Here is a 72089-nt window from a genome sequence, read left to right on the forward strand (position 1 = left end):
AAAATCTAAGGATAAAGTATTTGCACATGTGCATGTTAATAATGTGTCAGAATGCCCAAAAAAACCCACAACACACAAAATTAATCAGAGCAGAAGCTGCGTGAATGTGTTGCTCGATGTCAGTTTACCTCCATGTCCTTTGTCGTGTCCTGCAGCGTCCTCATTTGAACTGTGAACTCCTGCAGGAGTAAATGGAAAAAAGAAAAAACAAACAAAAAAAATCAGTTTCACAAATGGTTTCATACAGTGACATGCAAAAGCTTAGATCAAAGATATCTGGAAAGAAAAATGTTTCAAAGTCACTGAATATGTCTTGGAGTTAATTGACATCAATCATTCAAACAAGGAGACTTTTACTGGGAAAAAAGGCAACTCCATCTCACGCCAAGTCCATAACGGCATCATGAAAAGTGATTTAATTGATTAGTTTGTGATACTGTCACGAAATATGATATCATGATGGTATCACAAAATTGGGGGTTGACATGGGGGAGGAAGGGACATTTGGTGCTACAGTTATAGGGTTAAAATTAACGAATGACAGGTGACTATATCATAAAAAAATGTCATATATTTTGTGACGTTTCACGAAAAAAAAAAAAACAAAAGGTGGAAAAAGACGACTCTCACCTTTACAGCTTCAGTGTCTTTCTTTCTCTGCTGCTGAAGGTCCTCCAGTTCCTCCTCCAGCTGCTTATTTTTTATCTGCAGGTCCATCAGCTGCTGCTCCTTTTTTTCCAGTGCATCCTGAAGCCTTTGGAACTCTGCGACCTTGGCCAGATGTTGTTCTTGAATCTGGACCAGCTCCGTTTCTTTTTCCCGCAAAAGATGACGGAGCTCCTGTTCAACCTGTGAGAGATACAATTCTTTAAAAACTAAATTTTCGATGACACCAAAGGAATATATATATATATATATATATATATATGGATGGATGGATGGATCCGGAAATCACAATGTATGATTTTTTAATTTATTTGTATGTTACTGCTGCAAATAAGTATTTGAACACCTGCCAACCAGCAAGAATTCTGGCTCACACAGACCTGTTAATTTTTCTTTAAGAAGCCCTCTTATTCTGCACTCTTTACCTGTATTAATTGCACCTGTTTGAACTTGTTACCTGTATAAAAGACACCTGTTCACACACTCAATCAATCACACTCCAACCTGTCCACCATAGCCAAGACCAAAGAGCTGTCTAAGGACACCAGGGACAAAACTGTAGACCTGCACAAGGCTGGGATGGACTACAGGACAACAGACAAGCAGCTTGGTAGAAGACAACAACTGTTATGATTATTTATTAAAAAGTGGAAGAGACACAAGATGACTGTCAATGTCCCTCCGTCTGGGATTCCATGCAAGATCTCACTTTGTGGGATAAGAATGATTCTGAGAAAGCGCAGAACTACACAGGAGGACCTGGTCAATGACCTGAAGAGAGCTGGGACCACAGTCACAAAGATTACATTAGTAACACATGATGCTGTCATGGTTTAAAATCCTGCAGGGCAGCAAGGTCCCCCTGCTCAAGCCAGCACATGTCCAGGCCCGTTTAGGGGTGCTCTTCTGTAAAGGGCACAGGACGACTGCACCGTATTGAAGGGAGGATGGATGGGGTCAAGTATTGAGAGATTTTGGCCAAACAACCTCCTTCCCTCAGTAAGAGCATTGAAGATGGGTCATGGGTCTAAGGAGGGGCTCCGTAAGAAGCATTTCAAGGTCCTGGAGTGGTCTGGCCAGTCTCCAGACCTGAAGTCAATAGAAAATCTTTGGAGGGAGCTGAAACTCCAAACCTGAAAGATCTAGAGAAGATCTGTATTGAGGAGTGGACCAAAATCCCTGCTGCAGTGTGTGAAAACCTGGTGAAAAACTACAGGAAACGTTTGACTTCTGTAACTGCAAACAAAGGCTACTGTACCAAATATTAACATTGATTTTCACAGGTGTTCAAATACTTATTTGCAGCAGTAACATACAAATAAATTATTTAAAAAAACCATACATTATGATTTCTGGATTTTTTATTTATTTATTTATTTTTTTTTAGATTATGTCTCTCACAGTGGACATGCACCTAAGATGAAAATTTCAGACCCCTCCAAGATTTCTAAGTGGGAGAACTTGCAAAATCACAGGGTGTTCAAATACTTATTTTCCTCACTGTGTGTGTATATATATATATATATATATATATATATATATATACATATATTTCCAGGCTCAGTGTGTTTTGTGGAGAAATCGGTTTTAGCATTTATTCCATATCCTTGATATCATATGTCAGTTTCTTCCACTAGTTTGATCTTTGTCAGCACTCTTCAACATTTTGGTCACACTAGTTTAGTATTTTGTTGTACTCGCTAATCAACATTTCTTCCCATTCACTCTTTTTCAGTAACTAGTAGCACATTTCTCAAATGAGTTCAAACAGAAACTTTACTAGTGATACCAGGTGCTGCACGAGTAGCACCAAAGTACCAACTAGTTTTTGATGCATTAGTGGCCAAACTAGTAACACTCAAAGTCTCAGTAGTTAACTAGTGACAGAGATTTTGGATAATGAGCATTTTACATTCTAAAGTACACACCCCCGTTTGGAAAACGGCCTCGATGGAGTCGTTGGGCGTCTGCTGTTGTTTTTTCTGCATCTCATAAATTTGCAGCTTGAGGGAGAAATTTTCCCTCCTCAGATCTGCGAGTTCCTGCAAATAAAACAGAAACATTTTACTGAGCACAAACACACATAAACCAACAACATTAATGTTCAAAATTTTAATGACTACCACCAATAATATGGGTCAAAGAATCACAGCAGTTCAACATTTTATCCTCACGATTCCCCTTAAAAATCACAAAACCTGTTTGATTCTAGTGGAGTCTGTTTAACGACATAAACTTATCTTGTCAAGGTCAGAGATTTAACCAACTAATGTTAACAGCATGAAAGTATAAATAAATGAAAAGAAGCAAAGCTGCTGAAATATTCAAAAATAAAAAGTATCACTTACTTTCTGATACGCCTTGGCGCTGAACCCTTCCATAGCTGGAACAGAATCCAAGATGTTCGCTACAGAAAGTAAAGAAAAAGATAAGTTTTTGTCATTTCATACACAACACATAAGAGACTGCACAAAACCACTGAATTTGAATAATCTGTGAATTTTGCAATCAGAATAACATTTTTTTGTTGTTATTGACTGACTGTGAGTAGATTTCACTAGAACAGAATTTGTGTTCTAAATTTAATTTGTCTGTGATCAGATGACTGACAGGTTCAAGGTCAGTTCCTGGTTATTGACAAACAGAATGAAATGCCAAGAAAAAAACTAACAAAATTATATTTTATCTTCCAAGATTTGAGTTTTAGGTAGATTGTTTGAAAACATCTGAAAAATTCAGAAACAAACACAATGAACATGATCACTTTTAAATGTCCAACAATAAACACGGTCTTCTTGGCACTGTCTGGCCACCATAAAGGATCAAATCTGACTGAGCTTGAATGTCACATTCAAGGTGTTTAAGATCAGCTCACTATGAAGCCCAGAACAACAACTCTCATTTTACTGCAAAAAAAACCCCTGCTAAATCATTTTAATAAGAATTTATTCACTTAAATCAATTTTAATAAAAGCAATTAAAAACTACATGAAAAGTGCTACTAAATTTGTTGTACTGGGTTTCATGTTCATCTTACTTTAGAGAATTAATGTCCACTGCAAATCAACTCAATATTACTGGAGTTCAAAACTGCACAAGTTATTTAAAATGTTTTCCACCAGTGTTTAAAGGATTAATTCGCGATAAAAATGATCATCATCTATCTTAGTGATCGCTTAATTCAAATACAAAGGAGCATTTGACTGAATAAAACAGAAATACCTTTAAAAATAACTGTATCTGTCACACTGTTAGTTGAATCTGCAACTGGCAAGAAAATGTTTTGTTGTTGATGCAGCTATGTAGAAATCAAGACGGTTTGTGTTTACAAACAACTGTGGCTCTGATCACTTAAGTGACCATTTACATCATAAAGTGGTGGAACAAGCCTCAAGTGTCATAAAGACGACAGTGCGTTTCCTAGCAACAACCCCCCCAAACATACACCGTTTTTTTTTTAATTTTTGCTCACTTACATTTTAAACATTATTATTATTGTTATTATTATTATAATTAGTGTTTCATTTTGATAACTTTTAAACAGTGTTTAAACAATCAGCAAAAAAAAACAGAGAAAAAAAATCATCAAATATCTGAATATTTAATTTTCAAGGAGAATTTGACTGTTTCCACGTTCTGAATTGTGCTAATTTTTCGATTTCAACCTGTTAGCTAAAATAGCTCAAAGTTTCTGCATTTAGCTTCAATCGCTCACACTTTAAATGTTTACTTATAAAATGAATTCAGATTCTCGTCAGCAGCAACAACTAATAAAACACACAGTGAGGCAGAATCAAAGCTTTAAAAAGGACTTTACCTGTTATGTTTGTTCAACCTGAAACTGGAGACAAATTGATTTTGTTGTTGATGCAGCGATGAAAAAAATCAACACTGTTTGTGTTTACAACCAAACAAGTGTGTCTCTGATCATCCAACAAACACAAAGTGACCATTCACCTATAAAGTGGTGGCAGGAGCAAAGACAACAAAGCTTCTGAATCGTGAATGATGTCATAAAGCATCATAAAGAGATGAAACAGTTCAGTGTCTCCTAGCAACCACCACCACCCCCCCCCCACCACCATCACAAAGACTTTAGAATTTTATTTATTTATTTATTTTTGCCCTTACATTTTAAAAATCGAGGTGCAATAAATGATGTGGAAAATAAACTTGTTAAAGCTACTTAACTTTTTCTCACTGTTTTATGTTTTCTCATTTGCTTTGACAATGTAAACACATTCCTTATGTCAATAAAGCCTCTTTGAATCTAATCACTATTACAAATTATTGCAAGATAGTGCAGCAGAAATGAGAATATTTACAGAGGAGTCCTTCAAATGGTGATACAAGCACCAAATTTGGCACAAATACTCTTAGGCATTACTCACTTGAAAAAGCAGAGTGTCAATTCAATTCAGTTTATTTCAATTTAGTTTATACAGCACCAAATCACAACAAAGCTGTCTCAAGGAGCTTCACACAAGTCAGGTCAAACCTTACCAACCCCAGAGCAAGCACACAGGCGACAGTGGTAAGAAAAAACTCCATCTGGTGATAATGAGGAAGAAACCTCAAGCAGACCAGACTCAAAGGGGTGACCCTCTGAGTCTGGTCTGCTTGAGAGATGGTCTGCACTCTCTTTCAAAGATGAAATCATCCCATCTGCTCAAAGTGATGTTAATCAGTGAAATCACCTGCTGGAGGTCATGACTGCAAAGAAAACCTGGACCCTCTTGGCCCTTTCTGGAGTACTTTGGACACCACTGGTGTAGATGTTTTAATTCTTAAGCCACTGTCTTTGTTTGACAAAGTGCCTGCTTACAGCACTTGTGTGTGTGTGTGTGTGTGTGTGTGTGTGTGTGTGTGTGTGTGTGTGTGTGTGTGTGTGTGTGTGTGTGTGTGTGTGTGTGCGTGCAGGCGTGCATGATGGGCCCTATCTTGCTGTTATGTGGTGTATGGGCTAAGTGCACATTGGGGTTCCATTTACACAACACGTTATCTGAACATAAAGTCAGGCACAGTGTGGAAAGGGATTATATTTAGTCACCTAATGAGCCATGGGCGCATTTTCGGTATAACATACAACCAACCAATCAGAATGTTAGTTGTCTTAAAACATGAGCGTGCCATCTGCTGGTGCTGTTAAGGATATGGCACAAATAATCTCATGAGCCACAATGAGAGATGAAAAAGATGAGTCATTACCAGTGGTGAGCACAGTTCAGCTAATCCGATAGCAGATAATTATCAAAGCTAATGTTTTTGCTGTTGGATTAGCTTTTCAGATAACTTTTAAAACCATCATCAGACCAATTATCTTCCGATAAATTTAGTTCCAATAACTTTCAGTCTGATAACATTTTTTTTGCTGGCAAAGTTTAACGGCCAAAAATGTTTGTAAACCCTAAAATCAAATCAAATCAAATCAAATCAATTTTATTTATATAGCGCCAAATCACAACAAACAGTTGCCCCAAGGCGCTTTATATTGTAAGGCAAGGCCATACAATAATTACGGAAAAACCCCAACGGTCAAAACGACCCCCTGTGAGCAAGCACTTGGCAACAGTGGGAAGGAAAAACTCCCTTTTAACAGGAAGAAACCTCCAGCAGAACCAGGCTCAGGTAGGGGCAGTCTTCTGCTGGGACTGGATGGGGCTGAGGGAGAGAACCAGGAAAAAGACACGCTGTGGAGGGGAGCAGAGATCAATCACTAATGATTAAATGCAGAGTGGTGCATACAGAGCAAAAAGAGAAAGAAACAGTGCATCATGGGAACCCCCCAGCAGTCTAAGTCTATAGCAGCATAACTTAGGGATGGTTCAGGGTCACCTGATCCAGCCCTAACTATAAGCTTTAGCAAAAAGGAAAGTTTTAAGCCTAATCTTAAAAGTAGAGAGGGTGTCTGTCTCCCTGATCTGAATTGGGAGCTGGTTCCACAGGAGAGGAGCCTGAAAGCTGAAGGCTCTGCCTCCCATTCTACTCTTACAAACCCTAGGAACTACAAGTAAGCCTGCAGTCTGAGAGCGAAGCGCTCTATTGGGGTGATATGGTACTATGAGGTCCCTAAGATAAGATGGGACCTGATTATTCAAAACCTTATAAGTAAGAAGAAGAATTTTAAATTCTATTCTAGAATTAACAGGAAGCCAATGAAGAGAGGCCAATATGGGTGAGATATGCTCTCTCCTTCTAGTCCCTGTTAGCACTCTAGCTGCAGCATTTTGAATTAACTGAAGGCTTTTCAGGGAACTTTTAGGACAACCTGATAATAATGAATTACAATAGTCCAGCCTAGAGGAAATAAATGCATGAATTAGTTTTTCAGCATCACTCTGAGACAAGACCTTTGTAATTTTAGAGATATTGCGCAAATGCAAAAAAGCAGTCCTACATATTTGTTTAATATGCATATTGAATGACATATCCTGATTAAAAATGACTCCAAGATTTCTCACAGTATCACTAGAGGTCAGGGTAATGCCATCCAGAGTAAGGATCTGGTTAGACACCATGTTTCTAAGATTTGTGGGGCCAAGTACAATAACTTCAGTTTTATCTGAGTTTAAAAGCAGGAAATTAGAGGTCATCCATGTCTTTATGTCTGTAAGACAATCCTGCAGTTTAGCTAATTGGTGTGTGTCCTCTGGCTTCATGGATAGATAAAGCTGGGTATCATCTGCGTAACACTGAAAATTTAAGCAATGCCGTCTAATAATACTGCCTAAGGGAAGCATGTATAAAGTGAATTAAATTGGTCCTAGCACAGAACCTTGTGGAACTCCATAATTAACCTTAGTCTGTGAAGAAGATTCCCCATTTACATGAACAAATTGTAATCTATTAGATAAATATGATTCAAACAACTGCAGTGCAGTGCCTTTAATACCTATGGCATGCTCTAATCTCTGTAATAAAATTTTATGGTCAACAGTATCAAAAGCAGCACTGAGGTCTAACAGAACAAGCACAGAGATGAGTCCACTGTCTGAGGCCATAAGAAGATCATTTGTAACCTTCACTAATGCTGTTTCTGTACTATGATGAATTCTAAACCCTGACTGAAACTCTTAAAATAGACCATTCCTCTGCAGATGATCAGTTAGCTGTATTACAACTACCCTTTCAAGAATTTTTGAGAGAAAAGGAAGGTTGGAGATTGGCCTAAAATTAGCTAAGATAGCTGGGTCAAGTGATGGCTTTTTAAGTAATGGTTTAATTACTGCCACCTTAAAAGCCTGTGGTACATAGCCAACTAATAAAGATAGATTGATCATATTTAAGATCGAAGCATTAATTAATGGTAGGGCTTCCTTGAGCAGCCTGGTAGGAAAGGGGTCTAATAGACATGTTGATGGTTTGGATGAAGTAACTAATGAAAATAACTCAGACAGAACAATCGGAGAGAAAGAGTCTAACCAAATACTGGCATCACTGAAAGCAGCCAAAGATAACGATACGTCTTTGGGATGGTTATGAGTAATTTTTTCTCTAATAGTTAAAATTTTATTAGCAAAGAAAGTCATGAAGCCATTACTAGTTAAAGTTAAAGGAATACTCGGCTCAATAGAGCTCTGACTCTTTGTCAGCCTGGCTACAGTGCTGAAAAGAAACCTGGGGTTGTTCTTATTTTCTTCAATTAGTGATGAGTAGTAAGATGTCCTAGCTTTACGGAGGGCTTTTTTATAGAGCAACAGACTCTTTTTCCAGGCTAAGTGAAGATCTTCTAAATTAGTGAGACACCATTTCCTCTCCAACTTACGGGTTATCTGCTTTAAGCTGTGAGTTTGTGAGTTATACCACAGAGTCAGGCACTTCTGATTTAAAGCTCTCTTTTTCAGAGGAGCTACAGCATCCAAAGTTGTCTTCAATGAGGATGTAAAACTATTGACGAGATAGAAGGAATCATATCCTTAAACCTAGTTACTGCGCTTTCTGAAAGACTTCTAGTGTAATGAAACTTATTCCCCACTGCTGGGTAGTCCATCAGAGTAAATGTAAATGTTATTAAGAAATGATCAGACAGAAGGGAGTTTTCAGGGAATACTGTTAAGTCTTCAATTTCCATACCATAAGTCAGAACAAGATCTAAAGTATGATTAAAGTGGTGGGTGGACTCATTTACATTTTGAGCAAAGCCAATTGAGTCTAATAATAGATTAAATGCAGTGTTGAGGCTGTCATTCTCAGCATCTGTGTGGATGTTAAAATCGCCCACTATAATTATCTTATCTGAGCTAAGCACTAAGTCAGACAAAAGGTCTGAAAATTCAGAGAGAAACTCACAGTAACGACCAGGTGGACGATAGATAATAACAAATAAAACTGTTTTTTGGGACTTCCAATTTGGATGGACAAGACTAAGAGTCAAGCTTTCAAATGAATTAAAGCTCTGTCTGGGTTTTTGATTAATTAATAAGCTGGAATGGAAGATTGCTGCTAATCCTCCGCCTCGGCCCGTGCTACGAGCATTCTGAAATTCTGAAAATCAAACATTTTAGTCCGTTTGTTGTGTGTTTGTAGCCACTGAGCAGACTGGCTGCCTGTCGCTTGCTGATGACATCATCATTAAGCACAAAACGTGATTGGCCGGTCGACACAGGGAGCATTGTGGATAGTGTAGTTCAGGTTCACTTTGGACGTTACAGTGACTCGTCCACTTGACACAAAAACAAAACAGACTAATTTTAACATTATTTAATTTTATTTCTTTGTGGCTGTAATTTAATCGCCAAAACTCGGTGGGGGAGAGCAGCTCTCACAGCGCAGCTGTGTGTATAGACGGAGGGACTTTTCTTCATGTTTCGACGCTGTTTTGGATTTTAAAAAAGGACGCTTTATGTGAATTATTTATTCAGATGAATCCCACTGAAACTAACAGGTAAGAATTTATATTTACTACATGTATTTTACTCTGCCAATCAATGAATTAATGGACGTATATCGGTTGTTTAAGCCGCAGGGTTCAAAGTGTTCGAAAAAGCAGCAGCTTTTAGCTCGTAAATAACAGTGTATCTAATACCGAGATAAACTGTGACTTCTAATACTGTGTTTTACTGCTTTTGAAAGATGATGACAGTGTTTGGGGTTTCATTTTTTTTATTTATTCATTTTTCGTGTGTTCTTTGTGTTTGTGATCCTTGAATTTACCCAGCAGCCCCTGCGGCGCTTTAAGTGAAACTGGTTTATCAGAAGCCGACAGTGTAATCTGATGTGGCCGCATTAGAATCAATACTAATAGTTATCGGTGATTTGTAATAAAGATACATTTTTTTTAGCAGTTTATCGGTTTATCGTCAGAAAAGATAACTTTTCAGTTATCTGATTAATGGATATCAAAGCTAACTTTGTGGTTAGCTGTGCCCACCACTGGTCATTACACATTTCTCTGCTGGAACCAGAAGCCCCCCCCCCCCCCCCAAAAAAAGGGTGCCTCTTGCTGCGTCACATGTATATATCATATGTATTTCTTTATTTCACAATGCTAAAGCTTTTTGTTGTTGTTTTAGTAACTTTGCATAGTTTACTAAACAGATTATACAAAAATGGTTCATTTGCATTCATTGTTTAATGTATTTTGAATTCTATCTCTAAAAAAATCAATCAATTAATTAATTAATTAAAATCAGGGGCACCAATCCTTTTGACCATGACTATCAAGCCAGTACTGAGTTGCAGTTTTGTACTCTGCAGTACCATTGTGTTTGTGAGCTTCACTCTTCATCTTTTCGTACACTTACAGCTCGACTCACAGTGTCTGAACACGTTTTCAGTGATACACTAAAAAAAAAAATAGATGCATTAGATGAACTCAATTCATTTATGAGCAGAATTTCCATTTAATAAATATATGGAGCCCCAACTCCAATAAAACACATCCATGCAAGATCATTTAATTTAATTGGGACTACATATATTTATTAGATGGAAACATGTACATAATTGAATTGAGTTCATCCAATGAATCATTTGTAAAACTGACTCATTGATTTGGATTCCATGTAATAAATATCTGTAGTTCCAACTAAATTAAATTACATTATCTTGCGTGGATGTGTTTTTTTTGGAGTTGGGGCTACATATATTTATTAGATGGAAATCCTGCACATAATTGAATTGAGTTCATCCAGTGAGTCATTTGTTTGAGTGATACACTAAAAAACTGACTTGTTGATTTGGATTCCATGTAAAAAATATATGTAGTCCCAACTAAATTAAATTACATTATCTTGCATGGATGTGTTTTTTTGGAGTTGAGGCTACAAATCGAGATACTTCACATTTCTGCTTTGGCTGCAGCTGTAGCATTCAGCGGGCTTTGAAGCGCTAGTACTGCCACACACGATCGTGGCATTCTGTGTGAAAACTGGTGTATATTAAGTAGAAAAAGCCGACACAGAACGCTGTGAGTGTGATGGACGTCAAGTAGGAAATGAGTGTGACAGCGGTTTGTTTTCAGCAGCTCGCTGGTTACTATGCGCGCTGCTATGCACGTGCGCATCAGGGACCCGGATGTCCAATCGTACCTATAGATACACTCAAAAAATGCCTCATTGGATGAACTCAATTCAATTATGTGCAAGATTTCCTTCTAATGAATATATGTAGCCCCAACTCCAATAAAGCACATTCATGCAAGACAATGTAATTTAATTTAGTTGGGACTACATATATTTTTTAGATGGAAATCCAATCCAGTGAGTCAGTTTTTTGAGTGTATACCCAGAAGAGCCAATTCGAAGTCTAAAGGTTTCTGCTCTTAATGGCACCATGATGGTAACTGCTTCTCAGCCTTATTTTGAAAAAAAAAAGGTGGCATGACCTGGATAAAACAAACAGTGTTGCCAACTTGGCGACTTTCTCGCTAAATCTGGCGACTTTCCAAATCCTCTTGATGACTTATTTTCTCAAAAGTGACTAGCGACAAATCTAGCTACTTTTCCTGGTGTCACTGGAGACTTTTCTGGTGTTTGGCGACTTAGATCTAGTCTCCGTTCTCACCGAGCAGCAGCAGGTCTCCCCACCTCCGCCGCTGCTGCAAAGCCACAGAGCCTGATTGCGAAGCACTGAGCGGAGGGATATATACAATTCTCCGCGTTCAAAGACGCACGCGCGATGCCTCCGCGACTGTTCCTGCATTTAATGTCAAACCTCAGTCGCACTCGCTCAGCCTACTCATCTCGTTTGCTTCGCTGTGACTAATTAGTCTCCACACTTTGAGGATCCCTGGCCTTGAGACGTTATGTTATTTTGAGAAGAAATAGCCAATTTTAATGGCAAAATAACAAAAGAAAAATCAACATTCAAGTTTATTTGTAGTTCAGTATTATTAAGGTGTTTTTACTCACTTTTTTCTGTCCCACTTTTTTTTCAACAAATACACTCAACAAAAATATAAACGCAACACTTTTGGTTTTGCTCCCATTTTGTATGAGATGAACTCAAAGATCTAAAACTTTTTCCACATACACAATATCACCATTTCCCTCAAATATTGTTCACAAACCAGGCTAAATCTGTGATAGTGAGCACTTCTCCTTTGCTGAGATAATCCATCCCACCTCACAGGTGTGCCATATCAAGATGCTGATTAGACACCATGATTAGTGCACAGGTGTGCCTTAGACTGCCCACAATAAAAGGCCACTCTGAAAGGTGCAGTTTTATCACACAGCACAATGCCACAGATTTCGCAAGATTTGAGGGAGCGTGCAATTGGCATGCTGACAACAGGAATGTCAACCAGAGCTGTTGCTCGTGTATTGAATGTTCATTTCTCTACCATAAGTCGTCTCCAAAGGCGTTTCAGAGAATTTGGCAGTACATCCAACCAGCCTCACAACCGCAGACCACGTGTAACCACACCATCCCAGGACCTCCACATCCAGCATGTTCACCTCCAAGATCGTCTGAGACCAGCCACTCGGACAGCTGCTGAAACAATCGGTTTGCATAACCAAAGAATTTCTGCACAAACTGTCAGAAACCGTCTCAGGGAAGTTCATCTGCATGCTCGTTGTCCTCATCGGGGTCTCGACCTGACTCCAGTTCATCGTCGTAACTGACTTGAGTGGGCAAATGCTCACACTCGCTGGCGTTTGGCACGTTGGAGAGGTGTTCTCTTCATGGATGAATCCCGGTTCACACTGTCCAGGGCAGATGGCAGACAGCGTGTGTGGCGTCATGTGGGTGAGCGGTTTTCTGATGTCAGTGTTGTGGATCGAGTGGCCCATGGTGGCGGTGGGGTTATGGTATGGGCAGGCTTCTGTTATGGACGAAGAACACAGGTGCATTTTATTGATGGCATTTTGAATGCACAGAGATACCGTGACGAGATCCTGAGGCCCATTGTTGTGCCATACATCCAAGAACATCACCTCATGTTGCAGCAGGATAATGCACGGCCCCATGTTGCAAGGATCTGTACACAATTCTTGGAAGCTGAAAATTTCCCAGTTCTTGTGTTAAAGATTTTGTATATATGTTATCACTGTTAAACGTTTGTACATTTGTCTTCTTTCTCATAAGAACGGTGTTGTGCTGTTTTGCACTTCACCCTGAGAACGTACGTGTTATTCAACCTTGTTTTAGCTTTGTCTTCTTTCTCATGAGAACGGAGATGTGCTGTTTTGCACCTGTCTTAATGCAATCCTGAGAATTCAATTTTGTTTTAGCACTCTGGGGTCAATCTGAACTGGGAATGAAGGACTGGATGTACTTATTGTTATAACATAACTTTGTTTTCGTAGCCGCTAACGACTGGGAGTAAAAGAACTGAAGGTTGAATTTTGACTGATTGTGATGCTTAGTGTTCCAGGCAGATGCAAAACAGCTGATAACTGCAACAGACGAACGAGATGTGCTGACCTGAAGTGTTCTTCCTTACAGCTGCACTTGACGTATGCGTTTATGTTATGGGAAGAAACTTGTCTTGCGTCATTACCCCCACCCTTAGGACAAGTTTCTTGTTTATGTGATGAGGGCGTCTCTTAATAAAAAGAGCGGAAAAGCAGGCCAGACTTTAGTGTAGCCTTGGTGTACAGCCTGGCCGCACTCCGCGCGTAATATTTGACTTTCTGTCTCACTGGTGTTTCTTGACTCTGTTTGTCTTGTTAAAGGTTTTAAAAATGTTTGGAGGAGAAAATACCCAACATTGACTGGGGGCTCGTCCGGGATCTCAACAATACCGGAGGTGTCCAGCGGAGGTCGTCAAGTCCAGACGTAAATCCTTGGCCAAGGTCCGATCGATTGATCGTGTCTGCAATTGTCGACCACCGTTGGCATCGTCTGGTTGACGAGATTTTCCCGAAGAAGACAGACAGGAAGTCGAGTCAGTGAGTAAAATTTCTTTGTAAATAGTACTGAGTGAGTGGTGATCAGATCACATAAAACAGTTAAATTCCGCAAGCGATGATACAGAATCGTCTGTTAATGCAAAGCAGTTAAACTCTGTAAGGAGGGTGCGGACTCCTCTGTTTATATACGCGTACCGGTAGGGGATAAAAGTGATCACATAAAACAGTTAAACTCCGTAAGCGATGATACAGAATCGTCTGTTAATGAAACACAGTTAAACTCTGTAAGGAGGGCGGACTCCTCTACGGTTGCGAGGGACGCAAGTAGTTAAATTCCGGAAGGAGGATACGGACTCCTCTGTTTTAATACGTAAAGGAAATCCCGGGTAGAAATACGTGCACTGTAAAAAAGCAGTTAAATCTGGCAGGGACGGCGGAGTCCCCTAATGCAGGACATTAGTTAAATTTCACGGGAGGGTGAGCTCCCCTGGCATGAGAATACGCGTACGATTATTAAAAGTGTTTCTATGTGTAAATAGTGTTTTGTGTAAGTGTAAATAACTGTGTGAAAGTGCAATACTTTGGACAACGTTAGTGACAACCGTGCGTGTGGAAGCAGAGGCAAGTGATTCCGCTTCCTACGGGGAGGTGAAAGGAATCAACCACACGACGGCAAATTAATTGTCACGTCCAAAGAAAGTGTGAAAACTTCAGATTTAGAACACCCTAGGTGTGCCCCCGTCTGAAGTCCAAATTATAACAAGGGATAATAAAAATGGGGGGTAAGACGTCTAAAAATAAGGAAAATTTATCAACTGACGACTGGAAATTTATGGAGGCAAAAAATCCAAAAGCAACAAAGAAATTGGAGACCTGGATAAATAAACATGACTTTGACGGACGACTGAACCTGATCAGCATACAGAAGCTAAAGAAGGAGTTAGAACAGCAACATAAAGGTGATGAGAAAAAGATGCAGAAAGTAGGGGCAGATTTAGTGGCATTTTGGGAGGAAGAAGCAGAGAACAGACAGAAGGGAGCAGAGAAGCGACGATTAGAGAAAGCAAGGAAAAAGAAAGCTGTAGGTAAGGCAGAAGAAGATGTGATAATTCAGCACAGAGAACCAGAACAGCCTCAACAATCACCGCTGGCTGGATCGTCGGTGACAACAACACCTTTATCTCCTCTACCAGAGGATGACGATGTACCGCCACCACAGTATGATTTGGCAGTAAAACCTAAGGTAAAAAGTGAAAAACCAGAAAAAACAGAAAAACCACAAACACGCAGTCAAGCGAAAGTGCCCACAGCCCCTCCCATGGTGGAACACAGTGACCAGGGAGGTGCCTATCCTATGATAGAAGTACCAAATCCTCGTGCAGGAACAGCAGGACAGCGATCAACCATGCTCGTATATCGAACATGGAATGCTGATAATATCAAAGCAGCAGTCAACATGATACCATCGCCACGTGTCGATATCGAGGGATTTATGCAGGATATAGAAAACATTAGAAGTTCTTACCACCTTAGTGGACCTGAAGTCCAACAGGTGTGGATGAAAGCATGTGGCCCTAAAATGGAGTCAGATACGCGGAGACTGGAATCCTGCAGACCAGGATGGCGTACCATTGCCACATGATGATCCAGTCTTGAAAACAAGAGTGGAAGCTATGATTACACGTGCAAAAGGTGTGTTAGGACCAAAGATAAATTATACTGAAATTACCAGGACAACTCAGAAAGAAGGAGAACCATGGATAGAGTTTAGATGCAGATTTGAGAGTGTATTTAGAGTCCATAGTGGCATATTGCCAGGAACACCAGTGTATGAAAACAAATTGAAAAATGTTTCACCTGTGAAGCTGACAATGACCGATTTGATTCATGATGGCAACTCAACAGCTGTCATAACAGTAACAGGTGCCACTGAAGATGTTTTAAAATTGAGATTCACAGGTATGCCATTACATGTGTCACTTTGTAAACCATATTTGACAGAATGGCAAGAATTGGGACTGACAGTCATAACAGCTTTGTCAGCCACTGATTGGAGCAGAGTTGGACCACGAACGGAGTTCAGTCCATCAACTAAATTGTATAAAGTGCCAGTTAATGTCTCATTGGTGCTGACAGCTGGAACACACATTAATGTGTCCACTTCACAATCCTGAGTGTTTCAGTTGAGTCCTGAAGAGGATGATCTTCTCTCTTCTGTACCATCAGGATTGTGGACAACAGGTCCTTCAGACGTAGGACTGATAAAAAATGCACAACCTGTAGTTATAAGACCAAAAACAGAATACAGACCATGTGTAAGACAGTATCCATTGAAACCTGATGCAATTGAAGGAATCAGGCCGGTAATAGAGAATTTATTAACAGCAGGAGTAATAGTGCCATGTCCAGATTCACCATGTAACACACCCATATTTCCTGTGAAAAAGGCTCCGCCCTCAGTGGGGTGGAGAATGATTCAAGATCTGCAGGCAGTAAATGCTGCTGTGATTAAAAGAGCACCATGTGTCCCAGATCCACATACCTTGTTAAATTCGCTGAGACCAAATTCTAATAGTTTCTCAGTAATTGACATAAGTAATGCATTTTTCTCTGTACCAGTACACCCAGATAGTCAATTCTGGTTTGCTTTTACCTTTAAAGGACAACGATATACATTCACCAGATTACCGCAGGGTTACGCAGAGAGTCCAACTATTTATTCTCAAGTCATGTCAGCATGTTTAGCCAATTTCGTTCCACCGGCAGATAGCCAACTGTTAGTGTATGTCGATGACATTCTGATTGCCTCTGACACACGAGAAAACTGCATAACTGACACAGTAGCATTATTATGTTTCTTATTTGATAATGGCCACAGAGTGAGTAGAAACAAAGTTCAGTTGTGTAGGGATAAAGTAAAATATTTAGGACATGAATTATCAGCCACAGGGCGTACTATCCTGTCTGACAGGAAGGAAGCAATTTTACACGCTCCAAAACCACAAACCAAAAAGCAGATGATGTCATTTCTTGGACTGACTAATTACTGCAGGGCATGGATTCCCTGCTATGCAGAATTGACTAGTCCACTTTCTGATTTGATGTACAAGGATGATATTTCAATGTCAACCGTGTTGGAATGGAACAAAGAAGCTGAGGAAGCTTTTGTAAAAGTAAAACAAACATTAGTGTCATCCACAGTTTTGGCACTACCAGATTATAGTAAACCATTCATTCAAACAGCTGATTGTAAGAATAAGTTCATGACTAGTGTTTTGGTTCAAGTGTATGGCTCAAAATTAAGGCCAGTTGCCTACTACTCATCTAAATTGGATGCAGTAGCAAGTGCTTTACCACCATGTGTACAGGCTGTTGTTGCAGCCTTTATGGCTGTTCAAAGTAGCAGTAATGTTGTTCTATTCCATCAGTTGACACTGGAAGTTCCACATGCAGTTTCTGCACTTCTGTTGCAGACAAAAATGAGCCTTTTGTCCCCAGCAAGACATCTTTCGTGCATGTCCTTGCTATTATCACAACCACACCTTACGGTAGAGCGCTGTACGACATTGAATCCATCCACATTGATACCTTTACCTGAGGATGGTGAGCCGCACAATTGTCTTGATGTAGCTACGGTCTGTACGAAAGCACGCCCAGACCTCCGGGACACACCCATCCCAAACAGTACAATTGTGTATGTGGATGGTTCTTCCACTGACAAAGCTTATGGACAAACACAATCTGGATATGCTGTTGTCACAAATTCAGAAGTATTGGATTCTGCTTCATTGCCATCGTCATTTTCAGCACAAGCAGCTGAATTAGTTGCTTTAACTGCAGCTTGCTATCTGTTTAAAGGTACGGCTGTATCAATTTATACAGACAGCCAGTACGCTTTCAGCACAGTGCATGTGTTTGCAAAACTGGGAGGAGCGTGGAATGGTGACATCATCTGGAAAGCCAGTGACTCATGCCACTCTCCTAACTGCCCTACTGCAAGCTGTGAAGTTGCCTCAACAACTTGCTATATGCAAATGTGCGGCTCACACCAAAGGCTCTGACAGCGTTTCAAAAGGAAATGACGTTGCTGACAAAACCGCAAAGGCGGCAACAGCTCTTTCTATTTTTCTCCTATATGACACCCCTCCGGATATGACCACAAAAGAAACCCATATTGCCAAAAAATATGTTTAAATGGGCAGCTATTATGAGCCATGGCGTGACGCATGTCTCATCAGGGGGTATGATATCGCAATTGCAATCTATTTTTTGTCTTTATGGGTTCGATGCATATGCAAAACAGCATTGTAGAGCATGCATGACGTGCAAAACACAACTCACAAGGCAATTTGAGACCCCAAAGAGGTAAATTTCCAACACCACAATATCCCTTTCAAGTGATTCATATGGATTATATACAGCTGAGTAAACATGAAGGGAAGGAATTTTGTTTAGTCATAATTGATGCCTTCTCAAAATGGGTAGAATTGTTCCCTACAAAACATGCAGATTCACTTACAGTGGCTAAAGCATTATGCAAAGACATCATCCCACGATTTGGAATACCAGAAACAGTCTATTCAGATAACGGAGCGCATTTTGTTAATGCAATAGTGCAATACGTAGGAGAAGCACTACAGGTTAATCTCAAAAATCATTGTGCTTATCATCCACAAAGCGCCGGATTAGTGGAAAGGATGAATGGAACAGTAAAAAACAGACTTAGAAAGACAATGGAGGAAACAGGCAGACCATGGACACATTGTGTAGATTTGGTAAAAATGTATATAAACATAACTAGTACCATGGGGTTGACACCGTATGAAACATTGTTTGGCAGAAAATATCGATTGCCATATTATGGACAAATTTGGGATGTACCTGAGGAAGCCAATTTGGCGGATTACATGAGAAAAATGTTAGAAGGACAACGAGGGAGAGTTCCAAACACTGATGATCCCATTTCTCCACAGGAGGACCCTAAAGTGGTACCTGGAGACTGGGTGTTGATAAGAAGCATCAAGAGAAAACACTGGCATTCACCTAAATGGGAAGGGCCCTATCAAGTACTACTCACAACACCCACAGCTTTGAAAATTGGGGAAAGAAGTACATGGATTCATTTAACTCACTGTAAGAAAGTCATTTCTGCAGACACAGACAAACAGTAAGAACAGTAGGACAAGACTAGTAATAGTGTGTGAGCTTGGTGTTAAGATCCAGGTTAGACACGAAAGCTAGCAGAAGACATTAAGAAGCCACTGTTCTGAACATAGGTGTACTGTAGTGTGCAGAAATGGCGAAAGAAAAAGATAAAAAGAAAGGGGGTTTCTGGACCCCACGGACAGTCCTTGTTATGCTACTTTTCTTTTTTGAATTGGGATTATTATTAAAAGCCATGAGCACGGGACATGATAATAAGGATCACATCCGCAGATTGCAGAGACCAAAAAGAAGTAACAAAGACCCCAGTCCGATAATCAATGCCACAGTACATAGCTGTGATGGGAATAATGCATACCGATTTGGTGTACAGGCCTGCATTCCTAGAAATACTTCTGTGATCATCTCTGTACCATATAGTGCTCTTACCCATGGAATGCCGGATGGTGACAGAGGGACTAATTACGGAAATAGTTTCTCATGGTATATGACCAACGATCAACAAGATAGGAGATGGGAAACGTTGGTAGCCGATGAATGGAGTAGATGGACACCAAGATGGGCACAAACCGAGTGGGCTAAGTACCAGAGTCAAAGTCTCAAAATGTATCAAACAGATGATAAGCTGTCTATAGTGGTGAATACCACAGAAAAAGGAACCATATTCCCACCTGATATAGAGGGAGACTGTTGGTTGTTCCTCCTTTGGGTATACAAACAAGGGAAAGATCCGTATTTCCATTTCTTCCTCTGTGAAACAGATAGAGTACAGCAACCAATATTGACCGACTTAAGTACGTCAAAGGGGGTGTCCATACAAGCAAAGGGGGTGTCCGTACAAGGCACAAAAGACATGAAGGCAGATGACTGGTTCCTAGTAACTACAGGAATTAGTGGACAAAATAACAATTGGCTTTTAATGGCAGAACAAGCAGGACTAGCAGCAAAGAAGGACTGTGTTGTGTGTATGGGACCCAGACCTATATTACAGGTAATACCGGCAGCATTACCCAAAGACTGTCTACTGACTGCTATGACACAGACATACATTGCGGCAAACAACAAATGTTTTAAGTGGGACAAGATCTATCCAGTGACCAAATTGACTAAGATCAAACCTTTATTCTCAACCAAAGTTGGGCATGCTAACCATACATGTGTACACTTGACAGGGACAAGTAAGACTTTGGGTAGCTTAAACCACACCGCCTGGTGTAAGAATGTGGTCCATAGTACTCCCACATTCAAACCTGTCGGGAGGAGTGACGTATGGTGGTGGTGTGGGGATAACAGAATCTTTGACAGACTGCCACGGAATGTGTCAGGTTATTGTGCCTTAATATCATTATTGTTACCAGTTGAACCCATACCCATGACCCCTGAAGACGTTACGACATATGCAGCCTCTCTTATTCCTGAAGATTGGCAGAAAGGCATAGCCAGACATAGAGTGAAAAGAGATTGGAAAGGAGTGGGAAATCCAACATATATTGACGCAATAGGAGTCCCCAGGGGAGTGCCTGACGAGTATAAACTGGTTAATCAAATAGCAGCTGGATTCGAATCTTCCATCTGTTGGTGGTGCTCAATTAATAAAAACGTGGACAGAATAAACTACATCCACTACAATGTACAGAAATTAGGAAATTGGACTGAGGAAGGATTTAAGGCTGTCCATTCACAGTTAGAAGCCACGTCCCTTATGGCCTTCCAGAATCGTATTGCTCTGGATATGTTGTTGGCAGAGAAAGGAGGTGTTTGTGCCATGTTCGGAGAACAATGCTGCACATTCATTCCCAACAACACGGCTGCAGACGGCAGTCTCACTCAAGCCATTGACGGGCTGAGGACGTTGAACAGGAAGATGAAAGAGCACAGTGGAGTAAACACCGAAGGCTGGGATTGGTGGCTGGAAGGGATGGGAAAATGGAGGTCTTTGATTTCTTCACTATTAGTGTCTATAGCAGTATTTGCTGCAATTCTAACATTGTGTGGATGTTGTTGTATTCCATGTCTCCGAGGCCTTGTAAATAGAATGATAACCACAGCAATAAGTCCAGGACCAGGAGGGGGTCCAGCATCATATCCACTTCTGGGGACAGATGACGACAAGGAGGACGATGGCTCTCCTGACCTGTACCCAGACCAATGGAAGTATGATGACCCAGACACCGATGATGGTGACAATGATGACATCACCTCTGGGGTGTAAGCCTATAGAGAAAACATACCATGATGAACCTCTTAGTGAAAATCTCAAAAAGAAGTGCTAAGCTGAGTGATGCCTACTGTATGTTTAACAGGCGATAAACAGGAGGGGAATGTTAAAGATTTTGTATATATGTTATCACTGTTAAACGTTTGTACATTTGTCTTCTTTCTCATGAGAACGGTGTTGTGCTGTTTTGCACTTCACCCTGAGAATGTATGTGTTATTCAACCTTGTTTAGCTTTGTCTTCTTTCTCATGAGAACGGTGTTGTGCTGTTTTGCACTTCACCCTGAGAACGTACGTGTTATTCAACCTTGTTTTAGCTTTGTCTTCTTTCTCATGAGAACGGAGATGTGCTGTTTTGCACCTGTCTTAATGCAATCCTGAGAATTCAATTTTGTTTTAGCACTCTGGGGTCAATCTGAACTGGGAATGAAGGACTGGATGTACTTATTGTTATAACATAACTTTGTTTTCGTAGCCGCTAACGACTGGGAGTAAAAGAACTGAAGGTTGAATTTTGACTGATTGTGATGCTTAGTGTTCCAGGCAGATGCAAAACAGCTGATAACTGCAACAGACGAACGAGATGTGCTGACCTGAAGTGTTCTTCCTTACAGCTGCACTTGACGTATGCGTTTATGTTATGGGAAGAAACTTGTCTTGCGTCATTACCCCCACCCTTAGGACAAGTTTCTTGTTTATGTGATGAGGGCGTCTCTTAATAAAAAGAGCGGAAAAGCAGGCCAGACTTTAGTGTAGCCTTGGTGTACAGCCTGGCCGCACTCCGCGCGTAATATTTGACTTTCTGTCTCACTGGTGTTTCTTGACTCTGTTTGTCTTGTTAAAGGTTTTAAAAATGTTTGGAGGAGAAAATACCCAACATCTTGCATGGCCGGCATACTCACCGGACATGTCACCCATTGAGCATGTTTGGGATGCTCTGGACCGGCGTATACGACAGCGTGTACCAGTTCCTGCCAATATCCAGCAACTTCGCACAGCCATTGAAGAGGAGTGGACCAACATTCCACAGGCCACAATTGACAACCTGATCAACTCTATGTGAAGGAGATGTGTTGCACTGCATGAGGCAAATGGTGGTCACACCAGATACTGACTGGTATCCCCCCCAATAAAACAAAACTGCACCTTTCAGAGTGGCCTTTTATTGTGGGCAGTCTAAGGCACACCTGTGCACTAATCATGGTGTCTAATCAGCATCTTGATATGGCACACCTGTGAGGTGGGATGGATTATCTCAGCAAAGGAGAAGTGCTCACTATCACAGATTTAGACTGGTTTGTGAACAATATTTGAGGGAAATGGTGATATTGTGTATGTGGAAAAAGTTTTAGATCTTTGAGTTCATCTCATACAAAATGGGAGCAAAACCAAGAGTGTTGCGTTTATATTTTTGTTGAGTGTACATTAACGGTAAAACGAACAGCAAACATTCAAAGGACGAGGCCACAATAAAAGAAACTACAAGCACTCAGAGAGCGCAAACCTCTGTCAAGGCCATAGGGTCACTGACATCACATGGAATACCCTTTGGCAAAGAGACTTATTCCACGTTGTTTCACGCATCTGTTTCAGATTCAGTGGTTAAACCCTTAGTTCTTCACCAAATGTATTTATAAAGAGAAACTACATGAACTACACAAGTTTTTTTTATTTTCTAATAGCAAGTTTATTCAGTGAGGAGAAACAAATGCTAAATTATTGTTGTGTCGTAACTTAATTTTTGTTCAGCCTTTGTGAACCGTCTTCATGAAGTTAGATGCAAAAATGTTGAAATTGGCCCTATCCTGCAATAATAAAGAATCCTTAAAAAAAATTACTGTATCCGGATCGTGTTCTAGATCATTACCAAAATTTAACGACTTCTAAGTTAGGCCAAGATACACCCCTGGTAAAAATTTTATTGAAATCCGTTGAGGACCTTTTGAGTAATCCTGCTAACAAACCAACCAACCAACAAACAAACGGACGCAACCGAAAACATAACCTCCTTGGCGGAGATAATTAGAAAAAAAATTTCTATGGTACAACAACAAAAGTAAAGGCATTCTTTAACATTAAATCTCTTCAATAAATTCATTATAGCAGTGGCAGTTTTATGACATTTGGGAGAGTCGATAGGCTTAATACTGCTTATACTATATTGTTCAGATTCAGCCAGAAGTCTGAGTAAATTCCTTTTCATTACTCCACATTTATGAATATGGAATTTACCAAACAATATTAAAACACTGATAATGTATTCAATAATCTTCCCACAATGATTTTTTTCCTACAGCATCTGTGATGACATCATACTCTTGAAATAATATGCAAATTAGCCAATGATGCCATTTAGCGACTTCTGGCGACTTTTAGGACAGCCAATAGCTACTTTTCTTACTGAAGAGATGGCAACACTGAAAACAAATGAAGCCAGAAGGCTTCATGTTCCAGTTATCAAACAAGCTAAAGTGACAGGCTAACCTCATTTGGGTGTTTATTAAATCATATTTTGGATACTGAGTGGTGGCTTTCATAATGTTTGGCTTCAGTGTGGGCATTAAAAATGATGACTCACTTATTTCCTCAGTAATTGTGGATTAACTGGACCTATTGTCAGTGAACCTATTGTAAGTGATAATGCTGTAAGCACCCAAAATTAAATCACTGGATAATTTCACTAAATAGAAATATCAGTGCACTGACGTCTTAGGTGATCTATTAGTTGAATAAACCACACAACAAGCCAAATTAAGACAGATATTTGTAATAAATTGCTCAGAAAGGACAGTCACGGTTCTCCAAACAGACCACAGCCTAAAAGTCACCAGAAGTCGCTAAGTGCGCCATTGGCTAATTTGCATATGATTTGCATATTATGGCATCATAACAGATGTAGGAAAAAAATGTGGGAATTAGAAATCGATGTGGGGGAGATCCTTGAATACATTATCAATGTTTTAATATTGTTTGGTAAATTCCATCTTCATAAATGTAGAGTACTGAAAAGAAATTTACACAGACATCTGGCTGAACTTGAACAATACATAAGCAGTACGTCGTAAAACTGCCATGCTCTTTAAGGATTTTTAAAAAGAATTAATATTAAAGAATCTCTTTACTTTTGTTATAGTACAATTTATTTATTTTTCTATCTATTTCTATTTAAAATGTACAACAGAGTTTTAGGGCCACATAGAATTTGTTTATTTTTTAGACTTAGAGAATAAACTCATAATATTACGAGAATAAAGTCGTAATATTACGAGAAAAAAGTCGTAATATTATGAGAATGTCATAATATTACGAGAAAAAAGTCGTAATATTACGAGAATAAAGTCGTAATTTTACGAGAAAAAAGTTGTAATATCACAAGAAAAAGTCGAAATATCATATTATGACTTTATTCTCGTAATATTGTGAGTTTATTCTCATAAAATTATGACTTTATTCTCAAAGTCTTAAAATTACGACTTTATTCTCGTAATATTACGACTTTATTCTCGTAATATTAAGAGTTTATTCTCTAAGTCTAAAAAATAAACAAATTCTATGTGGTCCTAAAACGCCGTCATAAAAATGATAATACTATGAGTGTTATTGTGGCCTTTTCCTCCTTTGTTCATTTGTTGTTAATGTATTTGTTAAAATAAAGTTTTGAAAAAAAAAACATGGGAGAGACAAAAAAGTGAGCAAAAACACCTTCATAATAGAACCACAAATAAACTTGATTGTTGGTTTGTTTGTTTATGTTGCCATTAAAATTGGACATCACTTCTCAAAATAACATAACTTCTCAAGGCCAGGAACCCTCAAAGTCTGGAGAATAATTGGTCACAGTGCAGCAAACGAGGTTGGCTGAGTGAGTCCCAGTGAACAGCCGCGGACGCATTGCACGTGCATGTTTGAACTTGGAGGATTCTAGATATCCCTCTGCTCAGTGCTTTGGGCTCTGTGGCTTTGCAGGCAGCATCAGCAGCAGCGGACTGAGCGGAGGGGGAGACCCGCTGCAGCTCAGTCAGAATAGAGACCAGATCAATACGTGCTTTGAGTCGCCAAACACCAGAAAGTCACCAGTGACACCAGGGAAAATAGCTAGATTTGTCGCTAGTCGCTTTTAAGAAAATAAGTCATCAAGAGGGTTTGGAAAGTCGCCAGATTTAGCGAGGAAGTCGTCAAGATGGCAACACTGGCTCAGCAATAACACACGTGCTCTCACTCAAAGCAGCCACCCCCCTAATGATGCATAACGCCATGTCGTAAATTAGCAAGGTAAAAAAAAAAGAAAATTAGTCTTGGAGGGTTAAATTAACTTTTTTTTTTTTACCAGGCTGTAAACATGTTTATTTCTGCTGTAAAATTGGACATTTTAACATGGGCTTCTATAGCAGCCTACTCCTTTCTTGAGCCAGAACCAAACGCCCAGTCAAGGATTTTTTTGTTGTTCTGGATGTGCCTCATTTAGGACAATCAAATCTTACTGTTAGGTTCTACATCAATACTGGGCAAGTTAAAATCATTTTGTCCCGAGTGTAGCATGAAAAGAGCCCCCTCCCCCCCAAAAAAACCCACCTAAAAATAGAGTCCAGGTTGAAAAATCCCAAAGTTTGCCTTCAATCCTATCTCGAATTACAGTGAAACCACTTAAGTGTAAATGGGTTATTATAGCACCAATAGAATATATATATATATATATATATATATATATATATATATATATATATATATATATATATATATATATATATATATATATATATATATATATATATATATATATATATATATATATATAAAAACCACTGCAGAATGAGTCTTCCACATTAATTGTGTCACATTGATTGGAATATTTCACACAAAATTCTCTGTCTTACTACTAGGGGAGCTACGACCACTACCTACCACTAAACCAAACCAATTTTTTTAGGTTCCTTAGATGACCCTAAAACACAATCAGGATGCTCCCAAAAATAAAAAATGGCCTCAAGCCAGTTATGCAAGATGGCGTCCAAGATGGGGTTTTTCACTAAAACACCTTTAAACAACATACTAACAACTTAAATATCACAAAGATACAATGGGAAGACCATTTAAGATCACAGCAAACTCATTTGTGCCTAAACTAAATTCATTCATGGGTTTAAGATTCAAAATGGCCATAGTAGGAAGTTGTTTATATGTTGTTTAAAGGTGTCTTAGGGAGAAAACCCTATATTGGTGGCCATCTTGGACGCCATCTTGGATAACTGGCTTGAGGCCAGTTTTTATTTTTGGGAACATCCTGATTGTGTTTTGGGATCATAGGAACCTTAAAAAGTTGGTTTGGTTCTGGGGGGGTGCAAAGGTAGTGGTCGTAGCTCCCCTAGTATACTTTCTTAATTCTTATCAATCAACCAATGTGTTATCAGTTTGTTACCAAGTAAAAACAGCAGTTTCAGACGGATGACCTGAACATCACACATGAGGGGGATTCAGAGCCACATCCCCATGATGTGATGATTGCAAATGTTGGTTCCAAGAGTTCTGTATGTTGAGTTGGGATTGTCCACAAGTTCAGTTTTTGGTTGTTATGAGAGTTTGGTACAAAGGTTTTACAACAATGTGGAGGCAGAGAGAACCATCAATGAGGTATTCAGATGTTTGGCGGTAGAGATCAACGTCATCTAAGAAGTCGCCATTTTCCTCTGTGCTCTGGTGGAAATTGTATACGTGTTTCACCACCAGCTTTCCATGCTGCTGAGCCATCACCAGCATGGTCTTCTGGAAGGTTACTCCTGCAAAGTCTGCGCTGGAAGTGGCCGGTGTAATGATGATGCAAGGCCGCCCTCCCTCTACACGTGTTGGCTGCATGGGGCCCATCTCAGTGAACACTGACCGCATGCTGAGGGGTAACCAGCGTGGGGAGAAGAGGGCATTCCATGTCACTCGCTTGCTGGCATCATGCTCACTGGGACCTAACTGCGTCTGGAAGCTGGTACTGCGATCATCTCGTGTGGGGTTGTTAATGACCCAGAGTGAGCCCCACACTGGGGACAGGTAATTCCTGGGCATGAAGAGGCTGCAGTTGACGTCAAAGTATTTGGCCATATGCAGTGGTGATGATGAGTGAAACTGGTATGACATATACAGCAGGTCACGCACAGACTCCTGATAGCGAGCCAGAATGGTGGACTGGGTCTGTATGCGGAACAGCTCCCTTGGGGGCATCATGGCATAGCGCACTGCTCTCAATGCATTCTCCACTGTCAGACCATCTGGTGCATTATGAATGATCCAAGCCTCCAAAGCTGCAAAAAGCTCCATCTCACTCTGAAGGATAAGGTCAGAACGTTGGAGCAAAGACATGAGGAGGTGGTTACTGATAGTCACCCACTCTCCATTATGCAGCACCGAAGACAGGTTCCAGGCCAGGTACTGAAGGCAGTTGTCCCTCAAAGTTACATCTCCGGCATGCAGTGCATACTCATACCAGCCCACCACATGGGCCGAGGGGGAATCTCGGGCCAAATTCTGGGTCATGTAGTGGGTAAGGCCCTGCTGGAGGCTGTGCACATGGTATTTGGAGGCCAACTTGTGCAAAGGGGTGGCCTGATCCAGATGTATAGAAATTTCCCCACAATACAGATACCTGCACAGAGAGAATGCATATCATTATAGCTACACGTTTCAAAAGGTTAGTTACCCTAAGATACTGAAGCTGATGGAAGTACCCTTCAGAAAAACCTGTCTTTTTCTTTCAGTAAATGTCTTTAGGATCCCAGCTGTATTACTTATACCATCCATTGTGTCCTCTGTAAAAGACAGCCAAGTTCATCCATATGTAGATGATACCTTTTTATATTGTTATGGTGGCTGGGAAGTGCAAAAACACTTTTACAAGTGGCAGAACACTTTTACAAGAAGTTCTGAAACAAAATTACAAATGACAGATTCTGACGGAAGGGGAATGTACCAAATGCCAAATGTGACGGAAGGGGAATGTGTGTCATTTAGTATATTCTCCTACCATCATGTTCGGCATTTGGTACATCTCCTTCTTTCAGAATCTGTCACTTATGCATTTGTTTCAGGACTTTGTAAATTTGTTTTGGGACTTCTTATAAAAGTGTTCTGCCATTTGTAAAAGTGTTTTTGCACTTCCCAGCCACCTTGTAGTCTACTACTAAATCTATCTGACAAGTCATTGAGAAACTACAGCTCTCTTTCCAAAGCACTGCAACATTACCTCATTAATTTCAGAATAATAAAAACAAAATTCATGGTAAGTTCATGGTCCAAAAACTCTAACTTCAGCAATATGCTCATCACTACTATCAACATAATATACATGGCATGTGGGTCAATGACAAACTTACATTCAGTTAACAAATTAAAATGCAGAATTGGCTTTCTTTATAGACATAAATCCAACTTCTCCCCGAATCTGCAGACAGAGAATTACTGAAACAATCATGTTGTCCATGTTTGATAATGGAAACATAATTTACAGAAATGCTGCTACTTCCACACTCAGGCCACTGGACTCAGTTTACCACTCAGCCTTCAGATTCATCACTGGATACTGTTACAGTACTCATCACTGCATCCGCCACAATAAAGTCAGCTGGCCTTCTCAGGCAGATGGATCCAATAATCACTGGCATTTAATTGGAAAACTATTTCCATACATTTCATCTCTGCTGTCCTGTAACTCAGGTCCACTTCTTAATCGTTCCACCAACTGGCTCCATAGGGATCATGAACCAGGACTGAGTTTAAAAAAAAAAACACTTTTAGCGTAAATGCAGCAAACTTATATAACCCTAAAATTCAAAGCTCTCATATCACTTGGACTCTTCAAAACATAATCAGTAGACATTCACTTCTTGCTTGCAGTTGTTTTTGGTTGATTTTATATCTGTTGTGTTTCTCTGCATCATTGTACAAGAGGTCGCCCTCAGTGGTTTCTGAGATTGATAAATAAAGAGGTCCTATACAGACCACAAGGCCAGTTTATGCCTGTACTAATCTCTGGATTCTGCACCGTGAAGCAGATGAGAGCCTACTACTATGCAGGTTACTTCCCCAACCAAAGTGGTACTCATTTACAATGCAGATTATGTCAGATACGGGGTGCATGACTAGGTTTCAAACCAAGGTTTACATGTTGGCAGGCCAGCTACTTATCCACTGAGCTACTTGCTCTACAAATAAAGGTTGCATGTAAACACATAGACACTAAGGTTTGGACTGCAGAACAAAACCAGAGCAAAGCATCCATTTTCTAAACGTGACTTGATTATACCAGTTAAAGGCCCGGGGTTTGGGGCTGGAGCCTATCCCAGCGGCCATTGGATGAGGCCACCAGTCTGTCGCAGGACCACCACATGTAGACAGACAAACCCATTCATACCTACAGCCACCAACTAGAGTCATCAACTGACCTAATCTGCATGCCTTTGGAAGTGGCAGAAAGCCAGAATACCTGGAACATGCAAACTCCATATAGAAAGGACCAGGTCGGAAGTGAACCTTGGGACCAGACCTTCTTGCTGTGAGGGAACAGTGCGAACCTCTAAAGCCGCTTTCACACCGGGCCTGCGTAGAGTTGCATTGTGCTGCGTCTCTAGTTTGAGGAATGGCTGTGTAAGTTGCGCACATGGGGCAGCTTGGCAGGAATGCGTACAGGGGGGAGAAGATTGGCTCTATGACGCTGTTTTTACAGACTGCCTGGACATGCAGATGAATTTGATACATTTGAAAAGTCAGAATACATTATTTCCACAAGTTAATGGACTTTATTTAACGTGCCACAATTGTGAGAGAACTTGAGGAGGTGAAGGCAGAGCTACAGCCGGCGATCACACGCACGATCCATCTGTGAGGAGTTATAGCGGACGTGGACATGTCCTCTTGCTGGCGATCTGTCCGTGAGGATAGTGAACGTGGAAGCTTGGCCCGCCTCTTCTTCTTCCGTGGTTTTGAAGCTTCACTGCCAGAAAATGTTTGGAGTGTCTTAAGTTTAAATGTAACCTGTCAGTGATGTAATCTATTAATTAATGGTCATAATTATGAAATGGGTCAGTGGTATGTGACAAGTTAAAGAAATGCAATCTGTTAAATAATGTTGACTATGATGCTGTATATTGAAAGATTGTATTGTTAAAAGGGGCAGAAATCATAAGACTTGTTCTTCTTTCTGCTCCTTTTCATTCTGGTATTGTGGTGCTTTTGTTTTTTGCTTTTCTGTTTTTCTTTTAAATTAATGAAATAAATATAAAAAAAAAAAAAAGTCCAGTGTTGGGGTGTTGTGTAGACTTGTGTAGAGCACTGCGTCTGTTGCTCTACACCAACGTTTAATTTTTTGCACCCTTTTCAGAGACCCTCAGCATATTGCCACATAGGGCTGCATAAACTCAGCATAGTCGGTATGCCACATTACACAACTTTGTGTTGGCCCAGTGTGAAAGGGTCTTAAAGGAGACCTGCATTGAAAAAAATGCAGTCAGATTTTTTGAACAAAAAATGACTTACATTTACACATGAGATCCTTCTGAATGTAGTAAAGTAAATCTGCAAGCCCAGATCTGTCATTCAACAGAGAAATCTTCATTTGAAAATGACAAATTTACAGCTAACATTTACGTCACAGACAAGACCCTCTCCCAGCATGCATTGTGCCAATTGTAATTTGTGGATTTACGTCAGTTTGCATCTGCACCTTTTTCTTGTCTTATACGGAAGGATCTACTTTTTTTAAAACTTCATATTGTCTTGCGGTACGTTTGGTGAGTACACATTTCTTTTATTTGTGCTTGAAAATTATTTTGGGGGACTTTTTCATACGCCTGTTTGATTGAGTGGTGTCGCAATGAAAATCTACTGTCTTTCGCCTCCGGTACCATCGCGGGATATGGAGGCGAGACCCACAAAGAATCCCAGTCATTAAAAATATATAAACCTCTCTCAGCGTCCATGGAGCTCTGGGGCTCCGATTGCCGAGACGTGCAGTGCTGTGGATTTTGCAGCAAGAAGTCTGTCCTTGCAGCAACAGGTGTACCGGCCGCTTCGCATTAAAACAGCGAGCATAATCTCAGGACTTGTGCCAAGTGTGCTGCAGCTCCATTCAGTAGACAGAGAGGTGATGCCGGTGTTGTGCGCTGAATCTGACACAACACCGACACGGGTGGTGTGAGTGGCCCGCGTCGGCAGTTAACGAGCTCGTTATCGAGCCCACAGACTTAATAAGCGCAGCGGAGGCAAGAGAGGCAGGAGGGAGAGGAAGAACGGCGCCCGCTGTCGATGTCGTTGCTGATCTGAGCACACAGATCTGTAGCTCACATTCATTGCAGCTTACTTTTGGATGTTGAAACCAGGACGTGTATAAGTAACATTACTAACAGATAAAATCAATTTCAATGCGGGATCGGACTGAAGGCGGGAGCGCGTCGTCTTGTCCCTGACGTCATGGAAATGATACGGCTGTACAAACTGTTTTCACAGAGGGCTAAATTTTAGCTGCAAATTTGTCATTTTTAAACGAAGATTTCTCCGCTGAATTACAAATTTGGGCTTACAGATTTACTTTACTGCATTCACAAGGGTCTTATAAATACATATCAGCTATTTCTTTCTGAAATGTGACCACATTTATTTCAATGCAGGTCTACTTTAAGCCATTGACCAGAGCAAACCCAATCACAGAAAGGCCTCAATGAGCTAGACCAGGTTTAAAAAACCGAAGACCTTCTCATCATGAGGTGATTTCGGTCATTCCTAATCCACGGTACTCACTCAGCATGGAACCTCTTCAGAATGAGATGTTTGGACTTTCCAGGAAAACAGCAATTCTTTGATTGCTGTTTTAACATCCACAATATATCTGAATCCTTTGATATAACATCTGGGAATGTGAGTTTTTCTTGAACTTGAGATAAATTAAGTAGTTTCCCAGCACAGCAGTCTTACTTTCTCCTTCTCTCAGGCAACCAGGCAGGCATGTCCCCTCTGGTGGAGTGCGATTACAGATGTCCTGCCTCTAGAGGGCAGGCAAAGTTAATCAAACTACACCATGCAGAGAGGGTGTTGGTAAAGCCCAAGGACATAATTAATCCACATATTCAAGTGCAATGACCACAAAGGGCCATCTAACTGACTTTAATCATTGTTTTTGTAAATGACTGAAACTCATACACTGAATTGGAAGAAGTTGCACAGACTGATTGCACAAATGATTTGATAGACGCTGATAAACCCGCTGCAGTTTCTTTTGCTTTTCTCTCCTTCAGTGCTTACAGCATTTGATAAATGCTAAAATTACATTTCTAAAGGGCAGTACATTGGTGACAAACCAGATATGTTTGATCATACAAAAAGAATGTATTTGCAATATTTATTGTTTGCTTTTCGAACCTCATATTGCCACTGTTCGGGGTATTAGTGCTGTGTAACATAATATCTGGCATTATGTATATATAAATTATTAAGTTTTATTTCAATGTGTGCAGAATTGTGTTTTCTATCAAAACATACTGCAAAATTGGCATGAAATTTAAAACTAGAGCACCGTGCTTGTAGCAACAGAGCGTTTGCATGTTCCAGGTGCATTTTTTACAATACCGTCAAGCAAGGCTGGGACCCCATCACCCCTTGGACACACTAGCTATGAAAGACAAGAGACAGCCAGCTTTCATTCATTTTCAATCAGAGTAGGTGTTTCACAGTGACAAGAGACAAGTGGTCGCGGTTGGTTGTTGATTATATTCAAGAATAAGAATAAGAAGAACTTTATTCATCCCAAAGGAAATTGTTTTATATTTTTATAGTTATTTATAATAAAGTTCATGTTCAATCTAAAACAGTGGTTTTCAAACTGTGAGGCATGATCCCCTTGGGGGCGCCAGAGTCTTTCGGGGGGGGGGGGCGTGCACAAAATAACTGTAAACACTGTTAACCAACAAAAGAAGAAGGGGAAAAAAGGAAAAAGAAAACATTTCAAATCTACCAGTAATAAGACAGAGTTTGGGGCAACCAAAAAAAAGAAGAAAGTAGAGGATGATCTTCATTTGCTCCTCTCCACAGAGCATCCCTGCATCAGCTGCCTGTGCAGGTCAAAGACCCAGACTCATTGCTCGCACTAAACAAGAGGAGAGACTAGATGAGAGACTAAACATGTATAAAAGTTGAATTAATATTATTTATGTTAAAATGCATTAGTTATGGCAAAGACATTTAAAACACACATAGATGTTTAAATGTTAAAAAAAACAATGTTTAAAATATGACAAAAGATAAAAATAGAAGAATAGAAAGTTTTTTAAAAACACATTTAAAATGTCTGAAAAGGGTGTAAAATGTGTGAAAGAATAGAAAGTTCTTTAAAAATATGTTTAAAATGTTTACAAAGGCTGTAAATGTGTAAATGCATAGACAGTTCCTTAAAAGCACACAAATGTATTTAGAATGTGTCTAACGTGTAAAACAATAAAAAGAAGCACACGAAGATGTCGAAGTAGCGTGTATGTGTGTTGTCGTGGGGGGGGCAGCTATTCATTTATTCTCTGAGGGGGGCTCACTCTCCCACACTTTGAAAACCCCTGATTTAGAACATCAACCTTCAATTGCAATTTTGTCATAAGGATTTGATAATGAAAGCTTAGGAATCATTGTCTTATATATATATATATATATATATATATATATATATATATATATACTAGCAGATATATCAGTATCATCTCTAATATCAGTATTGGCCCTCCAAAATCCATATCGGTCAAACTCTAATTGACTGTGTAGCTGACTAGAAGCTGTTTTAAGAGCAGTTAATTGTTGTGGCTGGGGTGCCTGGCTGGCTTTTGTTTCTGTCCTCTGTTTTGTGTCTTTTGTTTTTCCTTCCAGGTGGCATGCATTCAGGACTGAGTGGCTGTGTGGCTGAGTTATTAGGACCTCACCCTGATCACCTGAGGCTGGTCATGTGCAGCTCGTCAGGACTCACAGCTGTGGTGCATCTTTATGGATTGGGGCATGGTTGCATTTAAGTCTGGAGTACACAGTGTGTATTTGCCAGAGACTCGACCTTGTGACCAGACGGGTGAGATCGACGTCTAGAGAACCATCTCATCATCATGGATGTAGAGACCGTACCAGGTTTGATGCCATGGTCTGTGAAAGAGGAGGGGGTGAGGTCTCACGCTCGTCAGCACACTTCCTGAGGTACTTTAGGTTTTGTGACTAACATGAGTACAGTCAGTAAATGTGGTGTCCGTCACACCTTATTATATTGAGCTGTTATGTTAGTCGTTTAATCAGCTTCCACTGCAGTGGAGAATTGAACTGGGTGTTCCATGCCTGCAGGGTGGGAAGCTGATTGGTGATTAAGCCAGGAAGTGTTTGCTGTTTATGTACACCTTTGAGTGGTCTCTCTGTGTGGGGAGTGGTGGACTCACATGATGGTTTCTTCTTTCACAGACTCGGTTGGTCGCGGCCACCTGGGGGGTGTCGGCGGGGTCCTTGGGTCCGAACTGTTCTGGCTCCGGACCGTTTGTGCTGCTGGGAGCGCACCATTGTTCCACCTCGCCAGACCGCGCACTTATTTGTTATTAAGCACTCACTGTTATGTCATTAAATTCTGTTATCTTTTGAACCGTGCTCTGCTTATTTTATGCTGGGTCCTTCAAACGCTGGTCGGTTCTCCGCCCGCGTCCGACACATAACAGTTAATACTCTGATAGAGAAGAATTTTATAAATTGATTAATGTATCAAGCATAACTAATTTCATAGCCACAATATTGTATGTTACTACTTCCACCAGATCAATGGCAATCCCCTTTTTACTTGTTAACCTCTAGAAAGAATATGATAGCATGAATAAAAATTTGGCACTCACAAAATTGAACGCCTACACTTGTAGATGTTGGACAATGAGCCATGCAAATTAATTTTACAAAATTGAACGCCTACACTTGTAGATGTTGGACAATGAGCCATGCAAATTAATTTTTGTGATACAATAAAACCATAATATATGATTCCGTGATACCTTAACCAAAATGATCCACTTTATTTAGTCCAAATAATATAAAATATCTTCATTATCATTATTTTAATTTAATTTTTATTTTTATTTATTTATTTATTTTTTTACACAGGGCTTAAAACTTCCTGAAATAAGAACAAAAGCAGTGGCAGCAGACACGGAAACACGGTGAGGAAACGGGCAAAGTGACACATCCCATCTGTGGGCAAATCAGAGCCTCCTCACCTTATGAACTTGGCAAAGACAGCAGTGCAGTCAGAGGTCTCTTTGAGGATCAGGGTGCTGCTGTTACGAGTCAGAAGCATCTTCTCAAAGATGGGACTCTGCAAGGACAACACCAGAGAGTGAGCCTGAATCACCTTCACCTCATCGGCATTCCGTGTCTCCACCCTCAAGAACACGTCGCTTCCATTCCCCTGGAGCAGTAGGGCCTCGAGACGCTGCACAATAGACACAGAGTGGCTGATGGTGTCCCTGCCAGCATCTCCGTCTGGGGGCCCATCAACAGTTGGCAAACCTGCTGGAAAAGAAGAGTGGGGGTTGATGCTGAGCTTGTGAATTTGGTAAAAGAGTACTAATATACCAGTGGCAACTGGTGGCCAAACACTTTGATGAAGCAACCAATCCCCCATGTCCAACACCTCCCCTGCCAGGCTGAATAATATATACTACGGGAGCTACAACCACTACCTTTGTACCCCCCCGGACTAAACCAAACCAACTTTTTTAGGTTCCTTAGATGACCCCAAAACACAATCAGGATGTTCCCAAAAATAAAAACTGGCCTCAAGCCATTTATCCAAGATGGTGTCCAAGCTGGCTGCCAAAATAGGGTTTTTCACTAAAACACCTTTAAACAACATATAAACAACTTAAATATCACAGAGATTCAATGGGAAGACCATTGCAGGTCACAGCAAACTCATTTGTGCCTAAAGTAAATTCATTCATGGGTTCAAGATCCAAAATGGCATCCAAAATGGCCACCAATTTACTCTTATCATTGAATCTCTGTGATATTTAAGTTGTTTATATGTTGTTTAAAGGTGTTTTAGTGAAAAACTCTATTTTGATGGCCATCTTGGATAACTGGCTTGAGGCCACTTTTTTTGGGGGGGGGGGGGGGGTGTTGCAAAGGTAGTAGAGAAGTAAAAACAATGTAGTTATGTTTTGCAGCTTTTAAAGTAAAGAAATTATTTCTTTGCACTGAGTAATTGATGGCATGTCTATTACTATAAGCAACAGGTTCAATGCCATGTCCCAAAGTATAATTTGTCAGCATTAAGCAAAAGGAAAGCAGAAGAAATAGTAAGGTGGTTGCCAGCCACTAGCCCTAAGCTTCAGCCCGAAGCCCTTAGGCTAGCGGTTTCTAGATAAGCTCAGATGCATTCTGAGCATCCAGAACAGTAATTTTAATGTTTTGAGAAGAACATAAAGTGGACACCATTTGACTTATGCAATTTGAAACTGTGGATATAAGTACTTTATTCTGAGAATAGCCAGCATTGATTTTATTAACATCCTGGTGTAAATAAGGTATCACCACATGTGTAGAACTCAAAAACAATGATAGGATGAGTTTTCATTAAAAAAACAACTGCAATGTGGTAAAATGTATTCATAAATATGAAAGAACAGGCTCTTAATAATTATTAACTATCGCATACTGTATTTTTTTTTCTCAAGATTTGTTTTTGCATAAGTTTGAAAAAACAACAGATCATAAGTTTAGGATAAATTACTTATCATGAATTTAATTTTCGAAGTGGCACTAATGACAACACTCATACTGAACATAATTTCACTTGCATAGACTGATTTTGGAGCTCAAGCAATAATTGCAGATGGGCTTTCTGAGGTCCCAGATAGCTTTTCTGATTTCCTTTTCTAACTTTCAGAATTTAGTAAATTAGCATATGGTCCATTGATACTTATGTGTAGACACTAGTCCCTAGAGGCAACTATTTTTGGTTTCAAATCTGGGCAAATGCAGTCCCAGAAAATTCAGAATGTGACAAACAAGAAACAGGTGTAAACAAGTCAATGCTGCTGAAAATACAAACTTGCAGAAACAAAGATACTATTCTGACATGGTTTTGCACATAAGACTGACATGATTTGCACATAAGACTGGCAAAGCATGTTTCAAGTACACACATATATGTCAGAAGGTGGGGGGGGGGGACATACCATATTCTGTCCCCCCTGGTTGAAAAGGTGGGGGAACATGTCCCCCCCATCCCCCACCAAATTGCACCCATGGTCCTAAATAATCCTCCTCTGATATATGCTATAATGATTGCTACAGTTAAAATTGCACTTAAAATGATAACAGGCAGGTGAAGTGGGACCGAGGTATCATGGTTGGACAATGTCCTCTAAATCCATTGATCGGTTCAGCTACACTGGCTGTCTGCCTTAATGTGGGATTATAGGTCACATTTAATTAAAGCTTTGCCTCAGCTGAGACTGTGATAGAAATACTGAGAATTAAAGTGATCTGCTTGAGTAAAGTCAAGAGGATAGACCTTTCCAACATCAAGTCCCTTCTGTCAGGTTCAGCGTTACGTTTTAGTTTAAAAGCCGCCTGGTGTGAACACACACTCAGATGAAGACAAAAAAAAAAGCCTCAGTGATGTTTTTATTTTCTGTTTGGAGTTACTTTTAACTTTTCGTCTTACCTGCAGCAGCTGGCCTCGTGTGAAGACAAACGACAAACAGCAGAATCCCTACGTAGATGTGAACAAAGCCACGGTCTTCTTTAAGCATGTTTACCTGCTCTCAGATTACAAACCCGACTAATCAGCTCAGTATTTTTCCTCTTTGAGTCCTCGCTGTGTCCAGCTTTGTCTGCCTCGTTGTGGTCGAGGGACCTGTGTCTGAATGTGGGACGGGGCTTCATGAAACACACAGAAGTGCATCGATTTTTAAGTGGAATCTGGTCAGGGTTGTTTCCATGACTACCGCTTTGACCCTGCCTTTCCTATCTGACAGTATTAGCACACACGCTACATGACGCTGATTTAATGCGTGGACCACCGAGGCCCCCCCACTGTTTGGAAGAGTAGAGAAATGAAAAGGAGCAGGAAGACTCTTCAAGAGCCTACATAAAGGAAGCCAAAGTCTACTCAGCTCTAGTTTGGGACTGAGCAGATTCTCACTTTGAGATGATAATGGTACTCACCAGTATGCTACAAACCCAAAAAATCAGATGTCAAAAAGTCCAAATTAACAACTCTTTCCAGAAATGGTCCAAGAAAAGGCTTTAGTAGAGTCGTTGATAGGGATAGGAATTGAAAAACGGTTCCTGTTAAGAATCGATAAGAAATGATTTGATCCACCAACATCAATAGTCTTTTTGCTTAACGATTCCCTTATCGATTCTTCAGTTCACATTACACCGGAGCGGCCCTTGTTTTGACGGTGTGTATCAGGAAATGATCATTTCTCTACATCGATTGAAGCAGTGGGTCGTCACGCTGCTTCAAGCTTCAAGCAGCGACCTGCTGCTTTGCTGCTTTTCAGAAGCAGCAGTTCTGTAATTTCTTCAGTAACTCCCTCAAAGTCATTTAAAGATCTCAATCGTGAATCACCTTTGTGCTGATTAAAGTCAAGAACTGGGACTCTCGTCTTTTGCGGGCAAGAAACGAGAATCATCATCCGTTCCTTCCACACCGGAGTTTTTATTTGTTCGTCATTAATTTTTCGTGGGGCAGCGCACGCAATTCTCTGGTGTGAGGTGTGAGTTGTAGACAAGCTAGATTTAAGACTTTTTAAGACTTTTTTATGCTTGTCAGAAACAAACTTGAAGACCAACATCACAATAAGGGAGGTGTACATCCAAGTGCTGTTTGAAGATCTGCTAGCTCTGGTGCCGGTGTCGCAGACCGAACGGTCCGCCCCTAAAAATCGGTCCACCTTTTGCATCTGCGCATGCATCATTTCGAACCACAGCAACACGTCTGAGGTGGAGTCTCTTCACCCAAAGTGATCAAATGGATTAATGGGATCATTAACAATCAGATGATAAAAGGTAAAACCTCTTAAATCATTCTAAAGTCAGTTTTAAGCAGAAACGAGGCGAAATTCCATGACGCTTTGAAATGACCGACGCACAGTAAACACATCAGCTAGCAGCTCTTTAGGCGCGGCGCTCTGATCGCTTCTGCCGCCTTTTATGATGAAATAATGCTGAATTTATGTGGAAATGATTGTTGTACAAAAGCTTCAGCTATCCGTCGCTGAGATAGATGATGAGTGGAGTGCAGTTTGAAGCAGAAACGAGGTGATAATCCGTGAACCGCGTCATCAGGGGGGACCGATTTTTAGGGGGACCGTTCGGTCGGCAGCACCGGCATGCGTTGGACATGCAGTGTGAATGTTGTGAGCACGATCAGATGGCAGTGTGACCTCATCTTGCCCGCCGTTCAAATGGGTTTCCAGTGTGAGCGACACACTAATGTAGAGTGCACGTGCTGTGCCCGAATGGGCTGTATGAGGCCTTTGAGTGCAGCTCTGATTTTTCACGAATCCTCCTTTTGCGCCATTTGGCCTCATTCGTGTTTTGTGTGAAGGTGCCATAATTGAAGGTTGAGTCAGACTGGGATCAATAAAAACTACTGGTGTGAATTAAAAGTGACACAAAAGCACAAAGACAGATATCAGTTATCGGTGTTCTGTGATTATTCACAGTGTGTAAGTCCAAATCATTACAAGAGAAACACTGATCAAACATTTTCCTCCCTCTATAATTAAACAAACTGTCGCCTCCAGCTGGAAATAAATGACTTTGTGTTTCACACGTGATGACTGAACCGGCTCGTCACACTGACCTGCATCCGTTCACACAGCATGAGCTGTGGAAGTGCAACAGGCAGTTCAGGCTGAAACAATCAGTTCACCCACACTCATAGTGCAGCAGACAAGAGAACATTTAGAGGGGATTCCTGCAAATGGTGATAAAAGCATCAAATTTGACAGAAATACTCCTTAGACACGCCTCTTTTGAAAAAACTGATTTGACACTTGAATTTTCAATCGGTGGTCAGGTAGGGGTCAATTGAAGAATTACACAGAGGTCAAAATTAAAAGATGCTCCAATCATATTGAAAAATATTCCACATTATTTGCCTGATCATAAAGATTCCAAAAAGGTACAGTTTGGACTACCTGTGACTGAATTCTATGGAGTTACAGGATAAAAACAGCAAGAATGGTGACAAAGGTCAGTGTTATGTGTCGGACGCAGCTCGGAGAACCGACCAGCGTTTGAAGGACCCAGTATGAAATAAGCAGAGCACGGTACAAAGGCTAACTGAATTTAATACATAACAGTGATACAAAAATAACAAAGTGCGGTCTGGCGTGGTGCGCTCCCAGCAGCGCTAACGGTCCGGAGCCAGAAGCTGTTCGGACCCAAGGACCCCGCCGACACCCCCCAGGTGGCCGCAACAAACCGAGTCTGTGAAAGAAGGAACCATTATGTGAGTCCACACTCTACACACAGAGAGAACACTTAAAGGTGTACAAACAGCAAACACTTCCTGGCTTGATTACTAATCAGCTTCCCAACCTGCAGGCATGGAACATCCAGTTCACAAAACTCCACTGCAGTGGAAGCCGATACATGACTAACATACAGCTCAATATAATAAAGGTGTGAGGGACACCACATTTACTGACTGTATAAATGTTAGTCACAAAATCTAACGTACCTCAGGAAGTGTGCTGACGAGCATGAGACCTCACCCCCTCCTCTTTCACAGACCGTGCATCAAACCCTGGACGTTCTCTGCATCCACTGATGATGAGATGGCTCCCGAGACGACGATCTCACCCGTCTGGTCACAAGGTCGAGTCTCTGGCAAATACACACTGTATACTCCAGTCTTAAATGCCACCATGTTCCAATCCATATAGATGCACCTCAGCTGTGAGTCCTGACGAGCCGCAGGTGATCAGGGTGAGGTCCTGATAACCTCAGCAACACAGCCACTCAGTCCCAAATGCAAGCCACCTGGAAGGAAAAACAAAAGACAGAAACAAAAAGGCAGCCAGGCCCCCCAGCCATATAACAGGTCAGTGTCAGTTTGTACAGGGGTCAAAAGTTAAAGTTGCTCCAATTTTGGTAAAAAGTGATGCAAATTATTAGTTGGGTGAACACGGTCTTAAAAAGGAATAGTTTGGACCATGTATCATCCTTACTTATCACGTTACGGGGTAACATATGTCACATGTCATAGAATCCAATAGACGTAGACCTTGTTTGACCTTTACTTTGGAGATCAAGCATTCAACACTGTCAACACTATTCCATTTATTAATTCTATTAGCTCAACCAATAATTTGTATCACTTTTTACCAAAATTGGAGCAACTTTAACTTTTGACCCCTGTACAAACTGACACTGACCTTTGTCACCATTCTTGCTGTTTTTATCCCGTAACTAAATAGAATTCAGTCTCAGATAGTCCAAACTATACCTTTTTGGAATCTTTATGATCAGACGAATAATGTGGAATATTTTTCAATATGATTGGAACATCTTTTAATTTTGACCTCTGTGTAATTCTTCAATTGACCCCTACCTGATTGAATAGTCAAGTGGCCAATCAGTTTTTTCAAAAGAGGAGTGTTTCTGCAGAATTTGATGCTTTTATCACCATTTGCATGATTGTTTCAGTTATCTGCTGCACTATCAGAAAAGATCTCTCAGCCACGGCGGTGTGCGGCGGTGACGGTTTATTTGTTTTATCTGCCCACATTTTTAGACTTGTCTGCTCATTCTCATCAACACATCTCTCCAGGAGAAGATCTTTAAAATATGATGTCCACAGGCCTCCAGTGAAAACTCTTCATTCAGTCCTGATGTCCAGTTGCAGTGGTGGCGAGTGATCGCTCACACACTGTGTGTTGCATTTATGTCACGTTAATTTAAAGGGAACTATGCAACTTATTGACCTTAATTTTACAGTTTGGGAGTAATTCTGATGGTTAAATGGATTGTTTTGGGGAGAATGGACGCTCTCTCTCTCCACCACCAGGGGTCTCGTAGCTGAAAACCACCTTATCTCCAGCAGCAGTGGCCCGAGTTTGTGCAAGAGAGTCTCTGGTTTTGCAAGAAACCCAAACTGTTTCACGGCACCACACGCCCGCCTGATCGAGCAACAAGAAGAAGCCCACGAAAGCTTTATTTCTTACATGCTCATCATCATGGCAGAGCTGCTACACTATGGAGCTAAATCCAGGCCAAACGTTTTGTCATCTGAAAATAAAAAAAAGATTGAAAAAAATAAATTTTGAAACTGAAAATTCAATGTTTGTTCTTGAATTTTATAATCATTTAAAAAGTATTATTAAAATAAAAATAAGTGTAAGATATATATTTTTCAGTTAAAATATTTTTTTGATTCAGCTCTGTAATTTTTTTGATCAAATAATTTATTTCATTTATATTTCTTTTTTTTTTACCTTCAGATCTTTTTTCACTTTCAGATTTTATTTTTCAGTTTCAAACTTTTTGGCCCCGTTCTGGCGTGGGAGGGTGTGGCTTCGATTGAGAGGGGCGTGGAATTGTGAGTGACAGGAGAGCAATCAGTCCTCACATGATGTTACTTTCAGGAAACATGGGTACTTTACACTGTATTGTCTAAGTGATGTTAAGGACAAAGATGTCTATTACAAGTAATTCTAGACCACTCTTGGTCATTTTTGATGTTTAAAAACTGGAAAATATGCAAGATTGCAAAGTTTAACACCTATACCTAAAAAACCGATGTGTCCCCAATCCAAAAATTCAAGAACAAACATTGAATTTTCAGTTTCAAAATTTATTTTTTCAATAATACTTTTTAAATGATTATAAAATTCAAGAACAAACATTGAATTTTCAATTTCAAAATTTATTTTTTCAATAATACTTTTTAAATTATAAAATTCAAGAACAAACATCGAATTTTCAGTTTCAAAATGTATTTTTTCAATCTTTTTTTATTTTCAGATTACAAAACTTTTGGCCTGGATTTAGCTCCATACTACTCTCTTTCTCTGTTTTTTTTTTTTTTTTGCTTTCTATAAAATCTGTCTGTACTGCACTTCTCTTTTCTCTCTGCATTCTCTCACTCACGCCGCCTGACATGTTGCCGCTGAGTCACGTGACAGAGTAATGAGAAGACATATGAAAGCAGCTTTGTTTGCACAGACAACTTTTTGAAGAAATGAGAGCAACGTGCAGAACCTAGAGGATACAAACTGAAACTCAAGTATCGACTAGTATCACTCCGATACCAACACCGATATTAGTGTTGATACTATTGATGTTTGGATCAATCTGCCCAAACGTACCCTCAATCTTTCTATCAAGGTTGGTCCAAATGGGATCAGAATTATTTTGGACACACATGGACGGACACACAGAACCAGAACAAGTACTCTACATGTGCTCCCATGTGTGGATTCAAAAAGGAAAATGTGTAATCTTGGCACACAGAAGACAAAGGGATATTTACTGATTTGTAAATATTTATGAGCTCCTCCTCAGCCTTATCGAAAACTGACTCCTTAATTTAATTATGTTAAAAATGTTCACCTTTTTAGTAAAGTGGAAAGACACTTGCTGGACACAACCCTCTCTGACTGTTTCATTGTGTGTGTGTGTGTGTGTGTGTGTGTGTGTGTGTGTGTGTGTGTGTGTGTGTGTGTGTGTGTGTGTGTGTGTGTGTGTGTGTGTGTGTGTGTGTGTGTGTGTGTGTGTGTGTGTGTCACAGATTCAGTGAGGGTCTGTATGTCACTTACTTACGTATGTCACAGAAATGCAAAAGGTCGCTTCATTCCAAACTATTGCAATTAGCAGGGAAGTTTCTAAATGCAGCTGCATGGCAGCACGGTGGCATCCGTCTGTGAGTGTGTGTTTCTGTGTAAATGGGTGAATGTAAGGCATCATTGTAAAGCACTTTGAGCTTCTGACACAGATGGAATGAGCTATATACTAAATGCAGTCCATTTATCTGATGCAGGGCATGTTTAACATAGAACCCAAAATATAAAATATTAAAACACATTTTGCGCCATGTGACCCCTTTGGGGAGTGTGAGTACTTATGCAATTGAATGTTTCATGTTTTCCTTTTTTTTTTTTTTTTCCATAGATAAAACTGTAAAAAAATATTCTCACTTTTAAATCAGAATCTTTTTTTTTTTTACCTCCACCAATGAAGTTGGAGGACGCCTGTTTGTTTGTTTGTTTGTTTGTTTACAAACAGCCTAGAGCCCACAGTTTTTCATATATCCTTAGGTTTTTACTGAAGATTCATATCCTGATAGGCAAGAACTGGTTCAATTTTCAAGGACATAGGTCAAAGAGCAAAGTCAGGAAAAAATCTTGGAAAATTGGAAAAATCCCTATCTTTAACATTGAATGAATTTTCAAAAATTCATACCTCTGACAAAAAAGATCAGATTTCTTTCATATTTGGGAGCATTATGTAGGAAGGTATCTTTATCGATTGACAAAGTTTGATCCGGATCTGATCAAGATGACAGATTTTGTGGCCATTTCAAATTTAACATTGAAAACCCAATTTAATGTATATTTTACATTATGTCTTACTCAAATGTGCCCCAATCACTCTCATATTTGAAAGTGAGGTGCAGACTGGCACTATCACCTGACAAAATTTGATTTTGATCTGATCCAGATGACAGATGTTGTGTCCATTTCAAATTTAACATTGAAAACCAAATTTAATGTAGATTTTACATTATATCTTACTCAAATGTGCCCCAATCACTCTCATATTTGAAAGTGAGGTGCAGACTGGCACTCACTATCACCTGACACAGTTTGATCTAGATCTGCTCTGCTCAGGCCCGACTGTCCATCATTCTCATCAACACTTTCCTGGATATTTGAATTTAATATTGAAATATTGAATATTGAAAAGCCCATTTAATGTACATTTTATATTATATCTCAATCAAAGTGCCTCAATCACTCTCTTTTGTGACAATGAGGTGCAAACTGTCACTCCCAATGAACAGATGGAGTTTGATCTGCATCTGATCCATATTGCAGATTTAGCAAATACTTGATTCTTTTTAACATTGAAAAGCCTTTTTGATCTATATTTTGTATTATATTTTAATTTATGAAAAGCCACTTCTAACAGGAGTTTGACCTTGAACATTTTTTCCAAAGTAAAAAATTGTGGAATTGTTGGTGGAGGAGGAGGATTGCGCTCTGCAAGCGTGGTGCTCCTAAATTGTTACAGGAAGAATCCTGATGTTGCTTCTTTTTGATGATGAAAAGAGGATTCGAGTGGTTTTTACAGCTCATGTAAGTAATGATGTGTAATGTGGATGGAATGAGGTGTAATTCTTTCTTATCTAATGTGAAGTAACAAACTTGTGAACTCTGCTGTAATGTTTGTCAAACAGATATTTCATGGCAGGACACCAAGAGAGGAGTTTTTACGTTTTTGGCCTGCAATTATCATATCATACATTCATGTAATCCTAATTTAAAGCTACAGTGTATATGATTTAGAGCTATATATTAGCAGAATGGAATATAACTTTCATAACTATCTGTTCATTAGCGTTTAATTACCTGCAAGAATGAACGGACGTATTTTCATGAGCTTAGAACTTTATGTTTGCACAAAGAAGCAAAAGCGTGACGGGTAACAACCATTCAGACTGGTGACTGTCTAAGCTGAACAACGAACAATAAAAGATAACAGACATTTTATCTTGAAACATTTGAATTTCGGGTTGATTGGTTGACAACACAATCTGATCACTGCTTCTTTGGCACTTTTTGGCCACCATAAAGCATCAAATTTGAGTGATCTTGAATTCACATTCAAGAACACTAAAGATGTTCCTTCTCATATTAATGAACCAAATCAGCCCCACGTGAAGCCCTGAACAAAAACTTACATTTTACTGCAAAATGCCTCATATCTCATAGCATTCAATCATTTTAATAAGAATTTATTGACGCCGACTAATTTCAGGAGATATAGAAATCACACGGTCTAAAGATGCTTAAAATTTCAAGAAGTTTAAAAATGACGTGAAAAGTGCAACTGACCGTATTTCACTGAGTTTCATGTTCTTCTCACCTGAGAGAATTAATTTTCACTGCAAATCAACTCAGTGTTGCTTAAGTTCTTAAGTTGGTTTCTACTTTTACATTTCAATGAGAATTTAAAGGATATTTTTTCCAGTATTTTTGCACTAACAGTCTCATTTCAGGAGATTTATGAATCATACTGATTGAAGGTACTTAAAATGTCAAAATTTTAAATCTAGAAATGTAAAAACTATTTTTCTCTCAGGTGAGAAGAAAATATTTTCAGCATCCTCTGGATTCTGAGCATTCTGCTCCAGGATTTCCTACATGATGTTAATCATGTGCACATGGTCGCATTTCATATATTGGTGTATCAAAAAGGGTGGACTTATGACACTGGTTAATATTTATCAACATCAGATGTAATTTCTTGGAGAAGAGAAGACCTACCAAGACAACTGTGGTGTCATTTTAAAGCTTAGGATGTTCTCTTTCCAGTCACATGTATTTCATAACACTTGGACATAAATCAAGGACCTTCTGGTCTGTTGAAATAATGTTGTCAGGGGTGGACTAAGTGTTGGTGGCGGTGGTGATCATTTTTTGCCCTGATGTCTTTACATATGGTATATTATGAAAGAACAGGTTCTTCAGAACATTTTGACACCAGTTCCACAGATTTTGCATGAAAATTGACTGAATGCTACTTTTTGCAAAAAAGGTCAATTCCGAGAAAATCGTCATTCAATTGAATTGAATTGAATTCCAATACATTTTCCATTTATTTATGTCACATAAATTGTTTTTTCTATAAAATTAATGGAATAATTAAATCCAGAAGGTTGCATTTGAAAGGGATACATGATTATACTTTACATAATGAATTTTGAAAAAATTGCCATTTTGACCCTGTTAAACTTTTTAGGCCCAGTTTGTGAAATGCAACAAATTCCAAGATATATCAACTCCACAGACAAAATGATGCAAAATGTCTAAGTCTGGGGGAAAATAAAGGTCCAGTATTTAAATTCAGTTTATTGAAATGATTAATATTTAACACTAAGAACAGCCTCTCACTGTCCACAGCAAACTGTTCGTTGGCTGTTAGCGTCTGTGCCGACATCCTGGCTGTGACCTGTGGCTTGTCTATTTATTTTTTAAAGCAGCAGCATCTCCGTCCTCAAGCTCACGATGCAGCTTTTCAATCTGCTAGACACAAAGAAAAATTGTTGACACAATCATTACAGCACAGTCTGGCCAGATCATTTGTACGACAGTGTTTAAGGGCCACATTCAGGTTTGTTTTAGACTTTGAGAATAAAGTCATAATATTATGAGAATAAAGTTGTAATTTTATGAGAAAAAACTTGTAATTTATGAGAATAAAGTCATAATATTACAAGAATACAGTTGTAATATTATGAGAATACGAGAAATATTACGAGTAAAGTCAAAATATTATGAGAATAAAGTCGTAATTTATGAGAAATACTCGTAGTAATACGAGAATAAAGTCATGATATTACGAGAATAAAGTCATAATATTACAAGAATACACTTGTAATATTATGAGAATAAAGTCAAAATATTTTGAGAATAAAGGAGTAATTTTATGAGGAAAAAACTCTAAATAATTCAAGAATAAAGTCATAATATTACGAGAGTAGACTTGTAATATTATGAGAATATAGTTGTAATTTTATGAGAAAACAACTCGTAATAATACAAGAATAAAGTCATAATATGAGAATAAAGTTGTAAGTTTATGAGAAAAAACTTGTAATATTATGAGAATAAATTCATAATATTACAAGAATACACTTATAATATTATGAGAATAAAGTCATAATATTACGAGAATAAAGATGTAATTTTATGAGAAAAACCTCATAATAATATGAGAATAAAGTCATAATATTACGAGAATCACTTCATAATATTACAAGAATACACTCGTAATATTATGAGAATAAACTTGTAATATTACTAAAATAAAGTCTAAATATTATGAGAATAAAGTTGTAATTTAATGAGAAAAACTCATAATAATACAAGAATAAAGTCATAATATTACGAGAGTACACTTGTGATATGAGAATAAACTTGTAATTTTACGTGAATAAAGATGTAATTTTATGAGAGAAAAACTCTGCATCTCAAAATGAGTTCTGTGGCGCGCTTTAAGTTGTAAGTTGTACTTCAGTATAGTTTTTACAAATAAAGAAATACTTCATCTTTTGGCCCATCTGCACCACATTATCATTAGTATCAGAACTTTGAAAAGAATATGCAAGAAAATATTCCAGAGGAGGAACCACACGGACATCGCCTGTAGTTCCGGCGATTTAGTAGCTCCTGAAATCACCTCTTTCGTGGAAGAGGAGATGGTTGGAACTGGCAGTCTGCAGGGTTTTTGCTTCTCGTATAAATAGGACTTTATTCTCATAATATTTTGAATTTATTGTTGTAATGTTACGAGTTTTGTTCTCATAAAATTATGACTTTGTTGTCATAATATTACGACTTTATTCTTGTATTATTCCAAGTTTTTTCTCATAAAATTACGACTTTATTCTCATAATATTTTGATTCACAAAATCTAAAAAGAAAAAAATTGATGTGGCTCTAAAACACAGCTGTACATTTACAATAAGATTGTTTGTTTTAAAAACAAAATATTTTCAAAGTTTACCTCTTTTTCTTTCACGTTTATGACCTGCACCAGCGCCTCGATGATGTTCGTGGACTTTAACCCTTTTTCTGTCTCTGTCCTGAGTTCTTTTTTGATTCTCTCCAACTGTCCCCACAGAATCTGAGCACATAAAAAAAGCAGTGACATCACTGTGAGAAAACTGTCCATCTGAATTTAGTGTGAGAGAACAAACCGGTGTGTCCATGTTACCTTGTTCTGATCCTGTGTTTCCTCCAGAGCTCTGACCAGGTTCTCGGCTGTCTTTATTAAAAGGAACAGTTCTTCAAAGGGCTTTTTCTGTTGACCTTCAAATTTATGACCCTCACTCTGTTTTGAAGCAGATCCACAGAAAAAAACAAAACAAAAGGGAAAAAGTGTATTATGTTAAAAAGAAAACATGCAAACAAACCATGTTTCATGTCACAGCTGTCGTCTCTCATAGCTGTTATTCAAACTGCAGCTGGATTAGTGAAATAGAAAAGCTCCAATTGTCAGATTCTTCTGTAAGGTAAAAACTGTTTTCCACTCTGCATGTCATTTTTGGTGAAGCGTCTGCAGGTGTTTCTGGTGCAAAGTCTGGAATGAGGGATCGTAGGAATGTGGAGCGACGTTTGAATCCAGGTCTCGACAGCGTGACCTTCAGTCGTTGCTCTGTGAGTGGGGACATGTGACTCAGACACCAAAGTTCTTCAGGCCACTTTCAAACCTGCTCCTGATCCCAGTCTGGTGGTCCTGAGACATAAACCCATGTGAGGACTGCTTTCCCACCAATTCCATCCAGACTCACATGTCTTCTCAAGCAGTTCTCCTCTTGACCACGACTACTGTCCCTCAGTTGTGCTTCTGACACCAGCTGATGTGCAGCTGCATTGTTGGTTCCTCCACCACCAGAGATCCAGCGGCACTGACTTCACTCCACATGAACACCACACGAACATCATGGATCCCCCATCCCACATTAGATCTTCAGACTGCAGATGCACCCACACAAAAAGTCCAAAACCACTCTGACTGACAGACACAAACTGTCCAGTGATGTTTGTTAACTTAACAGTCACAGGACATTTGTCTGTCACTTTCTATCAGTGCATAAATAGACGAACAGTGACACTGTTTTTGTAACATACACGTGTTCATGCACATTCAGTTTACCATGGTAAGATGTTCCCGCCTTTCCTTTCGCTTGTGTGAGTGTCCATGTCCACTTGTCTGCAGCTGTCTGAACAGAACTGCAGTCATCTTCTACAAAAAGAGAGGACAACAGAAGACAAACCTCATTCACAAAGTAAAATCTAAGGATAAAGTATTTGCACATGTGCATGTTAATAATGTGTCAGAATGCCCAAAAAAAACCCACAACACACAAAATTAATCAGAGCAGAAGCTGCGTGAATGTGTTGCTCGATGTCAGTTTACCTCCATGTCCTTTGTCGTGTCCTGCAGCGTCCTCATTTGAACTGTGAACTCCTGCAGGAGTAAATGGAAAAAAGAAACAACAAAAAAAAAAAATCAGTTTCACAAATGGTTTCATACAGTGACATGCAAAAGCTTAGATCAAAGATATCTGGAAAGAAAAATGTTTCAAAGTCACTGAATATGTCTTGGAGTTAATTGACATCAATCATTCAAACAAGGAGACTTTTACTGGGAAAAAAGGCAACTCCATCTCACGCCAAGTCCATAACGGCATCATGAAAAGTGATTTAATTGATTAGTTTGTGATACTGTCACGAAATATGATATCATGATGGTATCACAAAATTGGGGGTTGACATGGGGGAGGAAGGGACATTTGGTGCTACAGTTATAGGGTTAAAATTAACGAATGACAGGTGACTATATCATAAAAAAATGTCATATATTTTGTGACGTTTCACGAAAAAAAAAAACAAAAGGTGGAAAAAGACGACTCTCACCTTTACAGCTTCAGTGTCTTTCTTTCTCTGCTGCTGAAGGTCCTCCAGTTCCTCCTCCAGCTGCTTATTTTTTATCTGCAGGTCCATCAGCTGCTGCTCCTTTTTTCCAGTGCATCCTGAAGCCTTTGGAACTCTGCGACCTTGGCCAGATGTTGTTCTTGAATCTGGACCAGCTCCGTTTCTTTTTCCCGCAAAAGATGACGGAGCTCCTGTTCAACCTGTGAGAGATACAATTCTTTAAAAACTACATTTTCGATGACACCAAAGGAATATATATATATATATATATATATATATATGGATGGATGGATGGATCCGGAAATCACAATGTATGATTTTTTAATTTATTTGTATGTTACTGCTGCAAATAAGTATTTGAACACCTGCCAACCAGCAAGAATTCTGGCTCACACAGACCTGTTAATTTTTCTTTAAGAAGCCCTCTTATTCTGCACTCTTTACCTGTATTAATTGCACCTGTTTGAACTTGTTACCTGTATAAAAGACACCTGTTCACACACTCAATCAATCACACTCCAACCTGTCCACCATAGCCAAGACCAAAGAGCTGTCTAAGGACACCAGGGACAAAACTGTAGACCTGCACAAGGCTGGGATGGACTACAGGACAACAGACAAGCAGCTTGGTAGAAGACAACAACTGTTATGATTATTTATTAAAAAGTGGAAGAGACACAAGATGACTGTCAATGTCCCTCCGTCTGGGATTCCATGCAAGATCTCACTTTGTGGGATAAGAATGATTCTGAGAAAGCGCAGAACTACACAGGAGGACCTGGTCAATGACCTGAAGAGAGCTGGGACCACAGTCACAAAGATTACATTAGTAACACATGATGCTGTCATGGTTTAAAATCCTGCAGGGCAGCAAGGTCCCCCTGCTCAAGCCAGCACATGTCCAGGCCCGTTTAGGGGTGCTCTTCTGTAAAGGGCACAGGACGACTGCACCGTATTGAAGGGAGGATGGATGGGGTCAAGTATTGAGAGATTTTGCCAAACAACCTCCTTCCCTCAGTAAGAGCATTGAAGATGGGTCATGGGTCTAAGGAGGGGCTCCGTAAGAAGCATTTCAAGGTCCTGGAGTGGTCTGGCCAGTCTCCAGACCTGAAGTCAATAGAAAATCTTTGGAGGGAGCTGAAACTCCAAACCTGAAAGATCTAGAGAAGATCTGTATTGAGGAGTGGACCAAAATCCCTGCTGCAGTGTGTGAAAACCTGGTGAAAAACTACAGGAAACGTTTGACTTCTGTAACTGCAAACAAAGGCTACTGTACCAAATATTAACATTGATTTTCACAGGTGTTCAAATACTTATTTGCAGCAGTAACATACAAATAAATTATTTAAAAAACCATACATTATGATTTCTGGATTTTTTATTTATTTATTTATTTTTTTTTAGATTATGTCTCTCACAGTGGACATGCACCTAAGATGAAAATTTCAGACCCCTCCAAGATTTCTAAGTGGGAGAACTTGCAAAATCACAGGGTGTTCAAATACTTATTTTCCTCACTGTGTGTGTGTATATATATATATATATATATATATGTTTTGTGGAGAAATCGGTTTTAGCATTTATTCCATATCCTTGATATCAGATGTCAGTTTCTTCCACTAGTTTGATCTTTGTCAGCACTCTTCAACATTTTGGTCACACTAGTTTAGTATTTTGTTGTACTCGCTAATCAACATTTCTTCCCATTCACTCTTTTTCAGTAACTAGTAGCACATTTCTCAAATGAGTTCAAACAGAAACTTTACTAGTGATACCAGGTGCTGCACGAGTAGCACCAAAGTACCAACTAGTTTTTGATGCATTAGTGGCCAAACTAGTAACACTCAAAGTCTCAGTAGTTAACTAGTGACAGAGATTTTGGATAATGAGCATTTTACATTCTAAAGTACACACCCCCGTTTGGAAAACGGCCTCGATGGAGTCGTTGGGCGTCTGCTGTTGTTTTTTCTGCATCTCATAAATTTGCAGCTTGAGGGAGAAATTTTCCCTCCTCAGATCTGCGAGTTCCTGCAAATAAAACAGAAACATTTTACTGAGCACAAACACACATAAACCAACAACATTAATGTTCAAAATTTTAATGACTACCACCAATAATATGGGTCAAAGAATCACAGCAGTTCAACATTTTATCCTCACGATTCCCCTTAAAAATCACAAAACCTGTTTGATTCTAGTGGAGTCTGTTTAACGACATAAACTTATCTTGTCAAGGTCAGAGATTTAACCAACTAATGTTAACAGCATGAAAGTATAAATAAATGAAAAGAAGCAAAGCTGCTGAAATATTCAAAAATAAAAAGTATCACTTACTTTCTGATACGCCTTGGCGCTGAACCCTTCCATAGCTGGAACAGAATCCAAGATGTTCGCTACAGAAAGTAAAGAAAAAGATAAGTTTTTGTCATTTCATACACAACACATAAGAGACTGCACAAAACCACTGAATTTGAATAATCTGTGAATTTTGCAATCAGAATAACATTTTTTTGTTGTTATTGACTGACTGTGAGTAGATTTCACTAGAACAGAATTTGTGTTCTAAATTTAATTTGTCTGTGATCAGATGACTGACAGGTTCAAGGTCAGTTCCTGGTTATTGACAAACAGAATGAAATGCCAAGAAAAAAACTAACAAAATTATATTTTATCTTCCAAGATTTGAGTTTTAGGTAGATTGTTTGAAAACATCTGAAAAATTCAGAAACAAACACAATGAACATGATCACTTTTAAATGTCCAACAATAAACACGGTCTTCTTGGCACTGTCTGGCCACCATAAAGGATCAAATCTGACTGAGCTTGAATGTCACATTCAAGGTGTTTAAGATCAGCTCACTATGAAGCCCAGAACAACAACTCTCATTTTACTGCAAAAAAAAACCCCTGCTAAATCATTTTAATAAGAATTTATTCACTTAAATCAATTTTAATAAAAGCAATTAAAAACTACATGAAAAGTGCTACTAAATTTGTTGTACTGGGTTTCATGTTCATCTTACTTTAGAGAATTAATGTCCACTGCAAATCAACTCAATATTACTGGAGTTCAAAACTGCACAAGTTATTTAAAATGTTTTCCACCAGTGTTTAAAGGATTAATTCGCGATAAAAATGATCATCATCTATCTTAGTGATCGCTTAATTCAAATACAAAGGAGCATTTGACTGAATAAAACAGAAATACCTTTAAAAATAACTGTACCTGTCACACTGTTAGTTGAATCTGCAACTGGCAAGAAAATGTTTTGTTGTTGATGCAGCTATGTAGAAATCAAGACGGTTTGTGTTTACAAACAACTGTGGCTCTGATCACTTAAGTGACCATTTACATCATAAAGTGGTGGAACAAGCCTCAAGTGTCATAAAGACGACAGTGCGTTTCCTAGCAACAACCCCCCCAAACATACACCGTTTTTTTTTTTTTTTTTGCTCACTTACATTTTAAACATTATTATTATTGTTATTATTATTATAATTAGTGTTTCATTTTGATAACTTTTAAACAGTGTTTAAACAATCAGCAAAAAAAAACAGAGAAAAAAAATCATCAAATATCTGAATATTTAATTTTCAAGGAGAATTTGATTGTTTCCACGTTCTGAATTGTGCTAATTTTTCGATTTCAACCTGTTAGCTAAAATAGCTCAAAGTTTCTGCATTTAGCTTCAATCGCTCACACTTTAAATGTTTACTTATAAAATGAATTCAGATTCTCGTCAGCAGCAACAACTAATAAAACACACAGTGAGGCAGAATCAAAGCTTTAAAAAGGACTTTACCTGTTATGTTTGTTCAACCTGAAACTGGAGACAAATTGATTTTGTTGTTGATGCAGCGATGAAAAAAATCAACACTGTTTGTGTTTACAACCAAACAAGTGTGTCTCTGATCATCCAACAAACACAAAGTGACCATTCACCTATAAAGTGGTGGCAGGAGCAAAGACAACAAAGCTTCTGAATCGTGAATGATGTCATAAAGCATCATAAAGAGATGAAACAGTTCAGTGTCTCCTAGCAACCACCACCCCCCCCCCCCCCACCACCATCACAAAGACTTTAGAATTTTATTTATTTATTTATTTTTGCCCTTACATTTTAAAAATCGAGGTGCAATAAATGATGTGGAAAATAAACTTGTTAAAGCTACTTAACTTTTTCTCACTGTTTTATGTTTTCTCATTTGCTTTGACAATGTAAACACATTCCTTATGTCAATAAAGCCTCTTTGAATCTAATCACTATTACAAATTATTGCAAGATAGTGCAGCAGAAATGAGAATATTTACAGAGGAGTCCTTCAAATGGTGATACAAGCACCAAATTTGGCACAAATACTCTTAGGCATTACTCACTTGAAAAAGCAGAGTGTCAATTCAATTCAGTTTATTTCAATTTAGTTTATACAGCACCAAATCACAACAAAGCTGTCTCAAGGAGCTTCACACAAGTCAGGTCAAACCTTACCAACCCCAGAGCAAGCACACAGACGACAGTGGTAAGAAAAAACTCCATCTGGTGATAATGAGGAAGAAACCTCAAGCAGACCAGACTCAAAGGGGTGACCCTCTGAGTCTGGTCTGCTTGAGAGATGGTCTGCACTCTCTTTCAAAGATGAAATCATCCCATCTGCTCAAAGTGATGTTAATCAGTGAAATCACCTGCTGGAGGTCATGACTGCAAAGAAAACCTGGACCCTCTTGGCCCTTTCTGGAGTACTTTGGACACCACTGGTGTAGATGTTTTAATTCTTAAGCCACTGTCTTTGTTTGACAAAGTGCCTGCTTACAGCACTTGTGTGTGTGTGTGTGTGTGTGTGTGTGTGTGTGTGTGTGCGTGCGTGCAGGCGTGCGTGATGGGCCCTATCTTGCTGTTATGTGGTGTATGGGCTAAGTGCACATTGGGGTTCCATTTACACAACACGTTATCTGAACATAAAGTCAGGCACAGTGTGGAAAGGGATTATATTTAGTCACCTAATGAGCCATGGGCGCAGTTTTCGGTATAACATACAACCAACCAATCAGAATGTTAGTTGTCTTAAAACATGAGCGTGCCATCTGCTGGTGCTGTTAAGGATATGGCACAAATAATCTCATGAGCCACAATGAGAGATGAAAAAGATGAGTCATTACCAGTGGTGGGCACAGTTCAGCTAATCCGATAGCAGATAATTATCAAAGCTAATGTTTTTGCTGTTGGATTAGCTTTTCAGATAACTTTTAAAACCATCATCAGACCAATTATCTTCCGATAAATTTAGTTCCAATAACTTTCAGTCTGATAACATTTTTTTTGCTGGCAAAGTTTAACGGTCAAAAATGTTTGTAAACCCTAAAATCAAATCAAATCAAATCAATTTTATTTATATAGCGCCAAATCACAACAAACAGTTGCCCCAAGGCGCTTTATATTGTAAGGCAAGGCCATACAATAATTACGGAAAAACCCCAACGGTCAAAACGACCCCCTGTGAGCAAGCACTTGGCAACAGTGGGAAGGAAAAACTCCCTTTTAACAGGAAGAAACCTCCAGCAGAACCAGGCTCAGGGAGGGCAGTCTTCTGCTGGGACTGGTTGGGGCTGAGGGAGAGAACCAGGAAAAAGACATGCTGTGGAGGGGAGCAGAGATCAATCACTAATGATTAAATGCAGAGTGGTGCATACAGAGCAAAAAGAGAAAGAAACACTCAGTGCATCATGGGAACCCCCCAGCAGTCTAAGTCTATAGCAGCATAACTAGGGATGGTTCAGGGTCACCTGATCCAGCCCTAACTATAAGCTTTAGCAAAAAGGAAAGTTTTAAGCCTAATCTTAAAAGTAGAGAGGGTGTCTGTCTCCCTGATCTGAATTGGGAGCTGGTTCCACAGGAGAGGAGCCTGAAAGCTGAAGGCTCTGCCTCCCATTCTACTCTTACAAACCCTAGGAACTACAAGTAAGCCTGCAGTCTGAGAGCGAAGCGCTCTATTGGGGTGATATGGTACTAAGAGGTCCCTAAGATAAGATGGGACCTGATTATTCAAAACCTTATAAGTAAGAAGAAGAATTTTAAATTCTATTCTAGAATTAACAGGAAGCCAATGAAGAGAGGCCAATATGGGTGAGATATGCTCTCTCCTTCTAGTCCCTGTTAGCACTCTAGCTGCAGCATTTTGAATTAACTGAAGGCTTTTCAGGGAACTTTTAGGACAACCTGATAATAATGAATTACAATAGTCCAGCCTAGAGGAAATAAATGCACAAATTAGTTTTTCAGCATCACTCTGAGACAAGACCTTTCTAATTTTAGAGATATTGCGCAAATGCAAAAAAGCAGTCCTACATATTTGTTTAATATGCATATTGAATGACATATCCTGATCAAAAATGACTCCAAGATTTCTCACAGTATTACTAGAGGTCAGGGTAATGCCATCCAGAGTAAGGATGTGGTTAGACACCATGTTTCTAAGATTTGTGGGGCCAAGTACAATAACTTCAGTTTTATCTGAGTTTAAAAGCAGGAAATTAGAGGTCATCCATGTCTTTATGTCTGAAAGAGACAATCCTGCAGTTTAGCTAATTGGTGTGTGTCCTCTGGCTTCATGGATAGATAAAGCTGGGTATCATCTGCGTAACAATGAAAATTTAAGCAATGCTGTCTAATAATACTGCCTAAGGGAAGCATGTATAAAGTGAATTAAATTGGTCCTAGCACAGAACCTTGTGGAACTCCATAATTAACCTTAGTCTGTGAAGAAGATTCCCCATTTACATGAACAAATTGTAATCTATTAGATAAATATGATTCAAACCACCGCAGTGCAGTGCCTTTAATACCTATGGCATGCTCTAATCTCTGTAATAAAATTTTACGGTCAACAGTATCAAAAGCAGCACTGAGGTCTAACAGAACAAGCACAGAGATGAGTCCACTGACTGAGGCCATAAGAAGATCATTTGTAACCTTCACTAATGCTGTTTCTGTACTATGATGAATTCTAAACCCTGACTGAAACTCTTCAAATAGACCATTCCTCTGCAGATGATCAGTTAGCTGTTTTACAACTACCCTTTCAAGAATTTTTGAGAGAAAAGGAAGGTTGGAGATTGGCCTAAAATTAGCTAAGATAGCTGGGTCAAGTGATGGCTTTTTAAGTAATGGTTTAATTACTGCCACCTTAAAAGCCTGTGGTACATAGCCAACTAATAAAGATAGATTGATCATATTTAAGATCGAAGCATTAATTAATGGTAGGGCTTCCTTGAGCAGCCTGGTAGGAATGGGGTCTAATAGACATGTTGATGGTTTGGAGGAAGTAACTAATGAAAATAACTCAGACAGAACAATCGGAGAGAAAGAGTCTAACCAAATACTGGCATCACTGAAAGCAGCCAAAGATAACGATACGTCTTTGGGATGGTTATGAGTAATTTTTTCTCTAATAGTTAAAATTTTATTAGCAAAGAAAGTCATGAAGTCATTACTAGTTAAAGTTAAAGGAATACTCGGCTCAATAAAGCTCTGACTCTTTGTCAGCCTGGCTATAGTGCTGAAAAGAAACCTGGGGTTGTTCTTATTTTCTTCAATTAGTGATGAGTAGTAAGATGTCCTAGCTTTACGGAGGGCTTTTTTATAGAGCAACAGACTCTTTTTCCAGGCTAAGTGAAGATCTTCTAAATTAGTGAGACACCATTTCCTCTCCAACTTACGGGTTATCTGCTTTAAGCTGCGAGTTTGTGAGTTATACCACAGAGTCAGGCACTTCTGATTTAAAGCTCTCTTTTTCAGAGGAGCTACAGCATCCAAAGTTGTCTTCAATGAGGATGTAAAACTATTGATGAGATAGAAGGAATCATATCCTTAAACCTAGTTACAGCGCTTTCTGAAAGACTTCTAGTGTAATGAAACTTATTCCCCACTGCTGGGTAGTCCATCAGAGTAAATGTAAATGTTATTAAGAAATGATCAGACAGAAGGGAGTTTTCAGGGAATACTGTTAAGTCTTCAATTTCCATACCATAAGTCAGAACAAGATCTAAAGTATGATTAAAGTGGTGGGTGGACTCATTTACATTTTGAGCAAAGCCAATTGAGTCTAATAATAGATTAAATGCAGTGTTGAGGCTGTCATTCTCAGCATCTGTGTGGATGTTAAAATCGCCCACTATAATTATCTTATCTGAGCTAAGCACTAAGTCAGACAAAAGGTCTGAAAATTCAGAGAGAAACTCACAGTAACGACCAGGTGGACGATAGATAATAACAAATAAAACTGGTTTTTGGGACTTCCAATTTGGATGGACAAGACTAAGAGTCAAGCTTTCAAATGAATTAAAGCTCTGTCTGGGTTTTTGATTAATTAATAAGCTGGAATGGAAGACTGCTGCTAATCCTCCGCCTCGGCCCGTGCTACGAGCATTCTGAAATTCTGAAAATCAAACATTTTAATCCGTTTCTTGTGTGTTTGTAGCCACTGAGCAGACTGGCTGCCTGTCGCTTGCTGATGATGTCATCATTAAGCACAAAACGTGATTGGCCGGTCGACACAGGGAGCACTGTGGATAGTGTAGTTAAGGTTCACTTTGGACGTTACAGTGACTCGTCCACTTGACACAAAAACAAAACAGACTAATTTTAACATTATTTAATTTTATTTCTTTGTGGCTGTAATTTAATCGCCAAAACTCGGTGGGGGAGAGCAGCTCTCACAGCGCAGCTGTGTGTATAGACGGAGGGACTTTTCTTCATGTTTCGACGCTGTTTTGGATTTTAAAAAAGGACGCTTTATGTGGATTATTTATTCAGATGAATCCCACTGAAACTAACAGGTAAGTATTTATATTTACTACATGTATTTTACTCTGCCAATCAATGAATTAATGGACGTATATCGGTTGTTTAAGCCGCAGGGTTCAAAGTGTTCGAAAAAGCAGCAGCTTTTAGCTCGTAAATAACAGTGTATCTAATACCAAGATAAACTGTGACTTCTAATACTGTGTTTTACTGCTTTTGAAAGATGATGACAGTGTTTGGGGTTTCATTTTTTTATTTATTCATTTTTCGTGTGTTCTTTGTGTTTGTGATCCTTGAATTTACCCAGCAGCCCCTGCGGCGCTTTAAGTGAAACTGGTTTATCAGAAGCCGACAGTGTAATCTGATGTGGCCGCATTAGAATCAATACTAATAGTTATCGGTGATTTGTAATAAAGATACATTTTTTTTAGCAGTTTATCGGTTTATCGTCATAAAAGATAACTTTTCAGTTATCTGATTAATGGATATCAAAGCTAACTTTGTGGTTAGCTGTGCCCACCACTGGTCATTACACATTTCTCTGCTGGAACCAGAAGCCCCCCCCCCCCCCCCAAAAAAAAGGGTGCCTCTTGCTGCGTCACATGTATATATCATATGTATTTCTTTATTTCACAATGCTAAAGCTTTTTGTTGTTGTTTTAGTAACTTTGCATAGTTTACTAAACAGATTATACAAAAATGGTTCATTTGCATTCATTGTTTAATGTATTTTGAATTCTATCTCTAAAAAAATAAATCAATCAATTAATTAATTAATTAAAATCAGGGGCGCCAATCCTTTTGACCATGACTATCAAGCCAGTACTGAGTTGCAGTTTTGTACTCTGCAGTACCATTGTGTTTGTGAGCTTCACTCTTCATCTTTTCGTACACTTACAACTCGACTCATAGTGTCTGAACACGTTTTCAGTGATACACTCAAAAAAACTGATGCATTAGATGAACTCAATTCATTTATGAGCAGAATTTCCATTTAATAAATATATGGAGCCCCAACTCCAATAAAACACATCCATGCAAGATCATTTAATTTAATTGGGACTACATATATTTATTAGATGGAAACATGTACATAATTGAATTGAGTTTATCCAATGAATCATTTGTAAAAGTGACTCATTGATTTGGATTCCATGTAATAAATATCTGTAGTTCCAACTAAATTAAATTACATTATCGTGCGTGGATGTGTTTTTTTTTTTTTTTTTGGAGTTGGGGCTACATATATTTATTAGATGGAAATCCTGCACATAATTGAATTGAGTTCATCCAGTGAGTCATTTGTTTGAGTGATACACTAAAAAACTGACTTGTTGATTTGGATTCCATGTAAAAAATATATATAGTCCCAACTAAATTAAATTACATTATCTTGCGTGGATGTGTTTTTTTTTTTTTTTTTTTTTTTTTTGGAGTTGGGGCTACATATATTTATTAGATGGAAATCCTGCACATAATTGAATTGAGTTCATCCAGTGAGTCATTTGTTTGAGTGATACACTAAAAAACTGACTTGTTGATTTGGATTCCATGTAAAAAATATATGTAGTCCCAACTAAATTAAATTACATTATCTTGCGTGGATGTGTTTTTTTGGAGTTGAGGCTACATATATTTATTAGATGGAAATCCTGCACATAATTTAATTTAGTTCATCCAATAAGTCATTTGTTTGAGTGATACACTAAAAAACTGACTTGTTGATTTGGATTCCATGTAAAAAAAAATATATGTAGTCCCAACTAAATTAAATTACATTATCTTGCGTGGATGTGTTTTTTTTTTTTTTTTTTTTGGAGTTGAGGCTACATATATTTAATAGATGGAAATCCTGCACATAATTTAATTTAGTTCATCCAATAAGTCATTTGTTTGAGTGATACACGAAAAAAATGACTCATTGGATTGGATTCCAATGAGTCATTTTTTGACTGAAGGAGATGCTGTGAGTCAGACAGGTCCTGCCTCTGACGTGTCACCTCAGACTGCAACCTGGAAACAAACACACACACACACACACACACACACACACACACACACACACACACACACACACACACACACACACACACACACACACACACACACACACACACACACACACACCACAAGCTCCAGAGAAGAATTGTTTTTCTAGAGTAGCTGTTTCTGGTGAGGTAAAACATTTACTATATTTCTAATTTGTGCAAAGACTCTACAAGTGTGAAATGATTTGCTTTATTGATTTATTTATTTGCAACAGAGATGCCCATAATTGCTTAATGTGAGCAGGAAGATACAAGACTTTCTCTGTCCTGGATGATCTCATGTGCACACTCTAAAGCACATTTGGGATGTGTGCAATTACATTTTTTTTCTGGTGTATAAGTCACTTTTATTTATTTATTTTACTAGTTTGGGAGGTTCTGCAATTTACAGTCCACTGTGACTTATATACAGAATAAAATACATGTTCATTATTAACATTATGAATAATTTTAGAGGGTGTTACTGTTGTGTGTTGGGGGGTGTGGCTGGATATCTTTGCTCTCCAGGTGGCATGAGAACTGATTTGTCTGTGGAGAAGGTGCTGGCTGAAGAATCCTTCACCCTCATCAACATCATGTGCAGCACCTGTGACTGGTGCTCACATGCAACCTTAAAGACTTTCAGCTGAAGCAGATAATTGGATGGCGTTCTGCATTTAAGTCATGTGTGATTCAAGCAGAACTGCCGGGAACTCGACCTTGTGATGTTCGTTTGTGAGACGCTGAGGACCGCGCCTGGGTTTGACACATCGAGCCCGTGAAGCAGGAAGGGTGAGGGACACATGCTGTCAGCACACATGATTATGTGTTTGACTAATTGTTGATAGTAACTTGGTATTTTGTTACGCAGTATACTTGAATTGTGATGAGAATTGTGCAGCTTGCTTCTCACTGCTGTGGCGTGCGGACAAGTGGTCCTCCACCTGTTGTGAGAAGCTGCTCATTTGCATAAAGCTTAAAATACAGACCTGCATGTGTTGCTGATAGTGTGTGTCTTTTGAAGGATATTAGTTGTAACTGCTAACTTACCTCACCTCTTCTATGCTTCGCAGAGAGTCGGTTTGTCGTGTCCACCTGGGGGGTGTTTGGCGGTGGTAGTGGGTCCAGGAGCGCCGGGCTTCGATCCTTTTGGGCGTTGGAGAGCGTGCCAGCCTTCACTCCACCAGAAGGACGCTATTTTTGTTTTTACACTTTTTATGCACCAGTGGGTGAAATAAACACATTGTTTTTGTTATTGGAACCGCTTTTCTGGTTATTTGTAGCGCTGGGTTCCGTCTGACGCAGGTCCGCTCCTCAACCCACGTCGACACATAACAGTTCCCAGGGATAAATGCACTAAACAAAATAAACTCCAGTAATAAAAGAATAAATACCCGTATTAAAAGTACTCTACAACACTGCATAAAAATCACAAATTAAAGAGCTGATAAAAAAAAAAAAAAATCAATCACTGTCAAATAGTATCCAGTATGTTTTCCATGACATGTTCATTTGTCCATCCATGCTTGTTCTTTGCAATTCAAAACTTTTATGGCTGAGGACTTTAAATTAAATGGCTTTAAATTCACTGTTTACTTCATCTGTGTTCATCTAACCATTTTTTTTTTCATCCAAACTGTGTCAAATCACATCCGGTATTGTGTCCAGTGCACATTTATTTGTTCATCTTGCTTATTTTTGCATTTTAAAAGTCCTTATGTTTTGTAACAACACATACTGTGGTGTGCACATGTGGAACATAGTTCCTGTCTATTGTTAAAGGAAATGCCATGTTCGGAAGTGAGTTCCACATCCAGAAAAAAGACATACTCTGGTGCAATATATACTGTGTATATATATATATATATATATATATATATATATATATATATATATATATATATATATATATATATATATATATATATATAACATCATGAGGTTTATGTCACAGAAATCCTACTTTACAATCACACTGCAGTCATTGTTAAATTATTTCCTTTTGCATTTATAATAATAAGATATAAATAATCTACCAGACTTCAAAAAATATACAAGTTTCCATGTTATTTTATTTGTCTAAAAATAAATAAAGAACCATTTATTGATTTATTTACCTATTTTAATTACAAGTGTTCTAAACTTTTTTTTAACAGTAATCAGAAATTTTGAGGTAACAACAACAAAAAACATTTCCAATGATTTTTCTTCAGAAAACTGCTCTATAAATGAGCAGTCCTGTCACACGTTAATGTTTTGTACAGGTCAGTGGTTTCTACACCAATCAGATTGGTCCAATCCATTTTGTACAGATCAGTGGTTTCTGCCACGAGTCTTCCGTGTTTTGGCCTGACGCGTCGTTCTTATTGGACAATGCCAATGTACGTCACAACTCAGAGTGTCGAAAATTGGCGCACCTCATCTCAACAGAACACCGGCTCTGTGTGGAATGCAGGAGATCACTTGACCGAGCGTCTATACGTTCAAATAATAATAAAAAAAAATACTGTAATCACTCTTCACTCTTAGTCAGTCTCTTACAACGGTGCAGCGTAAATACACGAGCTTTCCAGGAGCGCACGTCTCCTCCAGTGCGCACTATTTTTTTGGGGGGGGGGGCGACCCCGCCCCCTGAGATAAATTCATCGCCCCCTTAATTTTTTTTTTTTTCTGGCGCCGGGTCTGACAAAACGGATGCAAATGCACACAAGCAGAAAAAAGTTTTTGTGTCTCCAAAGTGTATGTGTGTGTGTGTGTGTGTGTGTGTGTGTGTGTGTGTGTGTGTGTGTGTGTGTGTGTGTGTGTGTGTGTGTGTGTGAGAGAGAGAGAGGTAATGTGTAACCACTGCTAGGATTCACACATCAGCAAATTAAGGAGCTGAAGTCCGTAGCTGTTGCATTTAAAGATTAACAAAAGTAAAGCACAGTTAATTAAGATAAAAAAACGATTCCAACCTTGTATCAGTAGAAGAGCGGAGAGAAGTCCAGGTGCCGAGCACTCAATCCATTCACAGGGGCGGGAGCAGCCGCCTGCTCTTCCTGCAATCTGATTGGCCACCCTGTATGCTTCTCCATTGTCATTGGCTGTTGGTCATGTCAATCATTGTGCTCGATGTAAGTCTCCGTTGTGTGATCAAATGGAAAAAAAACTGAAACCTAGAATAAGACTGCGCTGTGTATGAAACACTACAGAACTTTTATTTTGACACAAATTCAGGAAGTGGCTCTGCAGCTGTGCCGATTAAATGCTGTAGCTTCACTGATCACGGACTTTCCTCGTGTTGACAGCAGCGCGTGGTTCGAGAACACTGTATATTTCCATAATCTCTATAAATATGGGAGGGCCGGCCCATGCACGTCTAAACATGCAGCGGTCCACCAGGCAAATGCCCAAAATCACAGATTATCAGTCCGAGCCTGGCCACACTCCCAACTGGCACTTTCAACAGGAGTGCTCAGGAGGAGTGAGAGACACGTGCCGTGGGACCATCTGGAAACAAGCTTTGGGTTTTCGTTGGCTACCCACATTAAATAAGAACCTCTACCTCCAACACTGTGGTACGGAGAAGTCATGGCGGCTGGATTATTCGCCTGCCGCCTCAATGACATTTATTCTTTTCACTTATGGTGAATTCTGGAGCGGGCTTATGTGGTGGACATTCAACACATAATGGACATTGTGGACATAATTCACCATACCAAGTGTCATCCCCTGTGATTAGGGTGTGTTGTTCCCTGTTTTGCATGTGACAACACGCTGAGATGTGCGAAGCGCATATCAAAGTGTCTCTGTCCTTTGGTGTTTTCCCGTCAGGAGCCCTGCATAAGTAATGGCCAATGTTTGTTCCTGTTTCCAAATAGGATGCCTGCATGGGTAATGGGTGTTGTTTGTTCCTGTTATGCATGTGACAAAAAGCTAACATATGTGAAGGGCATACCAAAGTGTCTCTGCCCAGTTGATGTTTTCCCATTAGGACCCCTGTGTGGTTAATGGGTGGGGCCGAGCTGTTCTATGAAGTCTGTGTGTTGTGTGAACCAAAGTAGAAATAAATGGCAGGCTGTTGCATTGTCAAAATGGGAAACTGTTGCTTATTCTTTCATCCATTGGAATTTCCACCACTTGAAGTTGTACTTTGGCAAATACAATACATGGCATGTAGCCTGACTGTACTTTAAAGTGCAGGGTTCAAAGGGGTTATAGTTCATGACTTAAAGGGGAATTTTTTAAGCAACTGTAGGGTTCATCTTATCACTTAGAACAAACATTAATTTAAATGGTGCAGCACTGATTTAGCATGCAAACTGGGCTAACCGGCTAATTCATGTTAATTTACAGGTCAAGCAAAAAAAAGAAAAATAAAAAACTCCTTCTTGTCAGTAATTAACTGGTGAAAATGTTAGAAGTATCTGATAACACGGAGAGGGTCTCTACGGAGGTAAAGGTGTATGTTTACCTCGCTTAGTGTCAAAAAACTTTTCCAATTGAGCAATTGCACAGTTAGCTGCTTACTTTAGCCTCCTAGCTGCTTGGCAGTGGTGCCATCCACCGAGTCATTACAGGTATTCTGTACTTCTATAACATGCGTGCACATGTTAACTTCCTGCCATGCCTGTGCAGATTAATACAAGATGGTCACTTTGTTTAATAGTACATTTGCTTCAGACACATTCAGACATAAAGTTGTCTTTTCTGTTTAAACGCAACAGAATCATGGCAACGCAAAGCATCGACAAAGTAAATCTGTAGGAAAGACAAGAGGTTAAAGCGTGGCATTGTTAGAAGGAAGTGGCACTGTGGCTGCCAGCCCCCTAGGGATTTACCTGGAGGTACTACATTGGGCTTGCTGCTGGAGAGCCTATGTACTGGCAAAGAGACACCTATGCACTTGATTTAGGATATGTTCAAAACCTCTGTGTCCAACCAGTGCTGTATTTCCCATATTAACATCATAACATGCACGGTCTTACTTACATGTTATTACAGACAGAGAAGCACACAACAATACATGCACAGGCTGGCAAACACAACACCTACTACTACACGTTTGTACATGATACAGATGTGATGGCACACTTACTCTTGCTTGACTTCCATAAAGAATTTGTGTGAGGTGGAGAAGGATTTTTTTTTTCTTTTGGTAATTCCATGGATGACTGCAACTATAACAATTTTTGGAAAATATAGAACTTGAAATGATCCAGCTTTCATGGTGGAGTATCCATAGCTTTGGAGCACTTGTGCCTTTTTAAAGCAGAGAGCTACCAAACAAGGTCTGTGGTTCATGTCCACCCATGTCCAGTTCCTTTCTGTCTGGAATTTGCATGTTTTTCTCATGTCTGCGTGAGTTTCCTCCAGCGACTCTGGTTTCTTCTTACCGTCAGAAACATACACATTTAGGGTCTGCTCCGTTGTTCACTTTGACCAAGGCAGTGTCTGAAGATCTGGAGCTGGTTCCCACACTGTAGCTGCCCACTGCTCCCAGTGGTTGGATTGTGTTTAACTATAATTTGGATGGTTTTGCAGAGGACACATTTCTTTGTTGTGCTTAGATTTATTTTTTACATTTCTACTGTTAGTATGGGCCAAAGCAGATGGTCACCCCACTGAGTCTGGTCTGGTTGAGTTTCTTCCTATAATCAAAAGCACCTTCCTTTCCACTGTTGCCAATGTGCTTGCTCAGTTGGTGGCTAAGGTTAGACCTTACTCATGTGTAGCACCTTGTGGTGACTTCTGTCGTTATTTGTCACAGTATAAATTAATAGAATTGAATTCTCTTAGGGCCCCGTCACACCAGAGCACGAATGCTGTACGAATCACATGAACTGGAGTAACAAAACAGAATTGGAGCTGCAGCTGTACGGGACAGATGTTCATACAGTTGTGTACAAATACCCTGAATGTGGTACAGAGCCAGCACAAATGATTTGCGCAGTTAGGAGTGCAGCAGCACCCGAATCCAGGTGGACTACCAAGAGTCCAAGTCGAATACGATCCCCCACAAAAACATAACAAGACGATTAAAAAAAAGAAAAAGACAAGGAATAAAAATAACAGTCACAAAACCCCACAATACTGCACCCAAAGTCTGGATGGAAAGCAAGTGGGGGAGTCGGGGGGGGGGGGGGGGGGGGGTTTGCAGGCTGAGTGCTTGTTCTGAAAGTGTAGGAACACGGACCCACAACAGGGGGCGTAAAAGAACGGGAAATGGATAAGCCAAACAGTAACAATTTAATGTTGTAAATTGTGCACAACGGAATACAGACAACAATCAGTTTGGGACTACAGTCAATTACACGTTGGGTGACGTGTGGGCAGGCTTGAGGATAGGAGACGCCCGTCCAGAACCGAGCCGGATCCCACACGGCCCTCACCGCCAACGGACCTGAAGAACACTGGAGCCGCCAAGTCCTGGGTCCCCAGGTGGTCAGCGTCTTCAGCTGTCAGACCTGGTACTGCTGGCAGAGAATAGAAACAGCACAGGTGAGTGTGAGTTCGCACACTCAGTAATCCCACAGTCTGTGTTCTTTTGGGAGGGAGCACCTCCACCTCCAATCACACACTTGTGCAGCTCCTGTCTAATCACTTATCTGGTTGGGGTGTGAAGCGAAGCCGTCGCTGATCACACCAAATGCCAATCCCACAGATAAGGAAAACACCACAGGAAAACGGCTGCAAAGAAGTTCAGACTATTAGTCAGCATTAAGTGTAGCAGAGAAATTACCTGAATGGTAGCTGATTTCTCGGCGGGGAGGTGGAGTTACAGTCCGGCCTTTATGGTGGTGGTGATGTGTAGTGGATGAGTGACAGCTGGTACGGATGATGAGTGACAGCTGTCACTCCCGGTCGCTCCGACGCCCTCTCGTGCTTGAAGCCCGCACTTCAAGCAGGGCGCCATCTTGTGGTGGTGGGCCAGCAGTACCTCCTCTTCAGCGGCCCACACAACAGTGCTGTGAATAGACAGTTCCTGGGTTGGACACCCCCCCTTTGCGGACCATTACCGGCTACATCCGTAATGTGTGTGTTAGGCCTTGCTCTCACTGCCTCCAATGGGCTTGGTAAACGCCCGGACGGGCCACTCACACCGCCCCCCTGTCTGCTGTGCAGAGCTGCGACCAACTCCGGCAACAGGTCCAGAGACTACGCTTGCTGTTTTGATGCGGAGCGCTCCGGCAATCCACAAGAATAGACTTCTTGCGGAAATATCCGCAGGCCACAAGGTCTTGGTAACTGCAGCTGCAGAGCTCCGTGGCAACTGAGAGAAGTTTGTATCTTTTTAATGACTTGGCTTCTCTGCGGGTCCCGCATCTGTACCTTGCAACAGTAACACCGGAGGCAGTGTAAGCGAGCATTTACACTCCCACCCATAACCCGCAACGGGCCTGTCCAGTCCCACTCGCACCCGCGACTCTGTCCCTCTCTCTGTCTCTTGCCGCTCTCTCTGGATCAGCTGTGTCTAGTGGCCACCGTGCTGGCCGGGCGGGTTTACGCACGAGCCATGAGGCGAACAGGTGAAATATGTGGATGAAGCAGGCACACGCACGTGCAGCGCTGCGATCAGCTGTTATCCCAGTCTGAGTGACAGGAGCAGGAGTCCATGTGGTCGCCAGTTGACTGTACAAAGCACCAGTAGCCCAGAGGCACGTTGCACCTTACACGGCTCTGAGACACACAGACATGCCCACCTGACCGGCCTGTTCTGTCCTTTCCTTTTCTTTTTCTAGAAAACAAATAATAATGATATATAAAAATAAAAACAGTCAGGTGAGCGAGTCTGTGCGTCTCAGAGGCGCGCTGCATCTCACAATGGCTCTGAGACGCACTGACGCTGACGCAGCACGACAGTAGTGTGTCTGTTCTATACATTTGAGCTGGCTTGCCAATTTGGCATATTTCCCTAAGTGCCACAAGAATGCTGGAATTTGGATATAGCTCGTATGCAGCGTGAATACCGTTCGAATATCAGTGTGCACAGCACTCGTGCAATTGTGCAACTGACGTTTGACTGTACTTTCCTATGGTAGTACAAACGCAGTACTACTGACTCCACCACCTTTCGGGTGTTTTCCAGCACCAGTGACACACGAATGTGCCGACTGCTGCAGAAATGCTGTATGAGGCGTTCGAGTGCAGTTCGAATGCAGCAGACTTGCATGAATGTCGTTCAAATATCAATTCTTTGGCATTCATGCAATTTATACTCTAGTGTGAGGGGGGTATAATCCTAAAGGCGCTTCTTTTACATTCCCTCATCTGCATGTTCATATCTGGTTGAGCAAACAAAATCTATTCTGTGCGCAATGAATGGACATCAGTGTTTGCATTATCCACTCAGTAACATCTGTCACCTTCAGTTGTGCCATGTGTGGGCTCACCTTGGCACAGTGCACAAGCTCATTAAATGTGGGAACTAATTCATGAAATCTTGTGAAGATGCTGTATGTTGTGCACACACAGTCACATTTCAAGCACTGTCATAATTTTTTTTTTTCTTGGTACCACTGTTGAGCTTTGCCTGGACCACTGAGAGACCACAACCTGCCGTGCAGCTCCTCATCTCCTTTTGTTCAGCACAGTGCAAACACCACATGTAGGTTGCCACTCTGTGGTTCTCCTGCATTATATATAAATGTTTATGATAAGCCTGAATTGCATCACATTATTATGTAGTGTACGGCCTGCTTTAATGTTACATGCCAGCTGGGACTCATACCAGAGTACAGACAAGAGGAAACAAGAAGGAAGAAAAGAAATAAATAGCAGAAAAAGTCTGTGGCCAACTTCAGACCATGTTTTTGATTCTTTCTCCTGCCTCACAGTAGCAATGCACCACCTGCACTGCAACTGACTTTACCTCGTTTTAAGATCAACACACTCATGGACCACAGAAGAGTGTAAGCACACTTGTTTTTAAAGAATGTGGGTGCTCGGTGTAGTGGTGCAGTTAAGTTTGTTTTTTGGCCAGAATTGTTCAATTGGGTATATACGTTGTATCAGTGTGTAAGTCACAGGACTTTTAAAAATCATTACAAAGTAAAAAAACAAACAAACAAAAAAACAAACAAACAAAAAAAAACAACAACTGTGATTTATACTCTGGAATATATAGTACTTTGCACCAGAAAGTAGTGGGGCATACACCACCAAACGCACTTGGCTATGTGTTTTAGACTATTACTATACTGGAGGTCGTGGTGAAATTCCATTGTGCATGTATTAATGGTAAACGTCCACCAGGTGGAGATATTACTCCATTTCAAGAACCTTGAGTTCAGGCTGCTGTGGCACACAATGACGACCAACCTGCTACTTTTAGTAGAAGATATGTCCAAAGTATTCCAGAAAGGGGCAAGAGGGTGCAGGTTTGACTCCAGCAGGTGTTTTCACCGATTAACATCACTTTGAGCAGATGGGAGTTCATCAGTGAAATCACCTGCTAACCCTCCCAGGCCTACTTGTGCTTATTCTTTGCACCATGCACATGTACTTCAATAATGCACTATTATTGCTAAAACTTTATCTTTGTGCCAGAAAATTGTGTTATGGTGTACAATATATTGTGGCTTTTGATATGGTTTGGTAGATCTCGATACACTGTCAACTTTAAAAGTAGATCTTGGTTCAACAAAGGTTGGGCACCCTTGCTCTAAATCATCAATATTTGTGATTCGAAGAAGAAGCAGGTCTTTGGAGGTCATTCCAGAACATAGACAGTTTTAAATGTATTAGTGAGGCCTTTCAGTACTTGACATCACTGGAAAAGATTGAATTGTGGATCCTGTCGAATTTGTTTTAACAATATAATTTGTACTTTGATTTACAACAAGAGGTTTACTGATGTCCCCCTTTAACAAGACCATTTTATTAGCTCATTAGCCCCTTTTATTAGTTCCCAGACCCAAAATATTTGGGACACAAATTCATCTCACAAACATCTTGCATACGTTCAGAGCATGCTGATCTTGGCGGTTTTCTGGGTCAAATCAGGCAGGATTCAAACATCTGTAGGTGCACGGATACCTGTTTACATTATTCATCAAGTGTTTAAGAGAGATCAAATTTTCATCACTCAGTGAGTCCACCTATCCAGCTTTAATATTAAAACCATGAAACTGCAGAAGAATGATAAAAACTGGACAAAAAATGTCATTAAATTTAATACTAACATGGGGTCTATTATTAGATAGATGAGGCTCGACTTGCAG

At 39.7% G+C, this 72089-nt stretch overlaps 1 protein-coding gene across 1 annotated transcript; it reads right to left on the reverse strand.

Moving 5' to 3' along the window:
* Positions 1 to 26879: 26879 nt before the first annotated feature.
* LOC117530537 (BTB/POZ domain-containing protein 17-like) lies at positions 26880 to 47558 on the reverse strand. Its single transcript, XM_034193430.1, has 3 exons — positions 47513 to 47558; positions 35588 to 35879; positions 26880 to 27972 (listed from the first exon to the last, which is right to left on the reverse strand). The coding sequence occupies exons 1-3, from the start codon at positions 47556 to 47558 to the stop codon at positions 26898 to 26900; spliced, it is 1413 nt and encodes a 470-aa protein (XP_034049321.1). The 3' UTR covers positions 26880 to 26897.
* Positions 47559 to 72089: the final 24531 nt, after the last annotated feature.

The sequence above is a fragment of the Thalassophryne amazonica genome, chromosome 18, assembly GCF_902500255.1.
Source record: "Thalassophryne amazonica chromosome 18, fThaAma1.1, whole genome shotgun sequence".
Taxonomy (NCBI): Eukaryota; Metazoa; Chordata; class Actinopteri; order Batrachoidiformes; family Batrachoididae; genus Thalassophryne; species Thalassophryne amazonica.

Excerpts from the sequence above, each read along its gene's own strand:
- LOC117530537 (XM_034193430.1), bottom strand. The coding sequence starts at position 47,558 with ATGTCGGCACAGACGCTAACAGCCAACGAACAGTTTGCTGTGGACA. Across the intron at positions 35,880-47,512 it reads CGAACAGTTTGCTGTGGACA|GTTTGCCAACTGTTGATGGG; the intron begins GTGAGAGGCTGT and ends CTTTTCCAGCAG. Across the intron at positions 27,973-35,587 it reads GTCTTTGCCAAGTTCATAAG|GTATCTGTATTGTGGGGAAA; the intron begins GTGAGGAGGCTC and ends CTCTCTGTGCAG.